The sequence below is a fragment of the Sminthopsis crassicaudata genome, chromosome 3 (assembly GCF_048593235.1).
Source record: "Sminthopsis crassicaudata isolate SCR6 chromosome 3, ASM4859323v1, whole genome shotgun sequence".
NCBI lineage: Eukaryota > Metazoa > Chordata > Mammalia > Dasyuromorphia > Dasyuridae > Sminthopsis > Sminthopsis crassicaudata.
The window spans coordinates 627,949,295-628,021,383 of NC_133619.1; the positions used below are offsets into that span (position 1 = coordinate 627,949,295).

Here is a 72,089-nt window from a genome sequence, read left to right on the forward strand (position 1 = left end):
CTTTCCCCAGCAAACCGGGCTTTGGGCACCGTAGCCGGGAGGCATCCGGTTGTAGTTTGGGGGCATCCGAGTTCAGCTTTAAGGCTCCTGAAAGCTCAACCTTCAGACCAATCTTTGGGGCCCAATCGGAGCCGGAGAAGATGGAGAGGGACATCAGTCCGGCCTCTTTCACTTTCTCCCTCCCAGTTAGTGGGGGGCCTGAGGCGCTGGGCTGCTTCACGTTATCCCAGGGCTCAAGCAGCTCAGGCACCAGCCCGAGCGCCGTGGGCTCGGGGCAGAGCACGGGATTGGCCCAGACTTCTTGGGGGACCCAGTCTTCCTCAGGATCTACGCTCAGATTCCCAGCCAATTCCGGAGCCCTCCAGGCTCCTGTCTTCCCAGCGCCTTCTGCAACCCCCAGTGCATCGGGATTTAGTTTCAAGATGCCCACCAACAACGGAACTTTCCCCAGCACCCCAGGCTTTGGACACCGTAGCCAGGAGGCATCCGGTTGTAGTTTGGGGGCATCCGAGTTCAGCTTTAAGGCTCCTGAAAGCTCAGTCTTCAGACCAATCTTTGGGGCCCAATCGGAGCCGGAGAAGATGGAGAGGGACATCAGTCCGGCCTCTTTCACTTTCTCCCTCCCAGTTAGTGGGGGGCCTGAGGCGCTGGGCTGCTTCACGTTTTCCCAGGGCTCAAGCAGCTCAGGCAGCAGCCCGAGTCTTCCTTTGTCCAACGCATCTAGCAAGCCTCCCTCCTCCACTTTTGCCTCTCCAAGTCAGAATGTGGAGGAGGAAAAGAGGGGCCCTAAACCAGCATTTGGCAGTTCAGGGAGCGGCTTCACGAGCTTCGCCTCCCCGGGCTCTGGAGGGGAGCCCTTTCGTAGGAGCAAAGCAGAGGGCAAGCTAGGAAGGGGAGATGCTGCTGGCCACGGAGGGTCGCTCTCTGGCCACGTGAAGGGGCCGAAAAGGAAGAAAGAGCACGACGGCTCACCCAGGAGACGAAACTACGACTGTGTGGAGGACATGCAGCTCTTGTCCCAGGGAGATCATCCTCGAAAGAAGCGCCCTCCTCGCCTGGCTCGCCCGCGGGCTGGCGGCTCGTTCGGGGGGACGCTGCAGGACACGCTGAGGAGTAACAAAGGAGGCGGCCACCTGGGAAGCACAGGAATGAAAAAGGAAGTGGGCAGTGTAGAATCCAGTGAGACGGAGCAAAGCGCTGGAGCGGGAGCCACCTGGTCCACGTTGTTCGCCCCCCGGCTGAAGGAAGAGGAGATGGGTGGCAAAAGGAGCCAGGAAGTGTCCGCCTGCAGGGCTACCCCTTCCCGCCGCGGAGGGAAGAAGGAGAGCGTGGAGAGCTCGAGCAGCCTGTCCCCCAGCGAGCTCCCCGCCATTCAGTGCAAGAAGATCCCCAACTACCTCAAGGACAGAGCCATCCTGCAGGAGCACTTTGGCCGATTGAGGAAGGTGCGGCGCATCCATCCCCGGCGCCGAGGCAAGCTCGCCTCTGTGCCCTTCTGGGACCACGCCTCTGCAGCCCTGGCTCGGAAGAAAGGGAAAGGGAAAGGCTTGCACAGAGTCCTCCTCTTTTGGCGCGAGAACAAAAGAAGTCCCAGGAAGAAGACCTTTTTCCCAAAGGAGAAAATAGCGAGTCAGAGCTGGGAAGACTCTGGTTTCCAGCGCTCCCCGCTGCCCAAAGCCCTCTGGAGACCTGCAACTGGCCAGAGCAGCAGCCTTCTCGGGAAGAGTTGTCCAGTGAAGAAATCGAGGCAGCCCGAGTCTCTGCAGTCTGAGGGGGAGCCCTTGGATTGTGGGCCTGAGATCCCGAGCTCAGACCTGCCGGGACTGTCAGTGAGCAGCCTGAGCACCTTGATGGGCGCGGTGGCCGAGACGTCGGAGGACAAGTACCGCCTCCTGGACCGGAGGGATAAGATCCTGAGGCAAGCTCGCGGGAAGAGAACGGCTCTGGACCAAGCCAAAGGCTTTTGGGGCACGTGCCTGGACATGTGTCCTGAGAAAGAGCGCTACATGAGAGAGAGCAGGAAGCAGCTGAGCTCTTTCGAAGTGATCCCTGGCACAGATCAGGTGGACCACGCGGCGGCAATCAAGGAATACAGCCGCTCCTCCGCTGACCAGGAGGAGCCTCTGCCTCAGGAGCTGCGTCCTTCCGGGGTGCTGGGCATGACCATGGACTACCTGGTCACTCAGGTCCTGGACCGGAGGGAAGGGAGCTCGCGCGACTGGTACGACTTTGTGTGGAACAGGACCCGCGCCATCAGGAAGGACATCACCCAGCAGCACCTCGGTGACCCGCTCACCGTGTCGCTGATGGAGAAGTGCACCCGCTTCCACATCCACTGTGCGCACGCGATGTGTGAGGAGCCCGTGGGCTCCTTCGACGCCAAGATCAACCAGGAGAACATGACCAAGTGCCTGCAGAGCCTTAAGGAGATGTACCAGGACCTGGCCGACGAGGGCGTCCTCTGTGCGCGGGAAGCGGAATTCCGAGGCTACCAAGTTCTGCTCCATCTCCACCAGGGCGACATCCTGAGAGAGGTGCAGCAGTTCCGGCCCGAGGTGCGAAACTCCCCCGAGGTGAAATTTGCAGTGCAGGCTTTGGCGGTTGTGAACAGCAACAACTTTGTCCGGTTCTTCAAGCTGGTGCGCTCTGCCTCCTACCTCAACGCCTGCCTCCTGCACTGCTACTTCCATCAGATCCGGAAAGAGGCATTGCGGGCTCTCCTCGTGGCCTACACGGGGAGCGCTCGGAGATCCACACGCTTTCCGGTGGATCACCTGGTGCCCATGTTACTGTTTCGAGATGCCCAGGAAGCCAGCGACTTCTTGACTTCCTGTGGCCTCGCGGTGTCTGATGGCTGCGTGGAGCTGAAGCGGTCCGCCTTCTTGGAAGCCGGGGGCTCAGCCAAGGCAAAGAAGTGCCCTTTGATCACCGAGAAGCTCGCCGTCTCCGTTGGAGAAGTGGTGAATGGGGGGCCGTTACCCCCCGTCCCTCGTCACATCCCGGCGTGTAGCTTCAACACCCACAACGAATACGTGGGCGAGAGCGCGGCCCCCGAGTCTGCTCCGCGTGGACAGAAACCCGCTGTGGAGAGGGGGGGAGGCGGCAAGCTGGAAGAAGGCAGCCCTGGGACCGAAGCGCTGGCGCTGTGTGTTCCGCCGCAGCCCTGCCCGCCCCTGCCTCAGCCGCTGCTGACCCAGAGCGCCGGGCTGCCGCCAGCCCTCGGGGCTCCCGGCCCTGTCCTGCCAGGGGCTGCCTCGTCATCTCGCTTCCAGCCCGTGGGGCGGCCCGAGCTGCCTGCTCCCCGGCCTCGGCCGAGCTACACCGACTCGGACCTCGTGGGGGTCGTGGAAGACCTTGCCCGGGACGTCCTCAGAGGCTACTATGAAGAAGTCGGCCAGGCCGGAGCTGCCTACGCCGCTGCGGCCTGGAGGGTTTCCCAAGTGCTCACGGAGGAGCTCCTGGCCACCACCACCGGGGACATGCTGAGGCAGACCGCCGCTGAGGAACTGAAGGAAGAAAGAGCAAGAATTCAAGAAGAACAGAAGAGAGCTGAAGAACAAAGACGGGCCCAGGAGCTGGAGAGCGCCCTGGAGACCGAGAGGAGGGCCTGTGTGGCCCGCTGCTCTGAAGACGTCTGCGATCGCCTCATGGATCTCTTCTTGCCAGAGGAGATTTTCCAGAGTGCCCGAGAGACCCTGCAGGAACTTCAGGGCCTCTGTCAATACTGGCAGAGGTGGAGGAAAGCCCTGGCAGCGCGGAAAAAACTCCAGAGACAGAGGAGACCATTCCCCGCGGCCCCCTGCCGTGTGGACCTCAGCAACGGATTGCAGGCCTTGGCCCCCCGTGCCCAGAGTCCCCTTGCTAAAGAGCGCCTGGCCAAAGGAGTCCCGGATCTGGGGCACCCGGGAAAACTGGGGCTCTCCTGCACCAGGTTACAGTGGACGAGAAACAAGACGATCCATCCAATGAAGGTTCACTCTTTCTCCCAGCAATTGCTCAGTGAAGCGGTGTGGAGCCCTCTGGACCTGCCGGCCCTCGTCGCCGAGCATTACCCTGGGCAGCGGGAACAGGTGTTCTGGAAGCTGGTGTTGGCGCTGCCGGACGGTGAAGAGGCCGACAGTGAAGAGCCCGCCTCTGGCTATCCCAGCAGGATGCTAGAGACTTGGCTGAAGGTCAAGTTCATGGGTGGGGAAGATTTCCAAAAGGGGGCCCGTCACGCTTCCCAGGGGATCCAGACGCTGACCCTGCTGAAGGCCTGGAGCCCCAAAGGGGCTCGAGCGGTCCGGGTCAACGTGTGCATTAAGGTGGCCCACGGCCTGTTGAGCGACTGGGCCCTGGATGCCACGGAGACGCAGAAGGCCCTTCTGGGCACCAGCGGCCTTCTCTTCGTGCTGCCCCCCCGCGGCAAGAGTGTGGTGGCGGCCGAGGAGGACGCGTGCTGGCTCTCGGCCCTGCTGCGGCTCCAACAGCTGCTGCAGGCCAAGCCCTTGCAGCCCCCGGTGCCCCTGGTGGTTCTGGTGCCCGGCCGCGAGGGGGCCAGCGTGAGGGACGTGGAGGAGGGTCTGAGGCTTCGGGACTTGCTTTCCTCGCAGCTTCTCTCGGATTACACGGTCTTGGAGATCCCAGCTGCCGTCAACGATGTCCAAGGCACCAACAGGGTGTCGCAGGCCGTCCAGTGGCTGGTGTCTCGCTGCCCCAGCTCCCCGGAGCTCTGCTGCCAGACCCTGCCCCAGTACATCGAGGACGGCGTCAGGCGCGAGTTCAGCGAGCGCTTCTTCCAGGACCGCAAGGAGCGGCGTGTGGCCGGCCTGGCCTGGCAGGAGCCCGGCGCCATCATCGAGCTCTTCAACGGCGTGCTGCACTTCCTGGCGGACGTGGCCTCCTCCGAGCAGCTCTGCCAGCTGTCCTGGCCCATCACGGAGTTCGCCGAGCCGGGCGGCAACAAGCTGCTTCCTCCCCTGCGCTGGAACGCGCCCGGCCACCTGGCCTGGCTGAAGAAGGTCGTTCTCTCCTTGCAGCTGCCCCCCGTGGACCTCCCCGCCCCGGGCGCTCCTTGGCCTCTGGCGTGCAACGCCATCTCCCGCTACGTCTCGCAGATCCCGAGCTGTGGCCAGACGCAGCCCATCCTGCAGTCTCAGCTGGACAACCTCCTGAGTCGGACGTACGCCAAGTGGACGAACCAAGACCTGGGGGCCTTGGGCGACACGGGGCCCCGTGGGGAGGAGATTCCGTGGGATGACATCATCGCTCTGTGCATTAATCACAAGCTGCGGGACTGGAAGCCTCCCAGTCTGCCCGTCACGCCAGAGGCTCTGAGCCAAGATGGGCACATCTGCGTCTACTTTTTCAAGAGCCACTTACAAAGCTACCAGGTCCCCGGGGCCTGGGCACACGCCCGGCTGCAGACCCACAAGGAGGTGGTGCAGCGGCCCGCCCGCCGACCTTTGGGCCTAAAGCCTTGGCGCTCCGCCAAGAGCCTCTCCCCGTCGTGGCTCCACGTTCCCTACGGCGGGACCAGGGCCCCCGACAGCGGCCAAACCGGCCGCGTGCCCGACGCCCAGGAGCTGGCCCGCCCCGCCTCGGCCGAGGAGCTGCTCCCGGGGCGCCTGGCCGCCAGCCTGCAGCTGGAGAAGGAGGAGAGCAGGAGGTTCGAACAGCAGCTGCGTCACTGGCTGTCGGGAGACGCCGAGCAGGGCCCGGACTCCAGCCCCCTCCCCGTCTACCTTCCTCAAGCTCTCCTATCGACGCCTCAGGCTCTGCGGCCCGTCCTCCGAGGGTCAGCGCCCAGCAGCCCCCGGGACCAGAAGGCCGCCGAGGGGCGGAGGCCGGCCCCGGCCATGGGCGGCTCTCTGACCCACAAGCTGAGACACTTAGAAAGCCTGATTCAGCGCACTCGACAGGAGGAGCTCGTCTGGGAGCGGCACCTCTCCAACTTGCTGGACATGGTGGACATCTGACAAGCCGGACAGTGGGGAGGGTCTCTGCGCGCACACAATCATGTTCTCTGCCGATGCTTGCCCAGTGGCTGCCACTGGGGCTGTAAATCAAGAAAATAAAGACTGGGACTTAACAAAACCAACAAACAAACAAACAAACGAAGGAATGAATGAATAAAGAAATAAGTGAATAAATAGATAAATAAATAAATAAACAAAAATCAAACAAACAAACGAATGAATGAATAAAGAAATAAGTGAATAAATAGATAAATAAATAAATAAGCAAAAATCAAACAAAAAAGAAAAAAACAAATAAAAACAAAAACAAAATAAACGAACAAAAAAAAAGAATGAAAAATGTGATATATTTACATTTATGATATGCAGTCTGAATGAAACGGGCAATCAAAATATTTTACTCTTATCCCAGACTCAGAAAAGTTACTATTAATTAAATGAGTAAATTTGATATGATACATGGAAAATAGGGAGAGAAACTGAGGCTGATCAAAGTTGAGGGCTGGCATGAAAGCCTAAGGCTGCCAAAAGCAGGGAGGAAAAAATGAGGAGGGGGCTAGTTTTGGTTGCAGGCGGCCAGTTTTCCCATGAAAGAAGAGTACCTACCCTCTGTGGGTTTCCATGAGCTCCATCATCATAATTCTCACCGACATCGAGCCAGTGCTTTCAATGATATCCATATTTGCACAACAAAAAAAGAAAAAACAAACAAAAACAAAATAAACGAACAAAAAAAAAAAAAAGAATGAAAAATGTGATATATTTACATTTATGATATGCAGTCTGAATGAAATGGGCAATCAAAATATTTTACTCTTATCCCAGACTCAGAAAAGTTACTATTAATTAAATGAGTAAATTTGATATGATACATGGAAAATAGGGAGAGAAACTGAGGCTGATCAAAGTTGAGGGCTGGCATGAAAGCCTAAGGCTGCCAAAAGCAGGGAGGAAAAATGAGGAGGGGGCTAGTTTTGGTTGCAGGCGGCCAGTTTTCCCATGAAAGAAGAGTACCTACCCTCTGTGGGTTTCCATGAGCTCCATCATCATAATTCTCACCGACATCGAGCCAGTGCTTTCAATGATATCCATATTTGCACAACAAAAAAAGAAAAAACAAACAAAAACAAAAACAAAATAAACGAACAAAAAAAAAAAAAAAGAATGAAAAATGTGATATATTTACATTTATGATATGCAGTCTGAATGAAATGGGCAATCAAAATATTTTACTCTTATCCCAGACTCAGAAAAGTTACTATTAATTAAATGAGTAAATTTGATATGATACATGGAAAATAGGGAGAGAAACTGAGGCTGATGAAAGTTGAGGGCTGGCATGAAAGCCTAAGGCTGCCAAAAGCAGGGAGGAAAAATGAGGAGGGGGCTAGTTTTGGTTGCAGGCGGCCAGTTTTCCCATGAAAGAAGAGTACCTACCCTCTGTGGGTTTCCATGAGCTCCATCATCATAATTCTCACTGACATCGAGCCAGTGCTTTCAATGATATCCATATTTGCACAGCACAGGTGTTTGAGCACAGGGCATGAAATAAAGACTTAAAAAAAAACTGCTTCTGCTACTGCCTGTCTACACGACCATGAACAAGGGCCTCAATCTCTTTAAGACTGCTTTCTTGTCCATAAAATGACATTGTTAATAACTGTAAGGTCTATGTTGTTGGGAGGTTGAAAGGAGACAATGAATAGAAAAGTTGTTCCAAACCTCCCAGCCATAGCTCTCCAAAGTTACTTATTATCTTTGAAGGGTCCAATGTGGTTTACAAACACTAGAATACTCCATTTAAAGCTGGAAAAAGATTCCACAGATTTGATCAATCAATGTGCATTAATTAAACACTTACTATGTTGGAGATACTGTGCTAGGTGCTAGGAACAGCAATCTCACAAGTAGGAATTATTCTCAAGGAAGATAACAATGTGTATCCATATTGGCATATTTTCTTCTTGTGCAGTCTGTAATGTCTGACTCTTTGTTACCCCATCTGGGGTGTTTTTGGAAAAATTACCCACATAGTTTGGCCTTTCCTTCTCCAGCAATTTTACATGTTAGGAAACTGAGGCAGACAGGTTGAAGGGATGTGTCCAGAATCACACAGCTAGGGAATGTCTGAATTCAGGAAAATAAATCTTGCTGACTCCAGGTCCACTAATCTATACATTGCACCACCTACCTGTCCTTCAGTTATAAACATGATACATACATACATATAAATTAGAACCATCAGTTTAGCACCAGAAGGGAATAGGAAAATCTTTTAGTTCAACTTCTTTCTTACACATGAGGAAACTGAGATCAGAGAGGCAAATTGATTTGCCAATAGAACTAATAAATATTAGGAAGCACGATCTAAACCCAGGTTTCTACTGAGTCAAAATTTAGAAATTAGAGTTTAAATTTAGAAAATTTAGAATTTAGTCAAATTTAGACTGGGTAGCATGCTTTTGTTTTCTTGGGGGAGAGGAACCACTGCAGTCTGGTGACTTCAGCCAAGAGAGACAGAAACTGGGCCTTTGGAACTCTCAGTGCTCATTTGGAGATAGCCTTGTGCCTTGATGCATGTGGGCCAACCCTGATTATTGCTTGCAAACAGCAGGTTCTGAAGGCAGAAAGCCTGACAGCACTTATGTCGTGCAGCTTGTTTTCCTAGACATTATTTCTCAGTTGCCACAACCAGCTGACATGAAGACTATGTCTTCCAAGAGGAAACAATGATCCCCTATTCATGGGGAAGCATATAGAGATAGAAAATCATGATATCCAATGATGGACAGAATCAGATACACCCAGAGAAGGAACACTGGGAATTGAGTGTAAACTGTTTGCACTATTGTCTTTCTACCCAGGTGACCTTTACCTTCTGAATCCAATCGCCCATGCATATGTACTATCAAAAAATTATAATTATAAAATTAAAAAAAAAAAAAAAGAAATGGACTCAGACACAATCAGTTCTTTCTCTGGAGGTGTATAGCATTTTTCATCATAAATACTACAGAAGTATCTTGAATCATTTTAATGCTGAAACAAGCTAAGTCCCTCATGGTCATCATGCAATATTGCTGTTATTGTGTATTTTGCTCTGGTTCTGCTTGCTTCGCTTTGCATCAGTAAATTTAAGTCTTCCCAGATATTTCTGAAAGCATCCTTTTTGTAATTTTATATATTTCAATAGTATTAAATCATGATTATATATGTTCAACTATTCTCTAACTGACGTTATCCTCTCAATTTTAATTTTTTTTTGCTACCACAAAAATCATTTGGGTGTGTATATCTATATACATATCACAAAGAAGTCCTTTCCCTTGTATTTTATCGCTTTAATTTTTTGGTTTTACCAAACATATTGCTACGTTCATTTAATACGATTTAAAAAATTGTGTACCTATTCTATTTATTTCACTTGTCCACTGCTTTATTTTGTAGCCTGTACCAGATTGTTTTGATGGTTACCATTTTGTAATACATCTTGAAATTTGGTTTGTCTTGCTAGCGATTAATCATGCTATTGACCATACCACTATCTCTCCTGAAAATGAGTTATGTTACATATCATCTTTGCCTGGAGATTTTTCTCATTCAATCATGGAATCAATAAACATACATTTAGTGAGTGCTTATTAATTGGAAAGTCATGCTAAATGCTGGAGATACACAATTTTTAATGTAAAGTTCCCTGTTCTCAGGGAATTTATTCTTTATTTTATTTTCTGTGGAACATGTAGCCAGATATGTGAAGGGGAAATAGACAAAGTAATTTAATGTAGAGAACAGAACTGGAAAATATCAGGATAAATCTTCTGTAGAATCTGAGATATGGCTTGAAGGAAGCTATGGATTCTAGAGTTGAAGGAGAAGAGATAGTGAATTCCAGGTAGAGAGCACACCCTATGCAAAGGCACGGAGGTGAGAGATCATAAAGTTCTATACAAGAAAAATAATTCTATGTAAAAGCGGGCCAGTTTGTCTGGAACATAAAATGCTTGGGAGTGAAGTGTAGTATAGCCTACAAAAGTAGGCAGAAGAATTAAGATTTTGAAGAGATTGAAAAAGAGGAGTTAATTGTTGATCCAACAGGCTATATGGAGGCCCTATAACTTCTGGAACAGTTGATGGAGCATATTTTAAGAATATTTCATTCATGTGACTCATTATTCGAGCCCATCTTAGTGTCTGGGAACCTCAGTATCTGGCACTACTTCTAAATTAGTGATCAATCTTCTGGGGTTCTGTTTTGATTGTAATTCATTGTCTTTTTTTCTGTTCTCTCCTCTGGAAGGGACTCACAGGATATGCAATAATTTCCCTAATGACTCAGGAACCATTTTTGCATCTTCCAGAGTTAGAATACTTCTGGCTTATCTACATCTTCTGTGCTATAATGCATAGGTTCCACAGTACTATCTTCTGGAAGAGACACAAACAAACAATATATCCTTAGATGGCTCTATAAGGATCATTCTTCTCAACTGCTGCAATAATTCTCCTATTTATTAGTTACTGTTGAGTGCATCTTGTCTTCTTTATATTAAAAAAAATAAAATCTTTGTAAATGATTTTTGTTTGATCAACTCCTCCAACTGATTTGTTAATTGTTTTCTTTTCCCCTGAAAAACACGCTTCTCTATATTTTTACTCCTTTGTAACTCCTATTTTTCTTCAGGACACCTGATCTGGGTCATATAATAGTTGAAGCTGCTTCTAATACTTCCTCAAACCAATAGAAACTGATGCCCCAAAATAAAGTTTTTTTTTTTTTTTTTTTTTTTTATGCTAAGGATACTGTATTAATCTGCATTCATTCCAGTCAAAGTAGACACTTTAAATATTTGTTGTAAGTATGAATGAACAAATGAGCAAAAAAAAAGAGAGAGAGAGCAAATTAAACATAGGTCAAAAAAGATATAGAAGGAAATAATTGTTTGGACATGGATAGATACATTATATTTGAATAATACTTTAATATATTTTACATGTATTGGTCAACCTGTCATGTGGGGGAGGGGAGAGGGAAAGGAGGGGAAATGTTGGAATAAAAGGTTTTGCAATTGTCAATGCAGATATCTTGTAGATAAAATGCTATAATAATAGATAGATAAACAAACAAACAAACAAATACATAAATACATAAATATACAGATGAATGGATGAATAAATGAATAAATAAATAAAACAAAAAAAGAGATTAAAGGACTTCAAGATCATATCATATGATCATCATCTGAATGTACTAGCGATAAGATAAGATTAAAGTCTGACACAAAATGATGAGGTTGGGAAGTGTAGCAATTGATGAGTTTTGGCACCAAATGTTGGGGTTCAGTGCCAGTTCCTCGTTTAAAATACAAGGTGCAAGGCCTGTATGATGAATCCACAAGAGTTTTCTCCTTGTCAAATGATAATTGTGTTTATTGGAAGAGATTATGAACAATATGAAGAAGTAAAATAGATACTAAAAGTGGCAAATATGAAATAGTATCTGGAGAGCATAGTGCTCACAAAGAAAGGGGTTTTAAAAATCAACAAGGGAAAATACAAGTTCCCTAGTGGAGTTCCCAGTTCATCAGAAGAATGAGAATACACCATGAAGTGGGAATATTCCATCGAGAAGTTTAGTATCCTAAGGGAAAAGACACCATGAGGCATGGGGAGGAATGAGAAAACACTACTAGGCAGAACCCAGTAGCAGGATAATGCCAATAGTGATAGCACAAATCAATAAAACTAAGAGTTGATTGTATGAAAAAACCAACAAAATAGACAAGCCCTTAGTAAATCTGATTAAAAAAGGAAAGAGGAAGATCAAATGGTTAGTCTTAAAAATGAAAAGGGAGAATTCACCACTAATAAAGAGGAAATTAGAACAATAATCAGGAGATACTTTGCCCAACTTTATGCCAAAAAATTCGATAACCTAAAGGAACTGGATGACTACTTCCAAAAATATAGGCTTCCAAGATCAACAGAGGATGAAGTAAATTGCTTAAATAGTCCCATTTCAGAAAAAGAAATACAACAAGCTATTCATCAACTCCCTAAGAAAAAATCCCCTGGGCCAGATGGATTTACAGGTGAATTCTACCAAACATTCAAAGAACAATTTTAGCTCCAATGTTATATAAACTATTTGAAAAAATAGGGAATGAAGGAGTCCTGCCAAATTCCTGTTATGACACAGACATTGTACTGATACCCAAACCAGGCAGGTTGAAAATGGAGAAAGAAAACTATAAACCAATCTCCATAATGAATATTGATGCTAAAATCTGAAATAAGATATTTATTAGCCAAAAGATTCTCCCCAGGATACTACATCGTGATCAAGTAGGATTTATACCAGGAATGCAGGGCTGGTTCAATATTAGGAAAACTATCAGTATAATAGAACATATTAAGAACCAATTTAACAAAAATCATATGATCATCTCAATAGATGCAGAAAAAGCATTTGATAAAATCCAACATCCATTTCTATGAAAAACACTTGAGAATATTGGAATAAATGGACTTTTCCTTAAAATACTGAGTAGCATCTATTTAAAACCATCAATAAGCGTCCTATGTAATGGGGGCAGATTGCATCCATTCCCATTAAGATCAGGGGTGAAACAAGTTTGTCCACTATCACCATTACTATTCAATATTGTATTAGAAATGCTGGCTTTGGCAATAAGAGTGGAGAAAGAGATTAAAGGAATTAGAGTAGGTAATGAGGAAAGCAAAGTATCACTCTTTGCTGATGAGATGATGGTGTAATTAGAGAACCCCAAAGATTCAACCGAAATGCTATTAGAATAATCCACACCTTTAGCAAAGTTGCAGGATACAAAAATAAACCCACATAAATCATCAGCACTCTTGTATGCCACTAACAAAATCCAACAGTTAGAGTTACAAAGAGAAATTCCATTTAAAGTAACTACTGATAGTATAAAATATTTAAGAACCTATCTGCCAAGGGAAAAATCAGGAACTATTTGAGCAAAACTGCAAAACACTTTCCACACAAATTAAGTCTGATCTAACCAATTGGAAAAATAGTAAATGCTCTTGGATAGGGTGAGCAAATATCGTAAAGATGACAATACTACCTAAAACAATCTATTTATTTAGTGCTATGCCAATCAGACTCCAAAAAGACTATTTTAATGACCTAGAAAATAATAACAACAAAGTTCAAATGGAAAAACAAAAGGTCAAGAATTTCAAGGTAATTAATGAAAACCAAACCAAACAAAACAAAACAAAACAAAACAAAAAAAAAAATCCAACGAAGGTGGCCTAGCTGTACCTGATCTAAAACCATATTATACAGCAGCAGTCACCAAAACCACTTGGTAATGGCTAAGAAATGGACTAGTTGATCGTTGGAATAGGTTAGGTTCGCAGGACAAGATAGTGAATGAAAATAACAATCTTGTGTTTAACAAACCCAAAGATCCCAACTTTGGGGATAATTATTTGACAAAAACTGCTGGGAAAACTGGAAATTAGTATGGCAGAAACTAGGCATGGACCCACACTTAACACCACATACTAAGATGAGATCACAATGGGTCCATGATTTAGGCATAAAGAACAAGATCATTAGAGGAGCATAGGATAGTTTACCTCTCAGACTTGTGGAGGAGGAAGGAATTTGTGTCCAAAGGAGAACTAGAGCTCATTATTGATGACAAGAGAGAAAAGTTTGATTACATCAAATTTAAAAGCTTTTGTACAAACAAAACTAATGCAAACAAGATTAGAAGGGAAGTAACACATTGGGAAAGCATTGTTACTGTTAAAGGCCTTTATCAGAAAAGGCCTCATCTCCAAACTATATAGAGAATTGACTCTAATTTATAAGAAATCAAGCCATTCTCCACTTGATAAATGGTCAAAGGATATGAACAGACAATTTTCAGAGGATGAAATTGAAACTATTTCCACTCATAGGAAAGAGTGTTCCAAATCACTATTGATCAGAGAAATGCAAATCAAGACAACTCTGAGATACCACTACACACCTGTCAGATTGGCTAACATGACAGGAATAAATAATGATGAATGTTGGAGGCGATGTGGTAAAACAGGGACACTGATGCATTGTTGGTGGAGTTGTGAAAGAATCCAACCATTCTGGAGAGCAGTCTGGAATTATGTCAAAAAAGTTATCAAACAGTGCATCCCCTTTGATCCATCAGTGCTACTACTGGACTTATATCCCAAAGAAATACTAAAGAAGGGAAAAGGTCATGTATGTGCCAACATGTTTCTGGCAGCCCTTTTTGTAGTGGCTACAAACTGGAAAATGAATGCATGCTCATCAACTGGAAAATGGTTGGGTAAATGATGGTATATGAATGTTATGGAATTGTGGAATATCATTGTTCTGTAAGAAATGACCAACGGGATGAATACAGAGAAGCTTGTAGAAACGTACATCAACTGATGCTGAGTGAAAGGAGAAGAACTAGCAGATCATTATACCTTCAACAACAATACTGCATGAGAATGTATCCTGATGGAAGTGGGCATCTTCAACAAAGAGAAGATCTAACTCAGATACAATTATTCAAAGGTGGACAGAATCAGCTACAATCAGAGAAGGAACACTGGTAAATGAGTGAAAACTGTTTGCATTTTTTGTTTTGTTTCCCACTTTATTTTTACTTTCTGAATCCAATTCTTCCGTTACAACAAGAACAACAACAACAACAACAAAAATCGGTTCTGCACACATATATTGTATCTAGCATATCCTATAACATATTTAATATGTATGGGAATGCCTGCCAACTAGGGAAGGTGGTGGAGGGAAGAAGGATAAAATTCGGAAAAGTGCAATGGATAATGTTATAAATTACCTATGCATATGTCAAAAAAAATTATAATTATAAAATGAATAAAAAGAAAGACACAATTCAAACATACAATAGAATTCAACTGGTTTTAGGAAATTATATAAGTTATAGAAAAAGGAAAAAGAAGAAGGAGCTATAGGGGGAGGGGTCAACTAAACAAGGTGAGAAGGATGAATCAGATAACAATGGAGTTAAATACAATTTTGAGCAACAAGAGCATTTCCCATCTCCTCCCTCAATTAACCCTTCAGTGTTGGAAGAAGGAGGAGGCAGGAAGAGGCAGAAACACAAACAGAATTGCCTGTTAAGCAGCCTATGACAAGATTAGAAAAAGCATTGATTAAGGCTAAGAGGGAAGGACAGGATGTAAGTGATTTTATAGAAGCATACCCTGTGATTGAAGAGACTGACTCTTCAGGTCAAAAAAGGAGAAGTGACACTCCTTTTAATTTGGATGAAATGAAGGATTTGAAAAAAGGTTGCAACCTTTATGAAGCCACATCATCTTATGTTAAGATGTTGTTAATAGTTCATTTGTCTTATGAAATCCTAACCCCAAATGATTGGAAATCCACAGCAGGGACATGTTCAGGACCTCGACAAAACTTGTTGTTGCTTTCAGAGTTTCATGAATTATGTAGGATTCAAGTCCGATGCAATAGGGAAACTGGAGTTTAACACACAATTCACTTTTGACCAACTAGCAGGTGAAGGTCGGTATGGAGAAAATTCAGAACAGATTGATTATTCCATGAGAGTGTATGAGCAAATTTCTAAGGCTGCAATAAAAGCTTTTGGTTCCTTCCCTGGACAGAGAGATCGAGGGGAGGCTTTCACTAAAATAGAGCAAGGTCCCAATAAACCTTTTGCGGATTTTGTGCGATGTCTGTTAACTGCTCTCAAAAGAACTAGTGGAGAAAATGCAGCTACAGAAATAACGACTAGACATTTGGCTATGGAAAATGCCCATGAGATTTGCAAAAGAATTCTATGGGAAATAGGCAAAGATGCTTCTTTAGTGGAGATCCTAAGATGCTGTGCTACAGTGGGCACTAATACTCATTATGCTCAGACTATGAAGAACATGGAAAGACAGGGTCCTTTTGGGCAAAGGAATTCTAGAGAAACTCGTTGGTGTTTTCAATGTGGCAAAGTTGGACATCTAATAGCTCAGTGTAGATATGAGATAGAGTGAGAAGACCAGGTGAAAGAAGACCTAAAACCCCATGTCCAAAGTATCACAAGGGCTTCCACTGGGCCTCAGAATGTAGACCGATCCAGAGAAATGAGAGCTGGGACCCAGCTCCAAGAACTCAATCAAAAGATAGATGGGGCATAATGGCAACTGAGGTTACAGCCACCAAGTCTTTAGAAGGTCAGGACACTCTGGGGCAGAGCCAAGATGGTGGAGAAGCTAGATGGAACTTTCTAAGCTCTCTAATTCCCTTTCTACCTTGGTATTTAATTCAGCCTCAGAAACAGCACTTGACTGGTAAAACCCACGAAGATTGGAAATACAAAAACTTACCAGAGGAAGAGAATCTGGAATATTGCCAGAAAAGGTTTGACCTGAGGTGGTGTGAGTAGCCCAGTTCAGGGCATGGATAGAAACGGGAGCGGAGTGGTTTTTGTGGTTGAAAAATTTACAAAGAGTCCCCTGCAGTATCCTGACTGCTTTGCTTTGATGAGGGAGCAGGGGGCCAGCATAGAAGTTGGAGCCTGGGGTAGTGGGTACTCAGGGGGTCACCAAAGCCACAGAGGATCTGTCTGGGATCACCCAGGACCAGAAGTGCCTCAAGGCAGACCATAACACAGCACTTCACAGCATTCTGCAGTGAGGGGCTCTTGCCCCTGGGGGGCCAGTAATACACAGCAGGGGCACAGCCTGGGTCAGCCTTTCATCTGTATAGTGAGGGGCTCGGCCAGGGGAAGTGGAATTTCCCCAGCTCGACTGTGCTCCCCAGGCAGTGGCACTTCCAGTTCGGTGAGGGACAGGACCACTTTGAGGGCATTTGTGGGGGCGCAGTGATACCTTTACTCCTTAACCTCTAGCCCCAAGGCGGTCACTAATCTTCACAGTGGGGCTCCTCTCAGGGTACTTACACAGCCCTGTCTGTAATACCTAGACATGCTCACTTCTGCATAAAGTTCTTCCCAGAGCCCTCCTGCAGCTTGGCTGTTCCTTGCAGCACATTGAGAGGGCAGATACTGTCCATAAACCCATCCTTGCTCTGCAGAGGAACCTGGTAGTCCCCTTGCCCTCAGGACAGACCCTGAAGGCTTTAAAAAAATGAGCAAAAAAATGAAGAAAACCCTTTACAGCTTCTATGCAGAAAAACAGCTTGTTTCCCACCCTGAGGCGGCTACAACCTCCAGACAATACCCCAAATAACACTCTGCTAGAAGAAACTATTAAAAATCTGAAGAGAGAATTAGAAGAAAAATGGGGAAAGGAAAGAGAAGCTATGCTAGATTATATCAATGTCCTGAAATGTGAATTAGAAAAGGCAAACAACTTCCTCAAATGGAAAGGATTTACAGAAAGTGCAGGGAAACAGAATTAAGGAGCTGGAAAAAGGTAAAGAAACCACAGGACAGTAGGATCTATGAATTGGAAAAGATAAAGAATTCCCAAGAAAGTAAAATTTGTGAATTGGAAAAAGAAAATAACTCATTAAAAAACAAATTTAGTGAAGTGGAAAAAAATTTCATAGACCAAAACAACTCATTTAAAAACTCAATTGGACACATACAAAAAGAAGGAAAAAAAAAAAAAGCTAATGAAGAAAATAACTCATTAAAAATCAGAACTGAACAAATAGAAATGAATGATTCACTGAGACACCAAGAATCAGTCAAGCAAAGCCAAAAAATTGAAAATCTGCAGAAAAATGTCAGCTATCTACTTGCCAAAACGACAGACCTGGAAAACAGATCGAGGAGAGACAATCTGAGGATTATTGGACTTCCTGAAAATTATGATGAAAAAAATAGCGTAGATACTATTATACAGGAAATCATCAAAGAAAACTGCCCAGAGGTAATAGAAACAGAAGGTAAAACAGACATTGAAAGAATTCATTCAACACCTTCTGAAAAAGACCCCCCCAAAAAACACAAACAAATAAACAAACAAAAAAAAAAAAAACTCCCCGGAACATTGTGGCCAAAGTTCATAAGTATTAGACTAAGGAAAAAATACTACAAGCAGCCAGGATACAACAATTCAAATACCAAGGTGCGACAATGAGGGTGACTCAAGACCTGGTTGGTTGGAATGGAAAGGGGATAGTGTCAGAAAAAGAGGAAAGGGGAGATAAAAAGAGGGAAACTACATCCCACAAAGAGGCAAAGAAAACCTATCATATCTGAGGGAAGTTAGAGAGGGGGAGGAACATTGTGTAAACGTTACTCCCAGCAGAATTGTCTCAAAGAGAAAATAATGGACATATTAGTATTACAGAAAATTCTTTCTCACCTCATTAAAAAGAGGGAGAGGAAAAGGGAAAAGGAAAAAGAGCAATAAGGACAGGGAACAAGAAAGGGTAAGGGATTTCAAGGGAGGAGAGAGGGATATTAAAGAGGGAGGGCTGTGTGACACAAGTGAGGCTCATAAGTTTAATTCTGGGAAAGGGGTTCAGGAAGGTAAGGTAAAAAAGCATAATCAGGGGATATTACGCTGGCAGGAAATACAGAATTAGTCATTTAACTGCAAATGTGAATGGGATGAATTCTCCCATAACACAGAGACAGATAGCAGATTGGATCAAAAGTCTGAACCCTACAATATGCTGTTTCCAGGAAACACATTTAAAGCAGAGAGATACATACAGAGAAAGGTAAAAGGCTGGAGCAGAATCTATTATGCCTCAAGTGAAGTCAAAAAAGCAGGGAGAGCCATCCTTATCTCAGATGAAGAAAAAGCAAAAATTGATCTAATCAAAAGAGATAAGGAAGGAAACTATATCTTGCTAAAGGGTAGCAGAGACAATGAAGCAATTTCTATACTAAATATATATGAACCAAGTGGTATAGCATCTAACTTCCTAAAGGAGAAGTTAAGAAAGTTGCAAGAAGAAATAGACAACACAACCTTGCACTCTCAGAATTAGAGAAATCAAACCACAAAACAAAACAAATCAGAAAGAAATTAAAGAGGTAAATCAAATATTAGGAAAATTAGGTATGATAGCTCTCTGGAGAAAACTGAATGGTGACAGAAAGGAGGATACTTTCTTCTCAGCAGTTCATGGAACCTATCCAAAAAAAATGACCATATATTAGGACATAAAGATCTCAAAATTAAATGCAGAAGGAAGGCAGAAATATTAAAGTCTTTCTTTTTAGATCACGATGCAATAAAAACTACATTCAACAAAAAGTTAGGGGTAAATAGATCAAAAAGTCATGGGAAACTAAATAAAATCTCATCTTGAAGAATGATTGGGTGAAACAGCAAATTATGCACACAATTAATAATTTCACTCAACACAGTGACAATGATGAGACATCATACCAAAATTTGTGGGATGCAGTTAAAACGGTAGTCAGGGGAAATTTTATATCTTTGGAGGCTTACTTGAAGAAAATAGAGAAATAGAAGATCAATGAATTGGGCTTGCAACTTAAAAAGCTAGAAAAAGACTAAATAAATTAAAAGCCCCAATCAAATACTAAACATGAAATTCTAAAATGAAAAGGAGAAATTAATGATATTGAAAGTAAAAATACTATTGAACTAATAAATAAAACTAAGAGTTGATTGTATGACAAACCAATAAAATAAATAAACCTTTGGCAAATCTGATTAGAAAAAGGAGAGAGGAAAATCAAAGTGTTAGTCTTAAAAATGGAAATGGGGAACTGTCCACCAATGAGGAGGAAAATAGAGAAATAATGAGTTATTTTGCCCAACTGTATGCCAATAAATTCGATAACCTAAGCGAAATGGACGACTACCTCCAAAAATGTAGGCTTCCCAGATAAAGAGAGGAGGAAGTAAATTGCTTAAATAGTCCCATTTCAGAAAAAGAAATACAACAAGCTATTCATCAACTCCCTAAGAAAAAATCCCCAGGGATAGATGCATTTACAGGTGAATTCTACCCAACATTCAAAGAACAATTAGCTCCAATGTTGTATAACCTATTTGAAAAAATAGGGAATGAAGGAGTCCTACCAAATTCCTTTTATGACACAGACATGGTACTGATACCCAAACCAGGTAGGGTGAGAACAGAGAAAAAAAATTATAGACCATTCTACCTAATAAATATTGATGCTAAAATCTTAAATAAGATATTAGCAAAAAGACTCTCCCCAGGATAATACATCATGATCAAGTAGGATTTATACCAGGAATGCAGGGCTGGTTAAATATCAGGAAAACTTTCAGTATAATAGGCCATATTAATAACCAAATTAACAAAACTCATATGATCATCTCAATAGATGCAGAAAAGGCATTTGATAAACTCCAACATCCATTTCTATGAAAAACACTTGAGAATATTGGAATAAATGAACTTTTCCTTAAAATAATCAGTAGCATCTGTTTAAAATCAACAATAGTCATATGTATTGGGGAAAGACTGCAACCATTCCCATTAAGATCAGGGGTGAAACAAGTTTGTCCTCTATCACATTACTATTCAATATTGCATTAGAAATTCTAGGCTGGGCAATAAGACCCCAGAAAGTGATTAAAGGAAGTAGAGTAGGTAATGAGGAAACCCAACTATCCTCTTTGCAGATGATATGATGGTATACTTAGGGAACCCCAAAGATTCTGCTAAAAAGCTATTAGAAATAATTTGGAACTTTAACAAAGTTGCAGGATACAAAATAAATCCACATAAATCCTCGGCATTTTTATACATTAACAACACAATCCAACAGCAAGAGCAACAAAGAGAATTTCCATTGAAAATAACATTTGCTAGTATAAAATCTTTAGGAATCTATCTCCAAAAGGAAAGTCCAGAATTATATGAGCAAAATTACAAAACACTTGCCACGAAGAAAAAGTCAGATTTAAACAATTGGAAAAATATTAAGTGCTCTTGGATGGGCCGAGCGAATATAATAAAGATGACAATACTCCCTAAACTAATCTATTTATTTAGCACTATAACAATCAGACTCCAAAAAAACTATTTTAAAGACCTAGATAAAACAACAACAACAACAACAACAACAACAACAACAACAACAACAACAACAAAGTTCATATGGAAAAACAAAAGGTTAAGAATTTGAAGGGAATTAATTAAAAAAAAAAAATCAAACAAAGGTGGCCTAACTGTACGTGATCTAAAACTATATTATAAAGCATCATTCACCAAAATCATCTGGTATTGGCTAAGAAACAGACTAGTTGATCAGTGGAATAGGTTAGGTTCACAGGACAAGATAGTGAATAAAAATATTAATCTAATGTTTGATAAACCCAAAGATCCCAAATTTTGGGAATAGAAATCTTTTTTGACAGAAACTGCTGGGAAAACTGGAAATTAGTAAGGCAGAAACTAGGCATGGACCCACATTTAACACCACATACTAAGATGAGATCAACATGGGTCCATGATTTAGGCATAAAGAACAAGATCATAAATAAATTAGAGGGGCATAGGATAGCTTACCTCTCAGACTTGTGTCTGAGGAAGGAAGGAGGAGGAAGGAATTTGTGACCAAAGGAGAACTAGAGATCATTATTGATCACAAAATAGAAAATTTTGATTACATCAAATTAAAAAGCTTTTGTACAAACAAAACTAATGCAAACAAGATTAGAAGGGAAGTAACAAATTGGGAAAACATTTTTTTTACAATTAAAGGTTCTGATAAGGGAGTCATCTCCAAAATATACAGAGAATTGACTCTAATTTAAAAGAAATCAAGCCATTCTCCAATTGAAAAGTGGTCAAAGGATATGACCAGACAATTTTCAGATGATGAAATTGAAACTATTTCCACTCATATGAAAGAGTGTTCCAAATCACTATTGATCAGAGAAATGCAATTTAAAAAATTTTTTTTAAATTAATTTTATAATTATAATATTTTTGACAATACATATGCATAGGTAATTTTTTTACAACATTACCCTTTGTACACTCTTCTGTTCCAAAATTTCCCCTCTTTCCCTCCACTCCCTCCCCTAGAAGACAGGCATTACAATACATATTAAGTATGTTATAATATATCCTAGATACAATATATATGTGGAGAACTGGATTTTTTTGTTGTTGTTCTTGTTGTAAAGGAATAATTGGATTTGGAAGGCAAAAAAACCCTGGGAAGAAAAACAAAAAATGTAAACAATTTACACTCATTTCCCAGTGTCCCTGCTCTGGGTGCAGCTGATTCTGTCCATCATTGATCATTTGGAACTGGATTTGATCTAAGAAATGTAAATGAAGACAACTCTAAGATACCACTACACACCTGTCAGATTGGCTAAGATGACAGGAACAAATAATGATGAATGTTGGAGGCGATGTGCTAAAACAGGGACACTGATGCATTGTTTGTGGAGTGGTGAAAGAATCCAACCATTCTGGAGAGCAATCTGGAATTATGCCCAAAATGTTATCAAACTGTGCATGCCCTTTGATCCATCAGTGCTACTACAGGACTTATATCGCAAAGAAAATACTAAAGAAGGGAAAGGCACCAGTATGTGCCAAAACATTTATGGCAGCCGTTTTTGTAGTGCCTACAAACTAGAAAATGAATTGTAGAATGGATAGGTCAATGATGGTATATGAATGTTTTGGAATATTATTGTTCTGTACGAAATGACCAGCAGGATGACTACAAAGAGGTTTGGAGAGACTTACATCAACTGATGCTGAGTGAAATGAGCAGAACCAGAAGATCACTATACACTTCAACAACAATACTGTATGAAGATATATTCTGATGGAAGTGGATATCTTCAACATACACAAGATCCAACTCACTTCCAATTGATCAATGACAAGCAGAAACAACAACACCCAGAGAAAGATCACTGGGAATTGAATGTAAACTGTTAGCACTACTGCCTTTCTAACCAGGTTACTTATACCTTCGGAATCCAATTCTTAATGTGCAAGAAGAAAATTGGCTTTATACACATATATTGTATCTAGGTTATACTCTAACACATGTGATATTGTATGGGGCTGCCTGTCATCTTGGGGAGGAAGTAGAGGAAGGGAGGAGAAAATTTGGAAAAATGAATACAAAGGATAATGCTATAAAAAATAATTACTCATGCTTATATACTGTCAAAAATTATAATTATAAAATTAATTTTAAAAGAGTAAAAAAAATAAAAACTAAATTCGACACCTATTAAAAAAAGAAAGAAAGAAACAAGAAAAAAAAAGAAATGATCAGCAGGATGAATACAGAGAGTCTTGGAGAGACTTACATCAACTGATGCTGAGTGAAATGATCAGAAGCAGGTGATCATTATACACTTCAAGAACAATACTGTGTGAAGAGGATGTATTCTGATGGAAGTGGACATCTTCACCAAGAAAAGATCTAACTCACATCCAATTGATCAAAGATTGACACAATCAGCTACACTAAGAGAAGGATCACTGGTAAATGAGTGAAAACCATTTGCAATTTTTGTTTTTCTTCCCAGTTTATTTTTACTTTCTGAATCCAATTCTTCCATTGCAACAATAACAACAACAACAACAACAAAAATCGATTCTGCATACATATATTGTATCTAGGATACATTATAACATAGTTAATATGTATGGGCATGCCTGCCAACTAGGGAAGGTGGTGGAGGGAAGGAGGATAAAATTCGGAAAAGTGCAATGGATAATGTTATAAATTACCTATGCATATGTCAAAAAAAAATTATAATTATAAAATGAATAAAAAGAAAGACACAATTCAAACATACAATAGAATTCAACTGGTTTTAGGAAATTATTTAAGTTATAGAAAAAGGAAAAAGAAGAAGGAGCTATAGGGGGAGGGGTCAACTAAACAAGGTGAGAAGGATGAATCAGATAACAATGGAGTTAAATACAATTTTGAGCAACAAGAGCATTTCCCATCTCCTCCCTCAATTAACCCTTCAGTGTTGGAAGAAGGAGGAGGAGGGGAAGAGGCAGAAACACAAGCAGAATTGCCTGTTAAGCAGCCTGACAAGATTAGAAAAAGCATTGATTAAGGCTAAGAAGAAGAACAGGATGTAAGAGATTTTATAGATGCATAGCCTGGAATTGAAGAGATTGACTCTTCAGATCAAAAAAAGAGAAGTGACACTCCTTTTAATTTGGATAAAATGAAGGATTTGAAAAAAAAGGTTACACCCTTTATGGAGCCACATCATCTTATGTTAAGATGTTAATAGTTCATTTGTCTTATGAAATCCTAACCCCAAGTGATTGGAAATCCATAGCAGGGACATGTTCAGAACCTGGACAAAACTTGTTGTGGCTTTGAGAATTTCATGAATTATGTAGGATTCAAGTCAGAGGCAATAGGGAAATAGGAGTTAACACACAATTGACTTTTGACCAACTAGCAGGTGAAGGTCGGTATGGAGAAAATTCAGAACAGATTGATTATCCCATAAGAGTGTATGAGCAAATTTCTAAGGCTGCAATAAAAGCTTGGGGTTCTCTCCCCAGACAGAAAGATCGAAGGGAGGCTTTCACTAAAATAGAGCAAGGTCCCAATAAACCTTTTGCGGATTTTGTGGGATGTCTGCTAACTGCTCTCAAAAGAAGTATTGGAGAAAATGCAGCTACAGAAATAATGACTAGACATTTGGCTATGGAAAATGCCCATGAGATTTGCAAAAGAATTCTATGGGGACTAGACAAAGATGCTTCTTTAGAGGAGATCATAAGAAGCTGTGCTACAGTGGGCAGCAATTCTCATTATGCTCAGACTATGAAGAACATGGAAAGACAGGGTCCTTCCTGGCAAAGGATTTTTAGGGAAACTCGTTGATGTTTTCAATGTGGAAAAGTTGGACATCTAAGAGCTCAGGTAGATAAGAAGATAGAGTGAGAAGACAGGGTGAAAGAAGACCTAAAACCCCATGTCCAAAATGTCACAAGGGCTTCCACTGGGCCTCAGAATGTAGACTGACCCAGAGAAATGAGAGGTGAGGCCCAGCTCCAAGAACACAATGAAAAGATACATGGGGCAAGATGGCAACTGAAGTTACACCCAAATAGTCTTGGACTCTGCTGTAATCTATCAGATGAAAAGTTATCACATGGAAGAAAGGGATTACCTGATCAGTCAGCCAAAAAGCAATCAGATATCAGAAATGGAGAGAAATTCACCTGGGAGAATACACGCCTTTTAAACCCATGGGGCTGTGTCCAATGCAAACAGCTCCAATGTGATTGCCAGATGATGAGAAGAGATTTAAAAAGTGGTCAAAAGAAGGGGAAATTAGGTAGGTTAACTACCTGGGAGAGAGGGTTTGCTTATATTTTAACAGGCATGAGGAAACAGGTGGAGAAGGAAACAGATGGATGGCAACAAGCACCTGGAGATAGAAAGACAATGAGCAAAAACTTAAAAGAAAGAGAAGATCTAAGAAACATCTGACACTGAAAGAGCATGGCTGATAAAGAGACTGTTAAAGAACTTTAAAACTAGCAGGAATCATTAGATTCCTTAATACAAGATAAAACTGTTAAAGTACTTGAAAACCAGCAGAGATCATTGATTCCTTGAGATAAAAAATTGTTAATGAGTCTATTGTAGGATTTCAAAACTTGTAGGAATTATTGGATTATTGGCACATGAACTAATGGAGAATGGATTCCCTTTGGACTATTTCTAAAACTTATGGACATGTATAAATTCTCAATTTATGACTATTTCATCATGTTATTGGTTACATCACTTCCAGCATGTGTTATGATGCTATGTATTTGTGTAATTTATGTAATTATGTGTAATATCTCCCATAGTAATGGATTTATGTATTCCTGTTTCTTTTTAAAATTTTTTTAAAAATTAATTTTATACTTATAACATTTTATTGAAAGTAGATATGCATAGGTAATTTTTTCAACATTATCCCTTTACTCCCTTCTGTTCTGAGTTTCCCCCTCCTTCCCTCCACCCCGTCACATAGATGGCAGGCATTTCCATACATATTAAATATGTTCTAGTATATCCAAGATACAATATATGTTGCAGTACCGAATTTTGTTGTAGTTGTAGTTGTTGTTGTTGTTGTTGTTGTTGTTGTTGCAAAGGAAGAATTAGATTCAGAAGGTAAAAATCACCTGAGAAGAAAAACAAAAAAAAGCAAACAGTTTACAACTATTTGCCTGTGTTCCTTCCCTGAATGTAGCTGAATCTGTCCCTCATTGATCAATTGGATCTGAGTTAGATCTTCTCTTTGTTGAAGATAGCCACTTCCATCAGAATACATCCTCATACAGTATTGTTGTTGAAGTGTCTAATGATCTCCTGGTTCTGCTCAAGTCACTCAGCATCAGGTGATGTAAGTCTCTCCAAGCCTCTCTTTATTCATCCTGCTGGTCACTTGTTACAGAACAATAACATTCCATAACATTCATATACCATCATTTACCCAAGCATTCTCCAATTGATGGGCATCCATTCATTTTCCACTTTCAATCCACTACAAAAAGGGCTGCCACAAACCCTTTGGCCGATACAGGTCCCTTTCCCTTCTTTAGTAGTTCCTTGGGATATAAGCCCAGTAGTAGTAGCACTGCTGGATCAAAGGGTATGAACAGTTTGATAACTTTTTGGGCAATGTCTACCTGTTTCAAGGTCATGACCACCCTATGTGCTAAATCAAAAGAAAGGGGGGAATGCTAGCTAGGTTCCTTCCTGGGTGGTAAGTAGGTACCTAACAATTCTGTAGGGCAGAATTCAGACCTTTCGTTCGCACCTTTAAAAGCACTTGACACTTTCAGGATGCTGAAAGGAGTTAACACCTTTCAAAGGGCTTGCTCATTGGTCTAGAAGGAGTTCCCTCCCACAAGCCCCTTCTCTGGGAGGATTTAAGGAGCCAGCATTCAGGAAGAAGAGCATCTGAGATTCCACTTTGGTGCTGACTGGGGACACTTGGAGAAGAGCAGATTCACAAGGACTAAAGGAAAAGCCGGCTTGTGGAGATTCACAGGTAGGATTGACTTCCGGGAAAGCCAGGTAAGTCTGATTCCTTTCGGCGTCTACCTTTGTCTGCCTGTCCTTCTGTGCGTGCTTCCAGGAGCTGCTGGGATGGCCGCGATGAAGACAAACTTAGAGGAGGAAGTGATTTCTTTGCTCTCCTCTTCTACCAGTGGCTCCCTGGGAACGTTCCAGGTTCAGCCACCATTTCGATTCGGTCAGTCCTGGCTTTTTGGCCAGAGCGCCGTGGGCTCGGGGCAGAGTACGGGATTGGCCCAGACTTCTTGGGGGACCCAGTGTTCCTCAGGATCTACGGTCGGATTCCCGGCCACCTGCCGAGCCCCCCAGGCTCCTGAATGCACGGCGCCTTCTGGAACCCCCAGTGCGTCTGGATTTAGTTTCAAGATGCCCACCAACCTCGGAGCTTTCCCCAGCAAACCGGGCTTTGGGCACCGTAGCCGGGAGGCATCGGGTTGTAGTTTGGGGGCATCCGACTTCAGCTTTAAGGCTCCTGAAAGCTCAGTCTTCAGACCAATCTTTGGGGCCCAATCGGAGCCGGAGAAGACGCAGAGCCGCATCAGTGCGGCCTCTTTCACTTTCTCCCTCCCAGTTAGAGGGGGGCCTGAGACGCTGGGCTCCTTCACGTTTTCCCAGGGCTCAAGCAGCTCAGGCACCAGCCCGAGCGCCGTGGGCTCGGGGCAGAGCACGGGATTGGCCCAGACTTCTTGGGGGACCCAATCTTCCTCAGGTTCTAAGCTCGGATTCCCGGGCACCTCTGGAGCCCCCCAGGCTCCTGTTTTCGAGGCGCCTTCTGCAACCCCCAGTGCATCGGGATTTAGTTTCAAGATGCCCACCAACAACGGAACTTTCCCCAGCACCCCGGGCTTTGGACACCGTAGCCGGAAGGCATCCGGCTGTAGTTTGGGGGCATCCGAGTTCAGCTTTAAGGCTCCTGAAAGCTCAACCTTCAGACCAATCTTTGGGGCCCAATCGGAGCCGGAGAAGATGGAGAGGGACATCAGTCCGGCCTCTTTCACTTTCTCCCTCCCAGTTAGTGGGGGGCCTGAGGCGCTGGGCTGCTTCACGTTATCCCAGGGCTCAAGCAGCTCAGGCACCAGCCCGAGCGCCGTGGGCTCGGGGCAGAGCACGGGATTCGCCCAGACTTCTTGGGGGACCCAGTCTTCCTCAGGATCTACGCTCAGATTCCCGGCCAATTCCGGAGCCCTCCAGGCTCCTGTCTTCCCAGCGCCTTCTGCAACCCCCAGTGCATCGGGATTTAGTTTCAAGATGCCCACCAACAACGGAACTTTCCCCAGCACCCCAGGCTTTGGACACCGTAACCAGGAGGCATCCGGCTGTAGTTTGGGGGCATCCGAGTTCAGCTTTAAGGCTCCTGAAAGCTCAACCTTCAGACCAATCTTTGGGGCCCAATCGGAGCCGGAGAAGATGGAGAGGGACATCAGTCCGGCCTCTTTCACTTTCTCCCTCCCAGTTAGTGGGGGGCCTGAGGCGCTGGGCTGCTTCACGTTATCCCAGGGCTCAAGCAGCTCAGGCACCAGCCCGAGCGCCGTGGGCTCGGGGCAGAGCACGGGATTGGCCCAGACTTCTTGGGGGACCCAATCTTCCTCAGGTTCTAAGCTCGGATTCCCGGGCACCTCCGGAGCCCCCCAGGCTCCTGTTTTCGAGGCGCCTTCTGCAACCCCCAGTGCATCCGGATTTAGTTTCAAGATGCCCACCAACAACGGAACTTTCCCCAGCAAACCGGGCTTTGGGCACCGTAGCCGGGAGGCATCCGGTTGTAGTTTGGGGGCATCCGAGTTCAGCTTTAAGGCTCCTGAAAGCTCAACCTTCAGACCAATCTTTGGGGCCCAATCGGAGCCGGAGAAGATGGAGAGGGGACATCAGTCCGGCCTCTTTCACTTTCTCCCTCCCAGTTAGTGGGGGGCCTGAGGCGCTGGGCTGCTTCACGTTATCCCAGGGCTCAAGCAGCTCAGGCACCAGCCCGAGCGCCGTGGGCTCGGGGCAGAGCACGGGATTCGCCCAGACTTCTTGGGGGACCCAGTCTTCCTCAGGATCTACGCTCAGATTCCCGGCCAATTCCGGAGCCCTCCAGGCTCCTGTCTTCCCAGCGCCTTCTGCAACCCCCAGTGCATCGGGATTTAGTTTCAAGATGCCCACCAACAACGGAACTTTCCCCAGCACCCCAGGCTTTGGACACCGTAACCAGGAGGCATCCGGCTGTAGTTTGGGGGCATCCGAGTTCAGCTTTAAGGCTCCTGAAAGCTCAACCTTCAGACCAATCTTTGGGGCCCAATCGGAGCCGGAGAAGATGGAGAGGGACATCAGTCCGGCCTCTTTCACTTTCTCCCTCCCAGTTAGTGGGGGGCCTGAGGCGCTGGGCTGCTTCACGTTATCCCAGGGCTCAAGCAGCTCAGGCACCAGCCCGAGCGCCGTGGGCTCGGGGCAGAGCACGGGGATTGGCCCAGACTTCTTGGGGGACCCAATCTTCCTCAGGTTCTAAGCTCGATTCCCGGGCACCTCCGGAGCCCCCCAGGCTCCTGTTTTCGAGGCGCCTTCTGCAACCCCCAGTGCATCCGGATTTAGTTTTCAAGATGCCCACCAACAACGGAACTTTCCCCAGCAAACCGGGCTTTTGGGCACCGTAGCCGGGAGGCATCCGGTTGTAGTTTGGGGGCATCCGAGTTCAGCTTTAAGGCTCCTGAAAGCTCAACCTTCAGACCAATCTTTGGGGCCCAATCGGAGCCGGAGAAGATGGAGAGGGACATCAGTCCGGCCTCTTTCACTTTCTCCCTCCCAGTTAGTGGGGGGCCTGAGGCGCTGGGCTGCTTCACGTTATCCCAGGGCTCAAGCAGCTCAGGCACCAGCCCGAGCGCCGTGGGCTCGGGGCAGAGCACGGGATTCGCCCAGACTTCTTGGGGGACCCAGTCTTCCTCAGGATCTACGCTCAGATTCCCAGCCAATTCCGGAGCCCTCCAGGCTCCTGTCTTCCCAGCGCCTTCTGCAACCCCCAGTGCATCGGGATTTAGTTTCAAGATGCCCACCAACAACGGAACTTTCCCCAGCACCCCAGGCTTTGGACACCGTAGCCAGGAGGCATCCGGTTGTAGTTTGGGGGCATCCGAGTTCAGCTTTAAGGCTCCTGAAAGCTCAGTCTTCAGACCAATCTTTGGGGCCCAATCGGAGCCGGAGAAGATGGAGAGGGACATCAGTCCGGCCTCTTTCACCTTCTCCTTCCCAGTTAATGGGGGGCCTGAGGCGCTGGGCTCCTTCACGTTTTCCCAGGGCTCAAGCAGCTCAGGCAGCAGCCCGAGTCTTCCTTTGTCCAACGCATCTAGCAAGCCTCCCTCCTCCACTTTTGCCTCTCCAAGTCAGAATGTGGAGGAGGAAAAGAGGGACCCTAAACCAGCATTTGGCAGTTCAGGGAGCGGCTTCACGAGCTTCGCCTCCCCGGGCTCTGGAGGGGAGCCCTTTCGTAGGAGCAAAGCAGAGGGCAAGCTAGGAAGGGGAGATGCTGCTGGCCACGGAGGGTCGCTCTCTGGCCACGTGAAGGGGCCGAAAAGGAAGAAAGAGCACGACGGCTCACCCAGGAGACGAAACTACGACTGTGTGGAGGACATGCAGCTCTTGTCCCAGGGAGATCATCCTCGAAAGAAGCGCCCTCCTCGCCTGGCTCGCCCACGGGCTGGCGGCTCGTTCGGGGGGACGCTGCAGGACACGCTGAGGAGTAACAAAGGAGGCGGCCACCTGGGAAGCACAGGAATGAAAAAGGAAGTGGGCAGTGTAGAATCCAGTGAGACGGAGCAAAGCGCTGGAGCGGGAGCCACCTGGTCCACGTTGTTCGCCCCCCGGCTGAAGGAAGAGGAGATGGGTGGCAAAAGGAGCCAGGAAGTGTCCGCCTGCAGGGCTACCCCTTCCCGCCGCGGAGGGAAGAAGGAGAGCGTGGAGAGCTCGAGCAGCCTGTCCCCCAGCGAGCTCCCCGCCATTCAGTGCAAGAAGATCCCCAACTACCTCAAGGACAGAGCCATCCTGAAGGAGCACTTTGGCCGATTGAGGAAGGTGCGGCGCATCCATCCCCGGCGCCGAGGCAAGCTCGGCTCTGTGCCCTTCTGGGACCACGCCTCTGCAGCCCTGGCTCGGAAGAAAGGGAAAGGGAAAGGCTTGCACAGAGTCCTCCTCTTTTGGCGCGAGAACAAAAGAAGTCCCAGGAAGAAGACCTTTTTCCCAAAGGAGAAAATAGCGAGTCAGAGCTGGGAAGACTCTGGTTTCCAGCGCTCCCCGCTGCCCAAAGCCCTCTGGAGACCTGCAACTGGCCAGAGCAGCAGCCTTCTCGGGAAGAGTTGTCCAGTGAAGAAATCGAGGCAGCCCGAGTCTCTGCAGTCTGAGGGGGAGCCCTTGGATTGTGGGCCTGAGATCCCGAGCTCAGACCTGCCGGGACTGTCAGTGAGCAGCCTGAGCACCTTGATGGGCGCGGTGGCCGAGACGTCGGAGGACAAGTACCGCCTCCTGGACCGGAGGGATAAGATCCTGAGGCAAGCTCGCGGGAAGAGAACGGCTCTGGACCAAGCCAAAGGCTTTTGGGGCACGTGCCGGGACATGTGTCCTGAGAAAGAGCGCTACATGAGAGAGAGCAGGAAGCAGCTGAGCTCTTTCGAAGTGATCCCTGGCACAGATCAGGTGGACCACGCGGCGGCAATCAAGGAATACAGCCGCTCCTCCGCTGACCAGGAGGAGCCTCTGCCTCAGGAGCTGCGTCCTTCCGGGGTGCTGGGCATGACCATGGACTACCTGGTCACTCAGGTCCTGGACCGGAGGGAAGGGAGCTCGCGCGACTGGTACGACTTTGTGTGGAACAGGACCCGCGCCATCAGGAAGGACATCACCCAGCAGCACCTCGGTGACCCGCTCACCGTGTCGCTGATGGAGAAGTGCACCCGCTTCCACATCCACTGTGCGCACGCGATGTGTGAGGAGCCCGTGGGCTCCTTCGACGCCAAGATCAACCAGGAGAACATGACCAAGTGCCTGCAGAGCCTTAAGGAGATGTACCAGGACCTGGCCGACGAGGGCGTCCTCTGTGCGCGGGAAGCGGAATTCCGAGGCTACCAAGTTCTGCTCCATCTCCACCAGGGCGACATCCTGAGAGAGGTGCAGCAGTTCCGGCCCGAGGTGCGAAACTCCCCCGAGGTGAAATTTGCAGTGCAGGCTTTGGCGGTTGTGAACAGCAACAACTTTGTCCGGTTCTTCAAGCTGGTGCGCTCTGCCTCCTACCTCAACGCCTGCCTCCTGCACTGCTACTTCCATCAGATCCGGAAAGAGGCATTGCGGGCTCTCCTCGTGGCCTACACGGGGAGCGCTCGGAGATCCACACGCTTTCCGGTGGATCACCTGGTGCCCATGTTACTGTTTCGAGATGCCCAGGAAGCCAGCGACTTCTTGACTTCCTGTGGCCTCGCGGTGTCTGATGGCTGCGTGGAGCTGAAGCGGTCCGCCTTCTTGGAAGCCGGGGGCTCAGCCAAGGCAAAGAAGTGCCCTTTGATCACCGAGAAGCTCGCCGTCTCCGTTGGAGAAGTGGTGAATGGGGGGCCGTTACCCCCCGTCCCTCGTCACATCCCGGCGTGTAGCTTCAACACCCACAACGAATACGTGGGCGAGAGCGCGGCCCCCGAGTCTGCTCCGCGTGGACAGAAACCCGCTGTGGAGAGGGGGGGAGGCGGCAAGCTGGAAGAAGGCAGCCCTGGGACCGAAGCGCTGGCGCTGTGTGTTCCGCCGCAGCCCTGCCCGCCCCTGCCTCAGCCGCTGCTGACCCAGAGCGCCGGGCTGCCGCCAGCCCTCGGGGCTCCCGGCCCTGTCCTGCCAGGGGCTGCCTCGTCATCTCGCTTCCAGCCCGTGGGGCGGCCCGAGCTGCCTGCTCCCCGGCCTCGGCCGAGCTACACCGACTCGGACCTCGTGGGGGTCGTGGAAGACCTTGCCCGGGACGTCCTCAGAGGCTACTATGAAGAAGTCGGCCAGGCCGGAGCTGCCTACGCCGCTGCGGCCTGGAGGGTTTCCCAAGTGCTCACGGAGGAGCTCCTGGCCACCACCACCGGGGACATGCTGAGGCAGACCGCCGCTGAGGAACTGAAGGAAGAAAGAGCAAGAATTCAAGAAGAACAGAAGAGAGCTGAAGAACAAAGACGGGCCCAGGAGCTGGAGAGCGCCCTGGAGACCGAGAGGAGGGCCTGTGTGGCCCGCTGCTCTGAAGACGTCTGCGATCGCCTCATGGATCTCTTCTTGCCAGAGGAGATTTTCCAGAGTGCCCGAGAGACCCTGCAGGAACTTCAGGGCCTCTGTCAATACTGGCAGAGGTGGAGGAAAGCCCTGGCAGCGCGGAAAAAACTCCAGAGACAGAGGAGACCATTCCCCGCGGCCCCCTGCCGTGTGGACCTCAGCAACGGATTGCAGGCCTTGGCCCCCCGTGCCCAGAGTCCCCTTGCTAAAGAGCGCCTGGCCAAAGGAGTCCCGGATCTGGGGCACCCGGGAAAACTGGGGCTCTCCTGCACCAGGTTACAGTGGACGAGAAACAAGACGATCCATCCAATGAAGGTTCACTCTTTCTCCCAGCAATTGCTCAGTGAAGCGGTGTGGAGCCCTCTGGACCTGCCGGCCCTCGTCGCCGAGCATTACCCTGGGCAGCGGGAACAGGTGTTCTGGAAGCTGGTGTTGGCGCTGCCGGACGGTGAAGAGGCCGACAGTGAAGAGCCCGCCTCTGGCTATCCCAGCAGGATGCTAGAGACTTGGCTGAAGGTCAAGTTCATGGGTGGGGAAGATTTCCAAAAGGGGGCCCGTCACGCTTCCCAGGGGATCCAGACGCTGACCCTGCTGAAGGCCTGGAGCCCCAAAGGGGCTCGAGCGGTCCGGGTCAACGTGTGCATTAAGGTGGCCCACGGCCTGTTGAGCGACTGGGCCCTGGATGCCACGGAGACGCAGAAGGCCCTTCTGGGCACCAGCGGCCTTCTCTTCGTGCTGCCCCCCCGCGGCAAGAGTGTGGTGGCGGCCGAGGAGGACGCGTGCTGGCTCTCGGCCCTGCTGCGGCTCCAACAGCTGCTGCAGGCCAAGCCCTTGCAGCCCCCGGTGCCCCTGGTGGTTCTGGTGCCCGGCCGCGAGGGGGCCAGCGTGAGGGACGTGGAGGAGGGTCTGAGGCTTCGGGACTTGCTTTCCTCGCAGCTTCTCTCGGATTACACGGTCTTGGAGATCCCAGCTGCCGTCAACGATGTCCAAGGCACCAACAGGGTGTCGCAGGCCGTCCAGTGGCTGGTGTCTCGCTGCCCCAGCTCCCCGGAGCTCTGCTGCCAGACCCTGCCCCAGTACATCGAGGACGGCGTCAGGCGCGAGTTCAGCGAGCGCTTCTTCCAGGACCGCAAGGAGCGGCGTGTGGCCGGCCTGGCCTGGCAGGAGCCCGGCGCCATCATCGAGCTCTTCAACGGCGTGCTGCACTTCCTGGCGGACGTGGCCTCCTCCGAGCAGCTCTGCCAGCTGTCCTGGCCCATCACGGAGTTCGCCGAGCCGGGCGGCAACAAGCTGCTTCCTCCCCTGCGCTGGAACGCGCCCGGCCACCTGGCCTGGCTGAAGAAGGTCGTTCTCTCCTTGCAGCTGCCCCCCGTGGACCTCCCCGCCCCGGGCGCTCCTTGGCCTCTGGCGTGCAACGCCATCTCCCGCTACGTCTCGCAGATCCCGAGCTGTGGCCAGACGCAGCCCATCCTGCAGTCTCAGCTGGACAACCTCCTGAGTCGGACGTACGCCAAGTGGACGAACCAAGACCTGGGGGCCTTGGGCGACACGGGGCCCCGTGGGGAGGAGATTCCGTGGGATGACATCATCGCTCTGTGCATTAATCACAAGCTGCGGGACTGGAAGCCTCCCAGTCTGCCCGTCACGCCAGAGGCTCTGAGCCAAGATGGGCACATCTGCGTCTACTTTTTCAAGAGCCACTTACAAAGCTACCAGGTCCCCGGGGCCTGGGCACACGCCCGGCTGCAGACCCACAAGGAGGTGGTGCAGCGGCCCGCCCGCCGACCTTTGGGCCTAAAGCCTTGGCGCTCCGCCAAGAGCCTCTCCCCGTCGTGGCTCCACGTTCCCTACGGCGGGACCAGGGCCCCCGACAGCGGCCAAACCGGCCGCGTGCCCGACGCCCAGGAGCTGGCCCGCCCCGCCTCGGCCGAGGAGCTGCTCCCGGGGCGCCTGGCCGCCAGCCTGCAGCTGGAGAAGGAGGAGAGCAGGAGGTTCGAACAGCAGCTGCGTCACTGGCTGTCGGGAGACGCCGAGCAGGGCCCGGACTCCAGCCCCCTCCCCGTCTACCTTCCTCAAGCTCTCCTATCGACGCCTCAGGCTCTGCGGCCCGTCCTCCGAGGGTCAGCGCCCAGCAGCCCCCGGGACCAGAAGGCCGCCGAGGGGCGGAGGCCGGCCCCGGCCATGGGCGGCTCTCTGACCCACAAGCTGAGACACTTAGAAAGCCTGATTCAGCGCACTCGACAGGAGGAGCTCGTCTGGGAGCGGCACCTCTCCAACTTGCTGGACATGGTGGACATCTGACAAGCCGGACAGTGGGGAGGGTCTCTGCGCGCACACAATCATGTTCTCTGCCGATGCTTGCCCAGTGGCTGCCACTGGGGCTGTAAATCAAGAAAATAAAGACTGGGACTTAACAAAACCAACAAACAAACAAACAAACGAAGGAATGAATGAATAAAGAAATAAGTGAATAAATAGATAAATAAATAAATAAACAAAAATCAAACAAACAAACGAATGAATGAATAAAGAAACAAGTGAATAAATAGATAAATAAATAAATAAACAAAAATCAAACAAAAAAGAAAAAACAAACAAAAACAAAAACAAAATAAACGAACAAAAAAAAAGAATGAAAAATGTGATATATTTACATTTATGATATGCAGTCTGAATGAAACGGGCAATCAAAATATTTTACTCTTATCCCAGACTCAGAAAAGTTACTATTAATTAAATGAGTAAATTTGATATGATACATGGAAAACAGGGAGAGAAACTGAGGCTGATGAAAGTTGAGGGCTGGCATGAAAGCCTAAGGCTGCCAAAAGCAGGGAGGAAAAAATGAGGAGGGGGCTAGTTTTGGTTGCAGGCGGCCAGTTTTCCCATGAAAGAAGAGTACCTACCCTCTGTGGGTTTCCATGAGCTCCATCATCATAATTCTCACCGACATCGAGCCAGTGCTTTTAATGATATCCATATTTGCACAGCACAGGTGTTTGAGCACAGGGCATGAAATAAACACTTAAAAAAAAACTGCTTCTGCTACTGCCTGTCTACACGACCATGAACAAGGGCCTCAATCTCTTTAAGACTGCTTTCTTGTCCATAAAATGACAATGTTAAGAACTGTAAGGTCTATGTTGTTGGGAGGTTGAAAGGAGACAATGAATAGAAAGGTTGTTCCAAACCTCCCAGCCATAGCTCTCCAAAGTTACTTATTATCTTTGAAGGGTCTAATGTGGTTTAGAAACACTAGAATACTCCATTTAAAGCTGGAAAAAGATTCCACAGATTTGATCAATCAATGTGCATTAATTAAACACTTACTATGTTGGAGATACTGTGCTAGGTGCTAGGAACAGCAATCTTACAAGTAGGAATTTTTCTAAAGGAAGATAACAATGTGTACCTATAGTGGCACATGTATTCTTCTTGTGCAGTCTGTAATGTCTGACTCTTTGTTACCCCATCTGGGGTGTTTTTGGAAAAATTACCCACCTAGTTTGGCCTTTCCTTCTCCAGCAATTTTACATGTTAGGAAACTGAGGCAGACAAGTTGAAGGGATGTGTCCAGAATCACACAGCTAGGGAATATCTGAATTCAGGAAAATAAATCTTGCTGACTCCAGGTCCACTAATCTATACATTGCACCACCTACCTGTCCTTCAGTTATAAACATGATACATACATACATATAAATTAGAACCATCAGTTTAGCACCAGAAGGGAATAGGAAAATCTTTTAGTTCAACTTCTTTCATACACATGAGGAAACTGAGATCAGAGAGGCAAATTGATTTGCCAATAGAACTAATAAATATTAGGAAGCACGATCTAAACCCAGGTTTCTACTGAGTCAAAATTTAGAAATTAGAGTTTAAATTTAGAAAATTTAGAATTTAGTCAAATTTAGACTGGGTAGCATGCTTTTGTTTTCTTGGGGGAGAGGAACCACTGCAGTCTGGTGACTTCAGCCAAGAGAGATAGAAACTGGGCCTTTGGAACTCTCAGTGCTCTTTTGGAGATAGCCTTGTGCCTTGATGCATGTGGGCCAACCCTGATATTGCTTGCAAACAGCAGGTTCTGAAGGCAGAAAGCCTGACAGCACTTATGTCGTGCAGCTTGTTTTCCTAGACATTATTTCTCAGTTGCCACAACCGGCTGACATGAAGACTATGCCTTCCAAGAGGAAACAATGATCCCCTATTCATGGGGAAGCATACAGAGATAGAAAATCATGATATCCAATGATGGACAGAATCAGATACACCCAGAGAAGGAACACTGGGAATTGAGTGTGAACTGTTTGCACTATTTTCTTTCTTTCCCAGGTTACCTTTATCTTTTGTATCCAATTCTTACTGTGCAACAGGAATTTCGGTTTTATACACACATATTGTATCTAGGATATACTACCTCACATATAACATATATGATTGCATGTCATCTAGGGGACTGGGTAGATGGAGGTAGGGAAAATTCGGATAAGAAGTGAGTACAAGGGATAATGGTGTAAACAAATTGCCCATGCATATGTAATGTCAAAAAATTATATTTGTAATATTAATAAAAAAAGAAAAGGAAAATATCCATTTTATGTCTTCACATGCTCACTTACCTAAGACTGAGAGTGCCCCTAAACAACTACAGTGGAGCTTCCTTGACATTCTTTTCTTCATTAATCTTTAACCATCCCCTTTTCAATCTATTTTTACATCCCAGGAGAAAATATAGTGTTGGGCAGCGAGTATTATTATTTTAATATTTTATGTTTTTCTAATTGCATGTAAAATATTTTTAACATTTAAAAAAATGAGTCCCAAATTTTCTCCTTCCCTCACTCTCCCACCTCTTTCTTGAGAAAAAAAAAAAGGAATTAGATGTAGATTGTACATGTGTAGTCATGAAAACTTATGTCCAGATTAGTCATGTTGTGATAGAAAATAGACAAAAAAAGGAAAAAATGTACGTGTAGAAATGTATTCAGACTCCAATTCTTACCATGCAACAAGAAATTCCATTTCACACATATATATTAAATGTAGGATATACTGTAACACATTTAATATGTATGGGATTGCCTGTCATATAGGGGACGGGGTAGAGGGAGGAAGGGGAAAATTTGGAAAAGTAGTGAGTACAAGGGATAATGTAAAAAAAAAATCACCCATGCTTATGTACTGTCAAAAAAAGTATAATTATAAAATTAATTTAAAAAATGTATTCAGACTCAATCACTTCTTTCTCTGGAAGTGTGTAGCATTTTTCATCATAAATACTACAGAAGTATCTTGAATCATTTTAATGCTGAGAAAAGCTTAGTCCCTCATGGTCATCATGCAGTATTGGTATTATTGTGTATTTTGCTCTGTTTTTGCTTACTTCACTTTGCATCAGTACATTTAAGTCTTCCCAGATTTTTTTGAAAGCATCCTTTTTGTAATTTTATATCTTTCAATAGTATTACATCATGATTATATATGACAACTTTTTTAACTATTCTCTAATTGATGTTATCCTCTCAATTTCAATTTTTTTTCTACCACAAAATTTATTTGTGTGTGTCTATATATATATATATATATATATGTATATATATATATATATATATATATATATATATATATTACAAAGAAGTCTTTTCCCTTTTGTTTTATCTCTTTAATTTTTGGTTTTACCAAATAATATACTGCTATGCTCATTTAACTTAGAACTTGTCAAAAGTGTTATAGCTTGCAGTTGAATCATATGCCTTTCATGTTTGTTGCCTGGATAAATTTAATAGACAGACCAAAATGTTTTAGTATTAATTTGCTTAGTTTTGCTTATTTTATTTTTACCCAATAGTAAAGTATTGTTATTGTCATTCAGCCATTCATTAATGTGTTTCTTCAGAACTCCATGAACACTAGGCCTTTCTGTCCTCCACTATCTCCCAAAGTCTGTCCCATTTCACCTTTGTTGTTTCTATGACACTATCTATCAATCTTATATGATCATTCCCTTTCCCTTTTGCTTTCAATGTTTCCCAACATCAGGATCCAGAGGCTTGTTTTCTCATTATGTGGCCAAAACATTTAAATTTTACCTCCAGTGTTTTCAGTATTTGTTGTTCCGATTAATAGTCTGAATTAATTTAAGTATTGACTGATTTGATTTCTTTGCTGGCCAAAGACTCTCAAAAGTCTTCTCCAGCACTACCATTTGAAACTATCAATTTCCTAATGATCACCTTTGCTAGAGTACAGTTCTTCCAGCTATATAAACAACCATAGACCTTTGTAAACAAAGTAAAGCCTCTGCTTTTTAGTATGCTGTCCAGATTTGTGATAGTTTTCCTTCCAAGAATCAAAAATCTTTTAATTTCTTGGCTGCAGTCACTGTCTGCAGTGTCCTTTGAGCCTAAAGAATATGAAATCTAACACAGCTTCCATTTCTTCTCCCTCTATTTTGTAGGAAGTAGAATGTATAAAAATAAATCCTTATTTTTTTTCCTTTGGGAAAGGACACCTTGTCAAGCAGAAGAGATGCACATATTAGGACTGCAATTATAATTCTAGATTTCTTCACTTGGGAAGTCTCAACTCAAAGCATGTAGCACATTCTAGTGACATACTTCCTTTATGCTTAAATTCTATTATAGGCAGAAGATGGGTATGGTTCTCCCCAGGCACAGGAACTAATTTTTGTTCTGGAATAACATTCATATTCAGATAGAAAAGCAATTCAAAACAAAACATTAAAGCTTTCAGGGCTTATCACCATGATTTTCTACATAGGAGTTCTAATACCTATGCTCAGTTCCTATTCTCAAGATGATTTTGTTTTACTTCAAAAATAGAATGAAGAATCTTTTTTTTTGTATTTATTCTTATGAAGAGGTAAAAAGAAATAAGTAGAGGTAATGGTAAAATTAAACTTATTGTCTCACACCCCAATAAGCATATCTTTTATTCCCTTCAAATCTCCCAATCTATCACTTTCAGGTCTTCCTGAATATGAGCATCAGTACCTGGAGAAAGGAAGAGGCTCATCACCTTGCAAATCACAGGGCTTATGTAACTCACAAATTGATTTACATCTTTCATTAAATGAGATATGCTTCCAGGAAAGCATCGGTTAAAATACAAAGACAATATAGCATTGTATTATTTTGTAGTTGTTTTCATCATTTAATTACAGCTTCAAGGGTACGAGTTACCCAAGTCATAGAAATGAATTGGACAGATCTATTAGAATTATAATTTTCATGGTTCTCTGTTATGCTGCTGCCTATGTATACCAAATTATCCCTCGGCTTTGCCTTGGGAACATAAAATCCAATTCCAACCAGATTGCATTTAAGATAATTCAGGGCATTTTCTAAAGAAAAAAAAAAGTATATCTCCATATATAAGTACAATTGTGATTCTAGCTAAAAACATTATCATTGAATATAAAGGCAACTTCCATTATAAGCCCCATTTTGATTGATAGTGACTCACTCCCAAATGGCTATGGGGCTAAAATCCTTCATGGTTGGTCTTGGCTAGCAAACAAACTTTTCTTTTATTTTCAGTCATTTAGAACTTAATCCATTCCTCCATCTTGGGAAAAATGAGAAGTCACTGGAGAGAGAATGAAGAGGGAAGATAGGGAAGCCCAGTGGCCATGACTCTCTTTGCTGCTGACATAATTTAAAAGGAAGTCAAAGAAAGCTGTAGTTAAAATTGAATTTATCTTTATGGAAAGAAACTCTGTCTCAATGAAAGAGAGAGAGAGAGAAAGAGAGAGAGAGAGAGAGAGAGAGAGAGAGAGAGAGAGAGAGAGAGAGAGAGAGAGAGGAGAAGAAGAAGAAGAAGAAGAAGAAGAAGAAGAAGAAGAAGAAGAAGAAGAAGAAGAAGAAGAAGAAGAAGAAGAAGAAGAAGAAGAAGAAGAAGAAGAAGAAGAAGAAGAAGAAGAAGAAGAAGAAGAAGAAGAAGAAGAAGAAGAAGAAGAAGAAGAAGAAGAAGAAGAAGAAGAAGAAGAAGAAGAAGAAGAAGAAGAAGGAGGAGGAGGAGGAGGAGGAGGAGGAGGAGGAGGAGGAGGAGGAGGAGAAGGAGGAGGAGGAGGAGGAGGAGGAGGAGAGGAGGAGGAGGAGGAGGAGGAGGAGGAGGAGAGGAGGAGGAGGAGGAAGAGGGAGGAGGAGGAGGAAGAGGAGGAGGAGGAGGAGAGGAGGAGGAGGAGGAGGAGGGAGAGGAGGAGGAGGAGGAGAGGAGGAGGAGGAGGAGGAGGAGGAGGAAGAGGAAGGGAGGGAGAGGGAGAGAGAAAAAGAGAGACAAAGAGAGAAGAAGAAGAAGGAGGAGGAGGAAGAGGAAGGGAGGGAGGGAGAGAGAGAGGGAGAGAGGGAGAGAGAAGGAATTAAGGAAGGGAGAGAAAGCACATAAAATGTATATGTTCTTTGGAAAACAGTTGTAGGTTGCTTGCTTTGTATACAAAATGTACACATCATTAAAAACTTGACTGGCTTCATTCTCCACTTCTGACTAAAATAAAGGATTAATTATAACTGAAGACTCCATTTAGTACAGTCTCCTCATTTTGGGGAAAAAAGGTAAACTGAGGCCCAAGAAAACAGAACTAGGATTCAAACTCAGCTCCTCTAATTGCAAATGTAATGCTCTTTCTATCATGTCTCCTCATTACTGACTACAAACATACTTGTAAGAAGGCCTTAGTTTCCAATGTCACTCATAATAATCCATAAAGTAGGTAAAATCTAGCCCTGTTTGAGAACCTACCTTCCAAATTAGCTGAGTTTCATCTGACAAGATAATAGATTGAGAACTGTTGGGGGCATGAATTGTTTGGTCACCTTTTTCAATCATCTCTGACTATGACTGACTCTATTGGATTTTTTTTTTGTTTGTTTGTTTGTTTTGTTTTGTTTTTATTTTGCAAAGATATAAGAGTAGTTCTTCCCTTTCTTTCTCTATCTCATTTTACAGAAGAGAAAACTGAGGCAAATAAGGTGAAGTGACTTGTTCGGGGACACATAGCTAGTAAATGTCTGGAGCTGGACCCAGGTCTTTCTGACTCAAGACTTCCACTCTCTGTTCACTGTGTGACCTAGCTGCCCTCTGGGAGCATTAGAAATCAACTAGTCTAATAGCATTATTTAAGAGAGTGGGAAACTGAGGCCCTGAGAGGTGAAGTAGTTTGGCCTAGGTCACAGAGTAGTAAATCTGAAATTCAACCTCAGAATTTCTGAATTTAAATCCAGAAAACTTCCTGCCATACTTTGTTCCTTTGGCCTTCAATCTTGCCTTCATCCCTCTCCAGGGTCTTGAATGAATTGAGTGCTGTAATACCTACCACAAATTACACTCCTGGAGTTTTCCTTGTCAAATTTAAAATAAGGATCATGATGAGATTATAGTCTTTTATCATTCTCTAAGAGAGACAGAGTCAACCTAATTGATTACATGAGTTATGAGCTCAATCTCATCTCCTTTTGTTTCACAATCAGAAGTTACAGCATATCCAGCTTTCCTAATTGCAGTGGAGCTCTCGGATACAGATCATACAGTAATTTCTTAGCTCCCTTCGTAAGGGCTCTCTTTCTAGTCAACAAGGGTCTTAGCTATGTTATAAAACTTATAGATTGCCTGAGCTATAGCTCTTGAAATCATCATGGGTGTATATACATCTGGAAGCAGAAGAAGAGGAGGAAGAGAAGAAAGAGAGCAATGTCCTTTCCAAATTGCCCTGACCTATCTTTCTAGCCTAATCACACATTATGACGTCCACTAAATACAGAGTAATGAAGTTCTGGATGTCTGGTTGTGATTGGCAGAGAGAAATTGAAGCATTGATGAAATTATTCTCTGGTACAGGCAGGGAAAAGCTTCTGACAGAGATTAGTTTAGCTCAGTTGTTCCCTCTCCGTGGAGGTCATGGGCAGCCCAACTGTCTTCTCAAAAATCTCAGTCATGTTCCTGTGGTTAAATGTTCCCTATACATCTGCTTTTGGTCCATGATATCTTTGCTGGACTCCTTTGGCTCAGTCTGCCACAGCACTCTTCCTCAAGGTATCTTTTCCCTATGTTTCCCCCACACCAGGTAGTATCTTTCTCCTGATCTCCATATTTCATGATTTCTCTCTTCTCACCCCTCCTCTGTCCCTTCTTTCAATCTCCACCATGCATTATGGTTTCTTTCTCCTTATAGCTAACTTTTAAAGTACAAAATCCCTTTGAGTATTTAGCCTGGCAACTAAGGGCATGCCTCAGCCTCTTGGGAGATTTTCTTCCCCTTGACTAATTGTAAGTTCCACTAGGGAATTTTCCCTTTTCACCATTAATTGTTAAAACCTTGCTATATGCTTTCCCATTCTATCTCATATTTATCATTGCTAGTGTCTACTAAATCCCTTCATTTTGTGAATTGTCATTGTGAATTCTTAACATGACTAAATGCCACCATTTAGTGCTTCTCCTAAAGCACATCATCTGTTTATACAGCCACAACAAAAATGTAGCCAAAATGGTTTTCTTATTAGTCCAGAACTCCAATTCTCCTCCTTCTTGTTTTTGTATTGCTTTGTACTATTTTGTACTACTTATCTCTTTGGAATGCTTAGAATCTACTTGCCCTTTACTTCCATCTCTTTTGGGTTTCTAGCATTTTGTTTTTGTTTGTTTTTCTTTTTTTATTGCTGTCATTGTTTTTGTTGTTTTTCACAAAACTAAATTCCAGTGGCAAATTCTACCTGAAAAAAGGTTTTGTAGAAATGAAATCAATGCAGCCAAGATTAGAAAGGAAGCAGAGTACTTGGGGGAAACACTGCATTTTAAGGGCCCTTTCCTTCCTTAGTATGCCCTACCTCCTTGTCTCCCCTCAATCATGCCCATGAAGATGTTGGGAAACATAAATCAAAAATTAATTGGAAACTAAATAATCTAATTCTAAAGAATGACTCAGTTAAAAAAAACCATAAGAAATAATTGATAATTTAATTAAAGAGAATGACAACAATATGACAAAACCCTACATTTTATGGAATGCAGTACTTAGGTAAATAAACGTAACCAAACACTTGGATCAATAAAATAGAGAACAGCAGCTCAAAATAAAAATCCCAAAAATCAAATGAGAGGTTAAAAATTGGTATTGAGAAAATAATTGAACCAATAAGTAAAACTAGGAACTAGATTTCTTGGAGAAAATAGATAAATCATTAGTTAATTTGATTTAAAAAAAAAAGGAAGAAGAAATCTAAATTATTATCATTAAAAATGAAAAGGGTAAATTTGCCACTAATGAATATGGAATTAACGCAACTATTACAAGCTATTTGGTTTAATTATATGCCAATGAATCTGATAATCAAATGAAAAATACAAAAATATGAAATGCTTAAATTAACAGAAGAGGAAATAAAATATTTAAATAATTCCATCATAGAAAATAAAATTAAACAAATCATAAAAGGCTTCTTAAGAAAAACCTCTAGGACCAAAAGAGTTCCTCAGTGAATTCTACCAAATACTTTATATATATATATATATATATATACATCCAACATTTGATGAATTATTTTGAGTAAAACAGGCAAAAAAAGGAGTCTTACAATTTCTTTTTTTTTTTTTTAACACAGATATAGTGCTAATACACAAATAAGGAAGAGCAAAATCAAAGAAAGAAAATTACAAATCAATTTCCCCTAATGTATATTGATGCAAATTTTAAAAATATTAAATATTAGCAAAGAAAGTGATGATAGTAGAATATAACAAAAATATATATGATGGCCAAATTTCACAAACACATATATATGCATGGATGTATGCATATATGTATGTATGCATGTATGTGTATGTATGCTATTCATTAGTTGCAAAAATGGTCAAATGATATGAATAGGCAATTTTCAAGAGAAAAACAAACAAAGCCATCAATGCTCACATGAAAAACTGCCATAGATCACTATTGCTTAAAGAATTGCTCATTAAAACAATTCTGAGATATGACCTCACATCTCTCAGATTGACTAATATGAAAGAAAAGGAAAATGAAAAAAATTGGAGGGGATGTGTTAGGTTCTTACTAAGTGCTAATGAGATAATGAGATGATAAGTTCTTACTAAGTGCTAAGTAGGTACTTAACAATTCTCTAGTTCTAGCCTTTACTGGGAGTTTAACCCCTTCCAACTCCTGGGGAGGAGCTTGCATGCTTAGGAGGAGCAAGTTCATTGGTTGAAGTGATTTTTTTCCCCCAGAAGCCCTTGCATTATCCCACGCCCATTCTCTGGGAGGATAAAAGAGAATGGCACTCGAGAGATGGAGAGTCTTTTGTCTGGGCCAGACTTGAGGCAGCTCTCCGGAGGAAGAAGTCACTACTCTGGACCAGAGTTGGCGGCAACTGTCTGGAGACAAGGGCTCTCTACACAAAGAAGAATCTGTCCGAGAGATTTGAGTTGACACAGCAGATCTCCTCCCAGAGAGCAATCGGCAGTCTCTGGAGACAAGCACATTACAGGGATGTGGAAAAATTGGGACACTAATACATTACTTTTGGAGTTATGAACTGGTTCAACTGTTATGGAGAACAATTTGCAATTATACCCACAGGGTTATAATATTGTTCATAGCCTTTGACCCAGAAATACTATCACTAAATTTGTTTTTGAAAAAGATCAAAGGAAAAAAAATAGCTTTTCCCACAAAAATATTTGTAGCAGTTCCCTGTGTGGTGGGAATCAAAGGGATGTCTAGCAATTGCTTAATTGTGAACAAGTTGTAACGTGATCATGGTGATATATAATTGTGTTATTAGAAATGATGAGCAGGATGGTTTCAAAAAAGAAAGAAAAAAATACTTTGGAAACTTGTATGAACTGATGCAAAATGAAATGAGCAGACCTAGGAAAATATTGTTTATAGTAGAAAAATATTGTAAAGTTGACCTACTATGAAAGACTATGAAAGAAATTTACTCTGATCAAGATAGGGATCTGGGGAGAGGTGGAGCCAAGATGTCAGAGTAGAGAAGCATTCAGTCAAGTTTTCCCAAATTCTTTTTCAAACAGCTTTTAAATATCTCAAATTAAAAAAAAAATCGAATGAAAATGGCCTAGCTGTACCAGATCTAAAACTATATTATAAAGCAGCAGTCACCAGAACCATTTAGTATTGGGTAAGAAATGGACTAATTGATTAGTGGAATAGGTTAGGTTCCCAGGACAAAATCATTAATAACTTTAATAGTCTAGTGTTTGACAAGCCCGAAGACCCCAGATTTTGGGATAAGAACTCAATGTTTGACAAAAACTGCTGGAAAAATTGGAAATTAGTATGGCAGAAAGTAGGCATTGACCCACACTTAACACTGTACACCAAGATAATGTCAAAATAGGTTCATGATTTAGGCATAAAGAATGAGATTATAAATACATTAGAATAACATAGGAGAGTTTACCTCTCAGACCTGTGGAGGAGGAAGGAATTTGTGACCAAAGAAGAATTAGAGATCATTATTGATCACAAAATAGGAAATTTTGATTATATCAAACTAAAAGCTTTTGTACAAACAAAAACTAATGCAGACAAGATTAGAAGGGAAGCAATAAACTGGGAAAACATTTTTACAGTCAAAGGTTCTGATAAAGCCCTCATTTCCAAAATAGAGAATTGACTCTAATTTATGAGAAATCAAGCCATTCTCCAATTGATAAATGGTCAAAGGATATGAACAGAGAATTTTTAGATGAAGAAATTGAAACTATTTCTAGCCATATGAAAAGATGCTCTAAATCATTATTAATCAGAGAAATGCAAATTAAGACACCTCTGAGATACACACCTGTCAGATTGGCTAGAATGACAGGAATAAATAATGATGAATGTTGGAGACGATGTGGGAAAACTGGGACACTGATGCATTGGTGGAATTGTGAATGAATCCAACCATTCTGGAGAGCAATTTGGAACTATGCTGAAAAAGTTATCAAACTGTGCATAGCCTTTGACCCAGTGTTGCTACTGGGTTTGTATCCCAAAGAGATCGTAAAGAAGGGAAAGGGACCTGTATGTGCAAGAATGTTTGTGGCAGCCCTCTTTGTAGTGGCCAGAAATTGGAAACTACGTGGATTCCCATTAATTGGAGATTGGCTGAATAATTTGTGGTATATGAATATTATGGAATATTATGTTCTGTAAGAAATGACCAGCAGGATGATTCCAGAAAAGCCTGGAGAGACTTATATGAACTGATGCTAAGTGAAATGAGCGGGAAATCATTATATACTTCAACAATACTATATGATGATCAATTTTGACGGACATGGCTCTCTCTTCAACAATGAGATGAATGAAATCAGTTCCATTTGTTCAACAAATGAAGAGAACCAGCTACAACCAACGAAAGAACTATGGGAAGTGAATATGAACCCCAACATAGCATTTCTAATCCTTCTGTTTTTGTCTGCTTGCATTTTTTATTTCCTTCTCAGGTTATTTTTACCTTATGTCTAAGTCCAATTTTTTTTCTTGTGCAGCAAAATAACTGTGTGGATCTGTACACATATATTGTATTTAACATATACTTTAATATATTTAACATGTATGGGTCTGCCTGCCATCTAGGGGAGGGAGTGGGAGGAAGGAGGGGAAAAGTTGAAAAATATGTAAATAAAAAGCTAAAATAAAAAATAAAATAAATATTTCAAATTAAATTCTGACTTACCAAACCAAGAAAATGAAAGATGAAATAATCTCTAACATAAAACAGCTTAGGAAGCTGGCATAAAAATGTCTGTTTCACAGGATGCTAATAGACAATAGAATATTCAGTTATCTGGTTGGGATGTGATTTCAGGGACCCCTTTTCTGGAGTTGGAATTAGGACTCTTTGCATTGTCCATATGCAATTCTGTATCACAATCTTAGGGCCAAAAGAAATGATAATATTTGTGGCCACTAGTTGAAATTCTCGAGAAGGGAACTTCTTGTGGCCATTCACCAGGGAGTAGAAACTCTCCTCTCAATTTTAATACTGAGCAGAACATTAGTACTTATAGCTTCAAAAGAACAGAGGACTTGGTTATAGTCCCAAATCCCAGAGGGGTGATAGTGTTAATAAGTAAAGATCAGAGCACAGATCAGAACTAATGTGACCATATCTCTTCTTAGTTCATGCTATCTTGTAAACACCAAAAAAAAAAAAAAAAAAAAAAAAAAAAAAAAAAAAAAAATAAAAATCTGAAGACAGCAGCAAGAAAACTCTGAACTTGAGCAGTGCCCACATTAAAACTCAAAGCAGGAACTAACTTTAACATAAAGTTGAAGTCAAGAAATAATCTGGAAAAGAAAAAACAAAAACAAAAACAAAACCAAAACCAAAACCCTAACAAGAAGAAGGTGTGGTGATAGGGTAGAATAAGACATAAACCAAGGATAAGACAATGTCGACAATGTCAATGCAAATTATAAGCAAAGCATCAAGTGAAATATGAACTGAATACATGGCCAACAAAAATTTCTTGAACTAAAATAAAAGATTTTAAAAATTAAATGAGAGGTAGATGAAAAATTGAGAAAATAAATAAATGCATTATGGAAGAATATTATTAAGACCATGAACAACTTTATAAGAGGCCAAAAAATGAAGAAAATAAGAACTTAAAAAAACAGAAATGACCAAATTAAAAAACAAACAAACAAACAGAAGAATCCACCCAATGAAAACTGTCCTGATATTTAAGCTCCAGGGGATAAAATAGAAAATTAAAAGAATTCACTGCTTACCAATTGAAAGAGCTCTCAAAATGAAAATTCCCAATAATATTTTATTTTAGAATATTTGATATTTTAACTAATAGCCTTTTATTTTCAAAGTATATGCAACGATCATTTTCAACATTCACCCTTGAGTTCCAAATTTTTTCTCCCTCTCTTTTTCCAATTCCCTCTCCTAGACATCAAGTAATTCAATATATATTAAACACGTGCAGTTCTTCTGTACATATTTTCACAATCATCTTGCTGCACAAGAAAAATCAGATCAAAAAATTAAAAAAATGGAAAAGAAAATAAAAAGCAAGCAAACAACAAAAAAAGTGAAAATACTATATTGTGATCCACATTCAGTTCCCATAATCCTCTTTCTGTATACAGTGGCTCTTTCCCTCACAAGAGTATTAGAATTGATCTAAATCATCTCATTGTTTAAAAGAGCTATGTCCATCAGAGCAGATCATCACATAATCTTGTTGTTCCCTGTGTACAATGTTCTCTTGGTTCTACTCACTTCACTTAGCATCAGTTCATGTTAAGTCTTTCTAAGCCACTCTGAAGTCATCCTGCTGATCAATTTTTAATAGTGCAATAATATAAAACAATGATATAGAATATTAAGATCAATATATCATAACTTAGCCATTCTAGAACTGATGGACATTCATGCAATTTCCATTTCTTTGTTACTCCAAAAAGGGCTGCCATAAACATTTTTTGCACATGTGGGTTCTTTTCCCTTTTTTGATGATCTCTTTGGGATACAGGCCCAGGAGAGACACTGTTGCATCAAAGATTACACATAGTTTGATAGCCTTTGGGTATAGTTTCATATTGCTCTCCAGACTGATTAGATCACTTCACAACTCCAACAACAATGTATCAGTGTCCTAGTTTTCCCACATACTATCCAATATTTATTCTTATCTTTTCCTGTCATCTTTATCAAGGTGAGAGGTATATGGTAGTACCTCAGAGTTGTCTTAATTTACTTTCTCTAATCAATAATGATTTAGAGCATTTCTTCATATGACTAGAAATTATAGAAAGTCACAAACAGTGGGGGAACTCTGGGTGAGGTATAAGACCTTTAAGCCCATAGGGAATCTGCTAACAATGTTGGTTCGGCTCCTCATCTTTCTTAAGGGCTCTCAACCAGAATTGACTCCAGGAGATTCACAAGCCTGAGATGGCAGTTGGGCAGAACAAAGGAAGACAGAGAAGTGTGGCAGGCTGTCCTGTGAAGAACGCTGAAACTAAGATCTGGAAGGCCTCTAGAAAATTAGCTGAGCCCCAAGTTAAAGAGATAAGATTTTGGAAGAGACAATAAAGGATTTGGACTTTAACTCCCGACTGCATTTGAGGTGATTATTTACACTGAACTGAAACTAAGGCTGCCTCCAGAAGCCTCCTAAGAAACCTGCTCCCAGAGAACATTATATTTTAGAGAAGAATATTACAGTATAGTTTTGCTTTCTATTTCTTCCTATAACTGGCTTAAACTATTCTCCAGGAATTTGAATGCTCTACTACTGCATGCATACACATTTATTACTTCACTGTTTATATTACTCTTTATCAAGATATACTTTCATTCCTTATCTCTTTTAATAAGATCTATTTTTACTTTTGCCTTATCTGAGATCAGAATTGCTACCACTGCTTTTTTTTTCTTGCAGCTGAAGCATAATTAATTCTGTTCCAACCTTTTATTTTTATTCTGTATGTGTGTCTCTGTGTCAAATGTGTTTCTTGTAAACAACATATTGTAGGATTCTGTTTTTTTTAATCCACTGTGTTATTTGCTTCCATTTTAAGGAAGACTTCATCCAACTCACATTCAGTTATTCACCAGCTCTGTATTTCCCTTCATCCTATTTTCTTCTTCATATATACTTTTGTTCTCTCTTTCTACCCTGTCCTTAGTAGTGTTTTTTTTTTTTTTTTTTGCCTACCCCACCTGCTATCTTATCTTCTATTATTCTTCCCCCTTCTCTTAGCAATGGTTTTTACCTGCTCCACGCACTATCTCATTTTCTGTGACTCCTTTTTCCCTTCTCTTACCTTTTTCCCTAATGTTTCTGCCCTCCCCTCTATCCTGTCCCTCCTTTTTCTTTTCTTTCTCATCCTTCTTCTTATAGAGTTAGACAAATTTCTTTGCCCAATTAAGTAATTAAGTTAATCCTGCTTAGAGCCAAAACTGATGAGATCAGGTTTCAGATAATTCTCATCCTCCTCCCTTCATCCCCCTCCCTTCTTTCCCTCAATTGTAATAGATTTATTGCACCTCTTTATGTGATCCAATTGTCCCTTTATATCTCCTCTTTCCTCTTATTCCAGTAAGATCTTTCCCATCCCTTAATGTTTTTTTTCTCCTCTGAGTCCATTCACAATCACATCCTCCATCCATGTATTGCACCCCTCTGTCTACCTTAGTGACAGAGTTCTGAGAAATCCTAAGAAAATCAAAAAGATTAAACTATTTATTTTCCTATAAGGGAAGATGATAACTGTAACTCCTAAGAACTTTATCATTTTATGGCATTATAAGGAAAATACATATACAGTGGAAACAGGTATACTATGTCTATGATTAGATGACTCTAAAATTGTTAAGGTATGAGAAAGAGGATTGCACTGGAATAAGAGGAAAGGGAGGAATCAAATAGAAAAAGTTGTCTCACAAAAAGAGATATGGAGGGGAAAAAAACTTTTATAATGGACACCATTTTTATCCCCACCAACTCAGGGATGATGAGCATAGATATACATCCTATACTTAGAGTTTGAAAAGACTTTGAAGGTCATCTAACTTCAATCTTTCCATTCTATATTTATAGAAATTTGGGGCCATATTAGTGAAGTGACCTGGCCAGTGTCATCTAGATTGTTTGTGGAAGGATCGGGATTTGAACCCATCTCTGAGCTTCAAAATCATCTTCTAGTTACTAAACTACTGACCCTTTGAAAGGAATACATCAGCTTCCCAGTACTCAGAAACTTCTTAAGTTATTGCTATGCCCTGTCCATAAATATACATACATATATATATATATATATATATATATATATAATATAAGTGAGAAGCATGGCTATGCACAGAAACCACTAACATATAGGGAACATATGAAGTCAGGATACATGTAACAATCAGCTTATGCACAGGAAACATAGGACCAATGCCTACATGTAAAAATATAACTCATATGTCTGCTGCTTTAAGATAACTGATAATTGGGGCAGCTAGGTGGTGCAGTGGATAGAGTACCAGCCCTGAATTCAGGAGGACCCGAATTCAAATCTGGACTCAGACACTTAACACTTCCTAGCTGTGTGACCCTGGGCAAGTCACTTAACCCCAGCCTCAGGGGAAAAAAAAAGATAACTGATAATTTCTGCTGATATGATGCTCTTAATAGATTGTGTTCTTACTGTTTTGCTCTTTGTTGAACCCAACCGTTACTTGGTCCCGTACTTCTCCCCAGCTGAGAAATCTGTGCTGCTAGACTCCTGAAAATTATCTCTGCTCTTTTCTCCTTGGTTATTTTCCAGGATGCCACATAGTGGGCTTCAACTGGAGTCCTTAACTAATGTTCTATCTCTGGCATAAAATGAAGAGGGAGCACAAACATTAATCTTTTAACTTCTAACCCAGAGGTGAAGTTTCTTTCTTATGTGGGAGGATCATCCTATACTCAGTAATTAAACAACCAAAAATTGAATTTATTTTCTTAGAAAGAAGAAAGCTGGTCAATTTCCAGATCCAGCCTCTGTGGGCCAAACTGTTTGGAAAACACAAAAGAGTCACATAACTAATGAGAGCCCATTACTGTCTTTGAAAGCATTTTGGCCTAGTAGGACCAATATCTTTTCCCCAAGTGTTTATCTGATTTAGGAGTAAAATATTTCCATACACTTTTAAGAGGATTCTGGGGTTCAAAATGCATTTCAGGAACCTCTGCCAAAGAAATCCCACAGAAACTTAATGAATCTAAGAATTAGTAATTTGTTTTCCCACTTAGTTTCCCAATAATTCAAATGTCCCCCACAAATGAACAGTTGTAGTTAAAAATGAAAGACTATTATAAGAGTGATAAATATATGAAAGAATGTGCTTACCACAGTTCTTACCATTTAGTAAGTTATTAAATGCTTTTTGAGTTGATTTGAATGAATGGAAATAATTTATTAAGTACTTATTATATATTATTATATAGGAGATGCATTTTAACAGAATAAGACAACAAATATTTGGGAATAATAACCAGAGAATGGTGTTTTGGTTTGAGAAATAAAATGGATTTTGAGTGGAGGCATAGGGGTGTTTACTGACATCATTTCCAAAAAGTAATGCTTTGAATAATCTTGCAAAGATGAAGGAGTAGGGGAGGGAGAAGTTATGTATGGCAAGGACATGACCATATTATAAACAATTCCCAGTTCATTAAATATTCTGATTAATGATTGGACTGAAGAGGTTCATGGTAGATAAAAGAGTACTTCATTCAGTTTTTCAGGCTTCATGGGAAGCAAGGGCAGAGCTGATTGAAATTTCCCCCCTTCATTAATATTTCTGTAATTGGCCTTCTGAGTTCAGGATATTGGGGCTCCCACAAACACAAAAAAGGGTGAAATTCAGTATCAACAAATTTCTGGTTGCACATAATGACTGACTTGTTCTGTTTGATCCATCTATCAAATAACTCCTAAACGTACTTTAAGAAAATGCCTAAGCTCTTTTGATAGTAGCAAAGAATTGGAAAATAAATAGATGCTCATCACTTGGGGAATGGCTGAACAAGTTTTGGTATATAAAGGGAATGGAATATTGTTGTTCTATAAAAATGAAAAAGCTGACTTTAGAAAGGCCTGGAAAGATTTACATGAACTGATACTGAAACATGCAGAACAAGGAATACACCATATGTAATAATGGCAAGAATGTACAATAATCAATCATGAAAAACTTGGTTCTTCTAAATGGTTCAGTGACTCAAAGCAATCCCAATAGACTTTGGACAGAAAATACCATCTTCCTCCAGAAAAAAAGAACTAAGGAGACTGAATGTAAATCACTACATGCTATATTCACTACTTTTTTCTTCTTCTTTTTTTTTAATCTCTACCATTTTTTTCCTTTTTGCTCTGATTTTTCTCTCTCAATGTTATTCATAAAGCAATGTGTGTTAAAAAATGAAAAATAATAGGTCAATAAATGTGGATTTAAACTTTAAAAAAATGAAAAAAAATGCCTACTATATACAAGCCATTATGATAAGTGGTGGGGATCTACCAATTAAAAATGAAATATTCCTGATCAGGACAGTGTGATCCTGGACTGATGGTTTCTAAGTCGAGTCAATTAATTCACCCAGAACATAGTCTCATCAAGTACAGTGTCCTAGTGCGATCCACAGCAGGGTACATGAAAAAAAAAAGTAGCAGAGGTATATAGTCAGATAAGATGTAAGGCTATGGTCTAGGATTGAGGTTAGAAACGTAGCTGACCAGATAGAACTAAAGTGATTATGATATAAGGCTATTTCCCAAAGAATAGGGATTTCCTTATTTTCAATGTTTAACTTTCATATGAAAATTGTGGCTCTAACACAAACCTACTAGGACAAGAAGTACCTTGCATTAAGCCTGACATAGAATCTGATGTAGTTAAGGTTTAGTACAAAACGATAGATTGAGGTAGATACGATGCCTAGATGAAGGGGCAGGTCAATTCTCTGAGAGCCTCCACAGCTATGAATCATAATTGTGAAGGAGTTGCAAAACAGCCTTTGAAGATGTTCCTTGTGGATCGGGAATGAAATAAATTGGAGGCAAAAGAGAAGAGGGGAGAGATCAGAGAACGTAACTGCCTCTCAGTCTCTTGGTATCATCACCATCCTCTCACATGAAGAGATCCATTCTACAGGTCTGAGTTAGAACTCCAAGCAGCCACTGGCAGGTAGCTCCCATATCACAACAGATCTCCATAAGTTCCCTTCCATTTGCTTCAGGAGTAATCTTATTAGTATGTTAGTCTTTCTGTGCCACTTCCACATAGTTACTCAACACCTCATCAGACTTATCTCTTACTCAATTATGTGTCAAAGTAGATGACCTCTCAAGTATTTTCTGGCCCTAATATTCATTGACTCTAGGATACTCTTATTCATATCCCCAAATCTTTTCTATTGGTTCCAGTTTTGCCAATTTATTATCTAAAGAACCGAGAAGGACCCCATGATAAATTAACAATGGAAGTTTGGAGCTTGATATCTGGAAAAAGACAATAAATAGACAGACAGATAGATAGATAGACAGACAGACAGATAGATAGATAGATAGACAGATAGAAAAATACAATAGTAGACTGACTATCCATTTAGTTCACAATGAATGTTTTAAACTTTGGACACTTTAAAGTCCCTTACACTAGTAGGATTCTTTCAACTTTAACAGGGTGCAAGGAAGCATGTTTACTGATTGCTAGTCTTTTTGTTTGGTGCTGTATCTTCCTTCCTTCCTTCCTTCCTTCCTTCCTTCCTTCCTTCCTTCCTTCCTTCCTTCCTTCCTTCCTTCCTTCCTTCCTTCCTTCCTCCTTCCTTTCTTTCTTTCTTTCTTTCTTTCTTTCTTTCTTTCTTTCTTTCTTTCTTTCTTTCTTTCTTTCTTCTTTCTTTCTTTCTTTCTTTCTTTCTTTCTTTCTTTCTTTCTTTTTTTCTTTCTTTCTTTCTTTTTTTCTTTCTTTCTTTCTCTTTCTTTCTTTCTTTCTTTCTTTCTTTCTTTCTTTCTTTCTTTCTTTCTTTCTTTCTTTCTTTCTTTCTTTCTTTCTTCTTCCTTCTTCCTTCCTTCCTTCCTTCCTTCCTTCCTTCCTTCCTTCCTTCTTCCTTCCTTCCTTCCCTTTCCTTTCTTTCTTTCTTCTTTCTTTCTTTCTTTCTTTCTTTCTTTCTTTCTTTCTTTCTTCTTTCTTTCTTTCTTTCTTTCTTTCTTTCTTTCTTTCTTTCTTTCTTTCTTTCTTTCTTTCTTTCTTCCTTCCTTCCTTCCTTCCTTCCTTCCTCCTTCCTTCCTTCCTTCCTTCCTTCCCTTCCTTCCTTCCTTCCTTCCTTTCTTTCTTCTTAATTCTGATTAATAATTGCAATGAAGAGATTCATGGTAGATAAAAGAGAAATACTTCATCTAGTGTCTCAGGCTTTCCTGAGAGTCAGGAGCCCAGCTGACTGAGATTTTCCTCCACCTCTTCTCCTCCCCCCATTAATATTTTTGGAATTGGCTGCTGCTGAGTTCAGGATATTGGGCTCCCACAAACACAAAAAGGGTAAAATTCAGTATCAGAACATCCCTGGTTGTGCATCATGGCTGACATCATCCAAATGAAACCACTCTAGGGGAGCAGATGAAATTTTCATAAGCCTCCTTGGGTGAGAATTTCACCCTAAGCCTTCCTCCGCTCACAGAACAATATGGGACACAACAGCTTGCTGCATGAAGAAGATGGTTATGATGCTTTCCAAGCCACAGGAAATAACTTTCCATGGTGAATAGAAAGATGATCAAAAAAGGGAATTTCAAAAGAACCATTCTCCTCCTGAAGCCTCTTTTCTTATGCCTTTCTTACTTCATCTCCTAATCCCTCAGGCTTATTGGTATTTCTTTCTGTTGCCTTCTGTGTTCATTCTCAGAATGATTCCAAGTTTGGCAGCAACCACTGGCACTTGGGAGTTGTTTCATGCATACAACTATTATTTGGAATTTCTCGGCTGAATCTTCTCCTTGCTTATTCACCATCCCTTCTCCTCCTATTAGAGAGATGACCTTTAACTTCCTTCATACCAACAATGTTTAAACGGAACTATCATTATTAATAATACAAACCTAAAGAAAGATTTAAAGCTAGAGGCAGCTAGATGGTAGAGTGGATTGAATAGTCCCCCTGCACTCAGGAAGACTTGATTTCTTATACAGCCTCCAATACTTACAAGCCATGGGATGCTGGGCAAGACACTTCTGTCTGCCTGAATTTCTTCATTGATAAAAAGGAGATGTTAATAGTATTTACCTCTAAGGACTGTTGTCAAGGTAACATGATATAATATATGGCAAGCACTGCAAAATTAAAAATAGTAAACATAATTATAGATGAGAAAACTAAGGCCCAGAGATATTAGGTAATTTGCCCATGGTCACTTAGGTACTGAATAGCAAAGGCTTGATTTGAATCCACGTACTCTTGCAAAATCCAAAGGTATTTCCCCTATATCCTATTGCTTAACAAATCCTTGTCAATGATATCTTTGAAATTTTGATTCCTGAGAGGAAAAACCAATGAAGATCTCAGTGAGAAACCATTCCCTTCTGAGATTCATTCCCACTCTTGATCCAAGATCTTCAAATATTAGCACTAGAAAGGGCTGTGAAGATTAGTTGTTCCAATGCACTTGGAGAAACTGAGATTTTGCCCTGATCTCATAGTAGTTAATGGTAGGAGTAGAAGTAGAATTTACTTGTTATACATAAATAAAAAATACCTCTGATATTTCAGGCTGGATCTTTCAATTCCAGTATGCAATTTACATCTCAGCCATGCTTCTCCCTCACATTTCCTCCTTTCTCTTTTCTTTCCCATCCCTGCCCTGAAACTCTCCATATCTATTATTTTATTCCACAATGAACTTCAATTAGGCTAAAAGTTAGATGCCACTTGCTTGTGACCTCAGGGATGAGAAATAAATAAGAGTATCCACCCTGTTCTTCTGAGTCATGTGCTAGGCCAAGGTCATCATAGATTCTCTTCTCTTACCAAAGTCTGAAGCCCAATGTTGATCAGATGCTTTACTGATTGAGTCCTTTTTTGTTTTGTTTTTTACTCCCAAATTTGCTCTACAGATTTCTATTCCTCCTCCTTAACCATCTTGCAAACCTAGAGAAGCCTCTGCCCCTTTATAATCAGTGACTGCCTGGAAAATGATTTCAAGAGGGACCATCAAAACCCTCTATTCAGTTCTCTGTACTTTACTTTCTCTTTTCTAATAGCTGTCTCCCTTCTCTCCCCACTACTCTTCCTTTCTCTGCCTCCATCCTACTTTTTGACTCCTTTGTATGTGCTATACTCCATTAGAATTTAAATTTCTTATGGAATATAAGAATTATCTTGCTTGCTTTTATTTGTAACCCCAGTGCTTAGGCCAGTATCTGGAACAAAGTGAGTACTTAATAAATTTTCTGTCCATCCATCCATCCATCCATCCATCCATCCATCTCTTTTATATCTTTTCCCTTCTCTCTCTCTTTTTTACTCTTTCTTTTCCCCTCCCTCTTCTTTTCTCTCTTCCTGTTCCTCTCCTTTTCCCTATTCCTGTCCCTATTCCTGTCCTTGTCCCTGTCCTTCTCTCCCTGTCCTTCTCCCTGTTCCTTTCTCTCCCATATTCTCTCTTTCCATGTCTTTCTAACTGTCCATCTCTTTGTCCCTGTCTCTTTTCCTCTCCATCTCTCTTCCCATCCCTTCCTCCCTTCCTCCAAAATTCTGGACCACAAAATCCTGGAGAATGAAATGGGGATTGGGGGAGACTGAAGAAAACTCCTAAGGAGTCTACATATCCAACAAATATGCCAAGTACAGCCATTTCAATCTTGATTTAGTTCCAAGAAAGTATGCACCATGACCCAGTGTAATAAATAAAAAAAAAAATAACTTTCTATAGGCTGAATAAATAATGCAATTTCCTAGGAATGTATGGTTTACTAACCCCTCAATTAGGATTACAAGGTGATAACTCAGGTTATCACCCCCCCAAAAAAATCACACACAGATTCTGGAAATAGTGGAAGGCAGAGGAGAGTGCTGGGCTTGAAGTTAGGAAGAGTTTAGTTCATTTCTTTGACTCTTAGTAGTAATATGTCCTTATACCAGTCCTTTAACTTTTGTGTATCTTATGGATCTTGAAATTCATCTCTTCTAAGTCCAAATGTAATAGAGTATTTACCACAAAACACAAACTTGAATTAAAAAAAAAATCCCAGACTTTGATTTCTCTGCCAGGAAATTGAAGTACTACAATTTCATTTAAAAAAAAAAAAGAGAGGGAGAGAGAGAGAAACCCACAGCATTCCCAACCCATACAAATTTTCTCTCTATGGCATGGTTATAAAGTGGAAGGAAGGCTCCAGTCTTCTATTTGCCATATGGTTACTTATTCCATGTGCATGGGTACTTCGGTTGTATTTCATCAGATGGGAACCACTATCCAAACAATTCATTTGGATGCATTGCTCATTACAGCAGAAGACCATTAAGATTCTAAATGGGGACACATAATTTAGGCTGAATAAAGTAAATTAAACATCTGATTTGGAAATATGTTGCTGAAATGGAGTCAATCATAAATTAAGAGTCCACCAAAGCTCAGATTGTCAATGCCAGTGGAATTGAAGAAATACAACCAATTGGACCAATTGGATGGCCATGGAAGAAAAGACGGCATTCAGGTACTTTTGTGGGCTTGGGAATTAAATTACTTCATTATATGAAAATGAAAAAAATAACCGAGCCAAGACCAACTCAACATGTGATCACATTATGACGGGAATGTGTTGGTTTGTGTTTAACAACCAGCTTTTTAAGAAAGCATTAACACTTGCTCCATTATTTTCTTAAGTGTAGACAATAAAATAATAAATCAAGTATTGATTTATAGTGATTTCTAAGATGGAAATGCTATCACTAAAAATTAGCACACTCCTAGGTGGGCAGGGGCATTGTGAACTTCTTTATGCTGTTCTCATCACAGCATACATTTCAATTCCTTCATACACTAACATTTATTTAGTCATTCCTTAATCAAGGATGCCCACTTTTACTACCACAAAAAGTATTGCTACCAATATTTTTAATATGAATGAGATTTTTCTGTTTTTGATCTGCTATTAATTGTAATATCACTGAATCAAAGAGTTCATACATTTTAATAGTTTCTGATATCTTTCCAGTCTTTTTTCAGATTATTTCCTTGGACTCATTCAACATTACAGATAAACTAGCTCAAAAATTTCTTTTTGATTTTAACATACTCTCATTTCCCACCTCTGTACATTTGTCCAAGCTGATTCCCATGTTTAAATGGACTCACTCCTTGTCACCTCCTTTGAAGTAATTTTTATTCTGAGTTTCATCTTAAAAGAAAAGGGAGATCTATGAGGCAGGAGTAAGGAGGGAGTATGTCCCAGGAGTGAAAGATGGTCAGTATAAATGCTTTGGGTCCTCATCAAATCTTTCCTAGATTTTTATAATAGGTTTTAAGTCTCCCTGCCTCAAGTATTTCCTCACTACAATTCATTTACAAACTGTTGTCAAAATGATTCTTTTAAGCATATATATATGACTTTGTGATTACCTTGTTCAACTAATTTTAGTGGCTTTCTGTTACCTCCAGAATAAACAAACAACAATCTCTTTTTATTCATGAAAACACTATTCTCCCTCTCTCTCTCTCCTTTTCTCGCTCTTTCCTTCTCTCTCTCTTTCTCCTTTTCCTTCTCTCTCCTCTTTCTCTATTTCTCTGTCCCTTCTTCTCTCTCTTTCTTTCTTCCTCCCTCCTTCTCTGTCTTTCTTCTTTCCTCCTTCTCTCTCTCTCTGTCTCTCTTTCTCTCTCTCTTTCTCTTTTCCCTCCTTCTCTGTTTCTTTCTCTGTTTCTGTCTCTTTCTCTATCTCTCTTTCTCTCTCACTTTCCTCCCATCTATATGCATATATACATATACACAATATTCTCTCTCTCTCTCTCCATATATATATAGCATGTATATGTGTGTGTATGTATATATGTATATGTATATGCACATATACATATATACATACACACACACACACACACACACACACACACACACACATATATATATATATATATATATATATATATATATATATATATATACACACTACTCTATCTTTTGGACACTGATTTATGTTCATCAAATCCACTGTTTTTTTTTTTTTTTTTTTTTTGGCTTTTTTGTTTTTTTCTCTTTTACTTCCCTCACAACACACTCTCTATTATCTGTCTCCCCTTTCTCTAAATAGAGGTACTTAAGATGTAAGAGTCAGAGTTGGGGCTAGGGCTGTTATATGTCACAGACTGGGAAAGGCTGATAAGTGATACAGCCTGAGTCTGGCTGAGCTGGGAGAGCTTCTCCACCTTGGATTTAGGCTGAATGCTCAGAGTAACCTGGGAAAAGACCAAAAAGGTCTTTTTTTTCACAGATACCTCTGAGATGGATTAAAAATCTAGGACCAGGAAGCATCTCTGAGGCTCTCTAATTTAACTTCCTCATTTTACAAATGAAGAAACTGAGACCCAAGAAGATTGATACTAATTTTTTAGAGTCAGAGGGGCCTCGGATGTCATTCAGTACAACTCCCTCATTTTACACAGGGGAAAATGAGGCTCAGAGAGGTTAAACAAAATGTGCCCTCTATAAGCCAGGGTGGGATCCTTCAGGGACAGAGTTCAAAGTTGGCCTGGGTCTGGGCTGCTCTCAGGAACCTCCTTAGAGTATGGACCATGGAAAGATAGAGGGGAGTGAACTTCTTGATTTGTTTAATAATTTTTCAGTTATGTTGGACTTTTCATAATCCTATCTGGTACCCAAATTAATTAAATTTGATAGTGAAGTTGGAAAATTTTGGTTTGAAACTATTGATTTACCACTGATAGGTCAAGAAGGAATAAAAATTAAAATATATGTTTCACTTGGATTGGGAAATGTATGAAATAAAAAAGAAACTGAGGTCCAAGGAAGTGAAAGTCCTGCAGGAAATAAATGAAAGATTCACGATTTTATGTTACCTCCCCTGATTTATTTTAGCATACTACTGTTGATTTAGGTTGAGATGGAACTCTACTAGAGATCTCAGTTTTGTTTGGAAAGATTAATTTTTTTCTCTCATTTTTATATTTGGGAAAATTGATTTTAGGAGTCTAAGTATATGACTTTGAATTGATTTCTACTAAAGTTCATGATAGTTGACAGGGCAATATTGCAGCCTGTAGAAATTTTTTGGGATCCTGCTCTATATATCCATTATATGAGGTATCTCCTATTCCCAGCTCCACTATCTGCAAATGCTTCCAGTGCCAAGTTGACTATAGACAAATTAATGTCTAAGAGAAAAAAAATAAATAAATTTTGACAAAGGAGGAGGGGGAAAGAATTGGGAGTAATTTTGAGCATCAAAAACTTTTTGGACACACCCATCCACCTAATATATCAAAGCAACACTTCTAGCTCCCTACTCTTGAACTAGAGTGTGTTTTTTTTTTTAAGTCTGGCTCCATAAACAGCTATAATGATAAAGGGGATGGTTTAAAAATAATTTTAAAACCTAGGAAGAGTTATACGAAATAATTCAAAGTAAAGTGAGCAGAACCAGGAGAACATTGTCTACACTATCAGCAATGCTACACAATGATTATTTGTGAATAATTTAGCCAATCTTAACAATACAATGAACCAAGAGAATTCCAAAGGACTTGTGGTGAAAAATACTACCCATCTCTGGAGAAAAGAACTGATGGAGTGTAAATGCAGATCACAGAATGCTTTTATTTCTTACTTTATTTTTCTTATTCTGGGGGAGGCAGTATGTGTTTTCTTTTGTAATATATATATATATATATATATATATGATATTTTGCATGTATAGACATGTATATTCCATATCAAAGTACTTGATTTCTCAAAGAAGGAGGAGAGAGAAGGAGGGAGGAGAGAATTTGGAAGTCAAAAAAAAAAAAAAGAAATGTAAAAATTGTTTTCACATATAATTAAGAAAAATTAAATTAAAACTTGTCTGGGAATCACAATCATAAGGACATCTATTTTTATTGTATTCTTATTTAAAAGGTCTTTTTTTCACAGATACTTCTGAGGTGGGTTATAAATCTAGAACCGGGAAGGATCTCTGAGGCTCTCTAGTTTAACTTTCTCATTTTACAAATGAGGAAACTGAGACCCAAGAAGATTAATACTAATTTTAGAGTCAGGTGTCATTCAATACAACTTCCTCATTTTACACAGGGAAAAATGAGGCTCAGACAGGTTAAACAAAATGCCTGAAGTCATATATCTAGGAAGGATCACATCGGGGAAAATCACCAGCATTTTCATGTACATTGTTCATTTACAATTCCAACATTCTTTCCACTAGGCTACACTGTGTTTGGCAACAAGATGCTTGTTCCAGATTCAAAGTATATTTGGAGATGGGAAAACATCACTGAGAGAGACAGAGACAGAAAGAGAGAAAAAGAGAGGGGAGGGGTTGAGGGAGAGAGAGAGACAGAGAGAGGAAGAGAGACAAAGAGAGACATAGAGGGAGAGAGAGACAGACAGAGGGGAAAAGAGAAGAGAAGAGAAGAGAAGAGAGAGAGAGAGAGAGAGAGAGAGAGAGAGAGAGAGAGAGAGAGAGAGAGAGAGAGAGAGAGAGGAAAGACACATAGAAACAGAAACAGAGATAGAGACAAAAACAAAGAGACAGAAAAAGACAGAAAAACACCTACCATTTGAAGAGGTTGTTTTCTTCCTTTTCTTTTTTTTAACTGGTATACATTTTAATAGACCTTTGCTGTCCCTACATCCTGTCCCCTGGGTGATCTATCATGGAGGAAGGGGGGAGTAATATTCAGTCCACATGGATGATCTGTGATCGTCCTCCTTTGTTCATCAACAGATATCCCACAGTCCTTCCCTGATTTAAGCTCTGGAGGCCTGGGGTTGGAAGAGGTAGGGAGGGCTTTCTTTTATCTTTCCTATGTCTGTTGAAAACCCTTTTCCTACGAGCATAGCCCGCCATCCATGTTAAACAATTTCTGAAAGACACCATGTAGCTGGCTGGCCTGTTAACTGGACCATTGATCAGCTAATATTAAAAACCTCTCATTGTTATGCACTACCTGCTTGCCAGTAATAAAAGTCCCTCCTGGAGCATGAGGTGGAGTAAAACATGAAGAATTTAGTATGGAATGAGAGAGAAATGTGACGGAATCATAAATATTCCACTAATATAATCTACAGCTACTTTCCAGATAGGGCCCAGGTCTCTCCAAGCCTCTTATACACTATATTTTAGATTTTTTTTTTCATCCCTATAAAGTTCGATTTGTATTCAGAATGACTTAGTCTTTTTTTCATTTTTTTTTCCAGAGGCATTAACTGTATGAAAGATTCCTTTGAAAAAGAAGGGCTCTCCAGAATTTGCTAAGGAGCCATGTGTTTCCTGGCAGGTTTTCTCTATTATTTTTTAGTAAATGATGACCTTTTATTACTAGGAAAAGAAAATAGGCTGGAAGATTCTCTCCCCAAAATCTGATCCCATATCTCCTAGTCAAATAAAACCTCTTTTGAAATATAGCCTAGATTTTGACTGATCAGATGCTGCCTCACTTAGAATACACAATTGTGAGTGGGGGTTCACAGACAGAATCATAATAATACCTATAGCATTTACCATGTTCCAGGCACTTTCTAAGTAACTTACAATTTTTATCTAATTTGATGATCACAACAGCCTTGCAAGGTAAGTGATATTAACTTCTTTTTATGGATAAGGAAACGGAAACAAAAATATCTTGAAGGATGTGGCTAGGGTGACACAACTAATAAGTTGACACAACTAATAGACTTGAACTCAGTTCTTCCTGATTCTAAGCCTGATACTCTATCCACTGTGCCACCCAGTTATCCCTTGGATAAGGGTGAAGATCTAATGAATGACCTCTATTTCTGAAGTTTTCCTCCAAAATTTGGACAGGTCCCTTTCTCTCCTAGAAAAATTTTGGCCCTGAATCACCTCTGTTTGTCTCTTGTTTTGAGATTGTTCCTTCTAGCCACTATTTCAGGAAAAGTCAGAGCCATATTTCATTTCTGACCTGATTATCTGGCCATTTCTTGCATCACCTCATCAGACTCTAAAGTAACTTTTTGTTCTTGGATGAAGTCTGCCAAACTATCCACAATACCTATAACTTTCCACACCAAAGGCCTCCTCTGGGACCACCAGGATTTCCCTTTTGAGCATTGTATAACTCTTCCACTATCAGAGCTCTTTCAGACTAAAAAAATATTTCTCTCTTGTTTTTTACATCTATAGCTTTTAGCACTGGGCTTTATCAGTAATAAAAACTTAACAAATGCTTTTTCATTCATCCTTTCATGCATTCACACATGCATATATGTGCGTGTGTAATGGATTCAGTATGAAATTATGGGAAAAAAGCAAAGGATTTACAATAAGAGGTGCTTAGATTGAATTCTGAGTGGATTACATCCTACCAATTATCATTGTTTCAGTTATATGACCTCTCTTGGACTCATTTCACTCATCAATAAAATCAGAGTATTGAACTAGATGTCCTCTGAAGTGTCTTCTTTGCTCTAACTATAATTCTGAGATTACTCAAGTTGAAGTGAATGGGAGAATGATGTCATCCCCTTTGACCTTTTTGTCTTTGTCCCAGTGAGTCCCATGCCAGGAATTCTCTTCCTCCTTGCTTCCTCCTTTTGAAATTCTAGTTTTTATGAACTCAGCTTTAAATGTCACCCAACACATGGTTTCTTTAGTGACTCCCTTCATTTTTAGCATCCTCCAAAAATTACTTGATATTTACTGTGTTTATATTTTGTATTGACTTAACTGAATACATGTGGTCTCTCCCTAGTAGAGCATAAGTTCTGTAAGAGAAAGGACCATTCATTTTATCTTTTTTGTAACCAGAATGTAGAACAATGTTTTGTCCACAGTAAACCCTTGGGTCTTCTGAGGAGTCATTGTTTTTTGATCTCTAACAGGATTTTGTTTTGGTTTTGGTTTTGGTTTGTTTGTTGTTGTTGTTTTATGGAGTCAGAATTCTGGGACTTGAGTTTTGAATTTGGTTGAAAGCAAAAGTCCTGGAGTGGGGAGAGAAGGAAAAAACCCCTCAAAACCCTGAAGGCATTATTTAGTCCTCCATAGCCTTCTTCCCCACAGGCACCAAGAAAGGCCTATTTCTGTCTTTGATTTCCAGCAACCAATCCTTTTCTTTTTGTTGGCTCTGGTTGCAGTCTAGTCTCCCATCACTTTCTGCTTAAACTATTATAGCATATCCCTTGCTGGTGTGGACTCCCATCATTATGTCTTTTTCCCCTGTATCAATCCATCTTAAGAGAAGTGACATGATAAAGCATTAACACTAGCACAAGTTTATCAGAGATTGACAAGGCAGCCACCTTGGTAAGGTCTTGAGAGAAAACAAGACAAAAAAGAGAAAGGAAAGAAAGCAGTAGGGGGATGTGACACTGATAAGGATCCCTCAGAGAACTCATGCCAAGGTGTTAATGATTTAGTTTAATAGGAATGAAAAAGCCAAGAATCTCGAGCAGGGGGAAAAGAAATGAGAGGAGAGCATGTAGTATTGGAAATGGAACATTGAAAATGGAATTAGCTTGGAGTTAGAATTCAGAAATATAACATCTTGTCATGTGATCTTGGGCAAGTCACTTAACCTAGACTTTAGTTTTTTGGCATTCAGTTCATTCCAACTTTATCTGACAAAGGCAAGTTTTATCATTTTGCAAAGAGTTTAGATAGACCTTCTAGATTCAACACCCTGAGGGAAGGGGTTTAATTTCATCATCCTAATGATGATTTCTCTATTTTTGAGACTGTCCTATTCTCTGCTTTATATATGAAAGCTACTCTTGGTGGTCCTTGATCAACAGCAACATAAAAGACTCATAGATGTCTTTGAGAACAGCATTTTCTCAAAATTATTTTGTCTACATGTTTTAGATGTTTTTTACATTCCCTTGAGAAGAGGGGCAGTACCATTTTGGTCATTATATCAGTATATCTGGTACAGAGGAACAGTGAAGAGCCCCTGCGTAAGGAGACTCTCTCAATCAATACAGATAGATGAATAACCATTTTTCAACTTAGACACTTGCTCAGTTGTTTGCATCTCTGAACAGTTAAGCAATTTCCCCAGATCTTGAAACATCAATATATATCAAAGGTGGGATTTCAGTGTAGTTCTTCCTAGTTCTAAGGAACTTTTTTTTATCCAATAAGTCACATTGCCTAAGCTGCATGAAACATAGATAGTGATTGCTGAACTAATTAACTCTCTAAATGTAAATCTACAAAACAAAGAAATGACTCTTCCACGGGAAGCATTTGTAGTTAAATTGCTAGAATAAGAATCAACTTATACAACAATAAAAATGGATTTGTAGGGAAAGTGTCCCCAAAATTTATGAAAGAAGTAAGCATCCACTCGGTGTTTCTTGCACATTTGTTCTAGTATTACCAGAAGGAGGCAGCTTTTTTTCCTCTCTTTTATGAACCTTTGGCTATCATCATGGGCTTCTTCTAAGAGCCTTGTGATTTTCTCATTGAGATGACTGTAATTTACCAGTGGAGAACTGTTCTGTCTATAAACATGGAGCCCACATATAATTAATATATGAACACAGAGACCATGAGATATCCTACAAAGTTGTTAAATACAAAACATTACTCTGATTTACTGTTTATATTAATGTAATGGAATCTATATAATCATGATTTTCTTAATAAACAGCATGTCTACTTAACGGGAACAATGTCCATGAAACCAACTTGCTTTCCCATGCTTCCCACCAACTCATCTCTATATGTTTAAAATCTTCTTTGAAGAGAATCTATCGAGCTTTCTATAACCTCCACTTCACCCAGTTTTAGAACCTATACTCATGACTTCCATACCCATTCCTTCTCAATATCTTCTGAATAAAATAAATCACAAAAGCATAGAGTTATATGGGACTCAGAGGCCAAGATCATTCTGGAACTTATGAAGAATTGCCTCTGTTACACACTTAGGTAGACAGATATGTAAAATAGAATGATGTTGACCCATATTTCCTTTTTTTAAATTCACCATTTAAAAAAATAATTCATTGTAATAATTCTGCATACATCTATATTTCTATTAATATGTAATTATATGTATGTACATATATATATATATATATATATACCATCACATTCATCCCCATGTATGTATAATGTACACAGATGTGTAAGCATACATATATTTATATCCATACACATACTATATATATATGTGTAGGTAAATGTATATTTTATATATACAAACACATACACATAATATACATGTATATGGGTACATATACAGATCCACAATCATATGTACATATAATATACACTGCATGTGCAAGTTTGTATATATTACACATACATAATTGTTGTTCTTCGTTTTCAAAGATGATCTGAATGACCCTACTCTGTTAGAGTCAAATTACAGTGTTTTCCACTGTAGCTGATCAGACCAATTCAAACTCAGAATGTCTACCACAGATCAAGCACAAATAGTCCATGTAAATAGTTATGAATAGATTATGCATGTGAATTGTGTTTACATATATTCATTGCATGATATTCATGTGTGTTTACATATTCATTACACATATATGAATATTGAACAATGCATATATTTATATATACATTATATACACACATATATACACATCCATATGCATATAAGTTTATATATATATACAGACATACACATAATACATATGTCCATATGCATGTGAATATATTCAGATACCCATATATAATATATACATGAAATATGCTGCATATGTATATGTATATATGTATATATATATGTATACATATATATATATATATGTACATATGCATATGCACTTCATTTTCTCCAATAACTCTGGGAGATTTTGGGCAGAAAGTACAAGTATTGTTTGAAAGAAATCAGAAGCTTAAGGGAGGAGCCATGATAGAGGAGAAAAGTCAGGAGGTAACCTGAACTCTTTTCAGTTTCTCTCAGAAACAACATTAAATCAAACTTCTAAATTGATTCTGGAATGACAGAACCTACAAAAAGATGGAGTGAAACAATTTTCCAGCTCATTAATTTAGAAGGACTTCAAGAAAGTCTGTCTTTATTTGGGTAAAAGGGAAGGACTGCCCAGCATAGATAGTGTTTGGGTAAGCCAGAAAGAGGTTCTTAACTACAGCACAGATCAGCAACTAAAGCTCTAGGGTTTATATCAGAAAACCAATGGGACAGCAAACCAGTTGTGAGGGGTCTGCAACCTTCCAACAGAAGACAAAGTGCCATCCCCAGAAGCATGATTAGGCTGGGCCACCCAAAAGCAGTCAAAAAGCAACCAGCATCTGAGGCTTCAGTGCAGAAAGCCTTTGGTTCTCAGAACAAGAAGTTTGCATCATTGACCTCTTTGGCCCAGGAGCAGAGTTCAACTTTAAAAGTAATGAAATAGGCTAAAAAAGAACAACAACAACAACAACAACAACAACAAAAAAGAGCTAAGATCATACAAAACCACTATTGTGATAGGGAAGATCAAAATACAAACTTACAAGAAGATAACAAAGTCAAAATGCCTACACATGCAGTTTCAAATGAAAATATGAATTAGCCTCAAGTCTCAGAAATGTTGGAAGAACTCAAAAATAATTTTAAAGATCAAATAAACAGGGTAGAAGAAAAATTGGAAAAGTAAATGAGTTATGCAAGAAAAAGTCAACAAGGTTCAGCTGTTCAGAACATCTCTTGATCTGCTTCCCTTGCACCCATTTGCTCCTCCTCCACTGCTCCCCAGTCTTATTGGCAGAGAAGGTTCTGAACCCCAAAACTGAGGTCACCTGGACCTAGTTGGTATTGGCCATGAACATCAGCACTGCCCCAGGGGCTACAAGACATGCTAAAGACCAACCTAGGACCCATGTGTCTCAGCACAAGAGACATCAAATTCATTAAAAATGGAAATGTGTTATTACATAAAATGCTAATTCACTACCCAATAGACTCTTTGATTGTAACCATAGCTACAACCCAAGATAACACTACTAATGATGGCCTTATTTCAAATGTTCTTATACTTGGAGAGCTGCTGACGTAGGCAGCATTTTTATATATTATCAACAAAGTCCAGCAGCAAGAGATATAAAGAAATATTCTATTTAAAAACTGTAGATAATATAAAGTATTTCAAAGTCTACCTGCTAAGGCAAAGTCAGGAACTATACGAACACAATTACTTAGCACTTTCCACACAAATAAAGTCAGATTTAACCAACTGGAAAAATATCAAGTGCTCATGAGTAAACCTACTGAATATAATAAAAAAATGTCAATACTACCTAAATTTATCTACTTATTCAGTGCCATATTGATCAAACTCCCAAGAAATTATTTTTCAGATCTAGGAAAAATAATAACAAAGTTCAGCTAGAAGAACAAAAGGTCAGGAATTAATGAAAAAAATGCAAATGAAGGTGACCTAGCTGTCATTAAAACTATTTGGTACTGATTAAGAAATACAGTACTCAATCAGTAGGATAGGTTAGGTTCACAAGACATAATCAATTACTAAAGTAATCTAGTGTATGACAAAATCAAAGACCCCATCTTTTGGAATAAGAACTCACTGTTTGACAAAAACTGCTGGGAAAATTGGAAATTAGTATAGCAGAAACTAGGCACTGATTCATACTTAATACCATATATCAAGATAATGTTGAAATGGGTTCATGATTTAGATATAAAGAGTGATATTATAAGCAAATCAGAAGAATAAAGAAAAGTTTAGCTATCAGATCTGTGGAGAAGGAAGGAATTTATGGCTAAAGAATACCCGGAGTACATTATTGAATACACAATGGATAATTTTGATTATATTAAGTTTTTGTACAAAAGATTTTGTACAAACAAAACCAATGCAGAGAAGATTAAAAGGGAAGTTATAAACTAAGGAAAAATGTGGATCCTGATAAAGGTCTCATTTCTAAAATATATAGAAAATTGAGTCAAATTTATAAGAATTCAAGCCATTTTCTAATTGAAACATGGTGAAAGGATATGGAAAATTTTCAGATGAAGAAATTGAAACTATTTCTAGTCATATAAAAATTTGCTCTTAATCACTATTGATCAGAGAAATTCAAATTAAGACAACTCTGAGGTACCGCTACACACCTCTCAGACTGGCTAAGATGACAAGAAAAGATAATGATGAATTTTGGAGGGGATGTGGGAAAACTGGGACACATACTTCATTGGTGGATTTGTGAAGTGATCCAGCCATTCTGGACAGCAATTTGGAACTATGCCAAAAGGGCTATTAAACTGTGCATACCCTTTGACCCAGCAATGTCTCTACTGGGCTTATATCCCAAAGAGATCTTAAAGGAGGGAAAGGGACCCACATGTGCAAAAAAATTTTTTTGTGGCATCCAAGAGAACAAGGAGAACATGATGCATAGCAACAACAAGGTTATCTGAAGATCAATTCTGATGATCATGTCTCTTTTCAACAATGAAATGATTGAAGTCAGTTCCAATGATCTTGTGATGAAGAGAACCATCTGTACCCAGAGAGGGCTGTGGGAAATGAGTGTGGATCACAACATGACATTCTCACTTTTTTTGCTGTTGTTTGCTTGCATTTTGTTTTCTTTCTCATTTCTTTTCCTTTTTTGATTTGATTGTTCTTGTGCAACACAATAATTGTATAAATATGTATACATATATTGGATTTAACATATTTAACATATATTAGATTCCTTGACATCTGGGAGAGGGGGAAGAGGAAAGAGGGGGCAAAATTTGGAATACAAGGTTTTTCAAGTGCCAATGTTGAAAAATTATCCTTGCATAAGTTTTGAAAATAAAAAGCTTTAATAAAAATAACACAGAATAAGTTCTAGGTAGACAGGATAACAATAAATCATAATTTTAATTATGAAAAACATTATAAAAAAAGGAAAAAGAAAATGGCTGCATGGATCCTGGGGTCAATGTAGTGAAAGTTAACTTTAAGCTCTATTATAGTAGAAGGAAAGGAGGGAGGCAATGAGCATTATTTGAACTTTACATTTATCTGATTTGATTCAAAAAGGGAATAACATACTAATTCATTTAGATATAGAAGTTTCTTGTACCCTATAGGGAGTAAGAGGGAAAACCATAAAAAAAAGGGAAGAGTGGGGTGCTATTATAAGGCCAAAATAAGAGA

General features: G+C 41.3%; 2 pseudogenes; both read left to right on the forward strand.

Annotated features, from left to right (window-relative positions):
* LOC141562565 (germinal-center associated nuclear protein pseudogene) overlaps nt 1-5,957 on the forward strand; it is a 7,584-nt pseudogene extending 1,627 nt beyond the window's left edge.
* Nucleotides 5,958-27,079: 21,122 nt separating this feature from the next.
* On the forward strand, nt 27,080-35,548 carry LOC141562566 (germinal-center associated nuclear protein pseudogene; annotated as a pseudogene).
* The last annotated feature ends 36,541 nt before the right edge of the window (nt 35,549-72,089 follow it).